Raw genomic sequence first — 72,089 nt, forward strand, 5'->3', positions numbered from 1 at the left:
CCAACCTTGCTTGTCTTCTTTGGTCATATGATCATCAAGCATAGCTTCATCAACTATCTATCTTTTCCTTTTCCCATTAAGTTCCAAGGGTTTTTTCAAACCTCTAATTCTAGGTATGCCTCACTGTATGGTCTGTTTTCTTCTTCTGCCATGGTGTTTTAATGTCAAACCCTAGGGAGGTATTAGGTTGTTGGAATTTATGTAACGGAGGAGAGGATAGGGAGTATTAGTATGATGGATATAAGGGTTGGGGTTTGGGAGCCTAGGTAAGTGCAACACCTAGGGTTTATGGTTTTGGGACAAAGGTTTAGAGAGTGTTGTATGTAAAGGTTTAAGGAGAGGGAAGGAAGGTATAGGGGAGTATATGAAAGGGATTGTGAATACAAGGATAGTGTTGGGGAATATAGGATTCAGATGTGAAATTAAACCAAATATTCAATAAAACCTTTCAAACACTTAACAATTGACTTGAGGAGGAAAAGGCACATCCCTTAGCTGCTACTTACTTGTCTTGAGGTTGAAAGCACTTTAGTAGAGCTGAGGAGGCGATTTTAGCTCTCCTGGACAAACGCACAGCGCCTTAAGGAAACACACAATGCTGACTTAAAATGAACTTTTGAGTGCCTTCCTGATGTCCAAATTGAGTGTGGGATAGCTCATGGGAAATCTTGTTGAGCATACTTTCCAGAACATCTTTAATTTTTCAATTTGGATCTCATTTTCCCTGTTCATATCCCAATCTTCCAAGACTGGTCAAAATGTGGAGAATGAGGCTGCCAAAATGCAGAGTGTTGTTGCAGTCAACTTTTGGAGGTCTTCCTCAACTCCAAATGGAGCTCATGATAGCTCATTGGAAAGCACTCTACGTCAAGTTATCATTTGACTCGTCAAGCAAGTCTTTTAGACATTCCAGCTAGGAGAAATCTTGATTTTCCCAAAGTCACTCTAGAAGTGCAACAACTCTCTTGAGGAAACTGTATTTTTGACATTTATCTTAAACCATGACACTTGTGTAAAAAGTGAAGGAGGTTTTTCTTCCTTGGCATATTGTGGACAAAAACCTCTCACATTTTCCAAATTCTTCACTGTTGGGTCTAAAACATAGTTTGAAGAAAAACTGGCCCTATGTGTGGCAAATGATTTGTCCCTTGGAATGACTTATTGAAAAATGATGAAGCCATGATGTGTATGTGTTGGAATGGCCTCATGTTCACTGAAATTACCTCCCTTATGCCTCATATACTTAGATGTCTTTGTTTCCATAGCCAACCCTAGCTCAATGGGTGAGAAAATTAGGGTTTAGTGCTTGTGGAAAATGATGATTTGGAAACACTTGGGAAAAAACAACTCCCTTTGGCATGCACTTAACCCTTTGAAACTTTACCCTTTCACTTGACTATTTCCTTTGAATAATTGTTCTTTTGATGGTCTGGCATCTTTGGAACACTGATTTAACAACCTGGGATGGTGAAATTATTACATTTGAAAAACATAAAATTACAGAATGAAATAAGCATTTCTATTTACAAATCATCTTCACATGGTGAAGGGATGTTATTTGATCACCCTTTACTTGTTGGTCTTGTGCAATGGAATGGAACCTTGGCAACCCTAATGACCTAATGAAACCTTGAAAAACCCTAAAGACCTAATGAGACCTTGAAGGACTGAATTTCAATATGACATAATGACCTCATGACTGATGCAAATGGTATGATAAAAATAACTTTATCGATGATGTACAATCAACAAGATATGAAACTATGCCAGCAAGTAATCACATTTAGGGAAGAGTAATCACAGGATGAAAATACTGACACTAACACCTCAAATAAGGTATTTCTTATGAATCGTTTATTTAATATGAAAATGTCAGAAGGTGGATCTGTTGCTGATTAAATGAATTTAATACAGTTACCAGTCAGTTAAGTTCTGTAGGGGTAACTTTTGATGATGAAGTTAGGGCTCTGTTATTTCTATGCTTATTGCCATAAAGTTGGAATGGTTTAGTTATGGCCATTAGTAACTCTATCTCTAGATCTAGTACTTTAAAGTTTGATGATGTTGCCACTGCAATCCTTAGCGAGGAATGTGATGGAAAAGATCTCTTAAGACATCAGGTAATTATTTGACTGCAGAGACTAGGGGAAGAAAAATGGAAAGAGGAAAGAGCCCAGGATATCGCAGTAAGTCAAGGAAAGGCATATCCAAGTCTAGATCAGGGATAGTGTGCTAGAAATGCGGGAAGAAAGGACAACTGAAGAAAAACTGCAATTCTTGGAAAGGAAAAGAAAGAGATGAGTAGCAAGAAAATAATCATGAAGCGAATGTGACAGGTGATGTGTTGCAATATGCTTTGATTCTTTCATTAGAAAATATTATTGATGCCTGAGTGGTAGATTCAGGGGCCTCATTCCATGCCACACCTAATAGGAAACATTTTCATGATTATGTTCAAGGAGATTTTGGACAGGTTTGATTAGGTGATGATAAACCCTGTAAAATCATTGGAATGGGTAAATTTTTCATAAAATAGCATAATGGAAGTCAATGGCTATTGAAGGAGGTAAGGCATGTTCCAGATCTGAATAAAAATTTGATTTCAATAGGGCAGTTGGGAGGTGAAGGTTGTGTAACTATTTTCACAGATAAAACCTGGAAGGTCACTAAAGGAGCCCTTGTAACATCAAAAGGAGAAAAGGTTGGTACATTGTATTTATGCAATGGTATTTCTAATTTTGCTAATGCTTTAACCTCTACAGGAGATGATATGGAATTATAGTATCATAGGCTCATGAACATGAGTGAGAAGTGGATGCAAATTCTTCTCTCAAGAAATTTGTTGCTAGGTTTGAAGCATTTTGATTTAAAATTCTGTGAGAATTGTGTTTATGGAGAACAGAAGAGAGTGAGTTTCCTCAGAGTTGGGAAAGAAAATAAGAGTGAAAAATTAGAGCTTGTGCAAACAAATGTATGGGGACCTGCTTAGGTATCATCTATCGTTGACTCTCATTATTGTTAGGACTCAGAAATGTCACTTTTTCATCCACCTTTCCCTTCACTATTCCTTACATTCTGTCGTCATATTAAACCCTTCATCATATCATTTTCATAAATTCATTTGCGTTTCATATTATTATTTTCCAATCTATTCATTCTAGTATTAAGAGTGAATTTATGATTAATATTAGAAAATATACATGTTTTCATATATCTCAAATATGGGTGAGCTTTTTAATATGTAGGAATATGAGGATCATTAATTCAAAGAGACTTCTCGAATATCTCCTCCACCATTTCAGGGAGATAGTTATTCAAGCCTATTCTTAAGGAGAAGACCATGGAATATTTGGTTGGCATATCTTATTTAAGATATGTGAAAGATGTGTGGAGGATTTGAAGGAACTATATTTTGTAATAATGGGGAAGTGGTTAAGAATAGTTGAGAGAATAGTGGGTATGTAATTAATGCATTCTTATATTATCTTCAAATACTCTCATGTATAAAGGAGAGTGCTCCCTCTCCATAGGGAGAGGAGGACAGTTGGAAATTGTAAGAAGATTGAGTAGTCTTAGATTCTTTCATTGTTATGCTTTCATGTTTGTCATTTGATTATTGTAATATTGATTTATGGATGTGAGCTCACATATGTCATTCGTTGTTAACTCTTCACATGTTGTAATGCTTTTCTTTCATGCAAATCTCCATTCATAGATTAAGTTGATTTCAGCAATGTAGATTATACTAGATTAGTTCTACTTCAGTCCTGCATATATCGTGCACGTGTTTCGTAAACTTACGTACCCTGGATTGAAAAGTAAATAGTTGGGCAACTGTAATACAATGTTATTATTACGACATATATTTCACCTAACAATTATTATGTTACTTTTATTGTTGATGCAACCAAAAAAAACTGGATTTATTGTATTCGAAAGAAATCTGATGTATTTGATACTTTCAAGAAATGGAAAGCTTTGGTTGAAAATGAGACAGGAAAAAGGTTGAAGTGTCTCAAATTAGGCAATGGAGGTGAATATTGCAGCAAAGAGTTTGATAGGTATTGTTTAGAGAATGGAATTCGCAAAGAGAAGATAGTCCCAAGAACACCACAAGAAAATGGTGGGTCAGAGAGGATGAATAGGACAATCATGGAGTGTGCAAGGTGCATGAGATTGCATGTAGGATTGCCTTTTCAGTTGTGGGCAGATGTTGTAGATACTATTGTTTATCTAATAAATAGAGGGCCTTCAAGTTCCTTGGATGGTGGTATTCCACGTTAATAAAGAAAATAGAACAAAGCTTGAGGCAAAATCAAAGAAATGTACCTTTATTGGATATGGTGTTAATGATTTTGGTTATCGCTTTTATGATTATGAAAAAAACAAAATCATTAGGAGCATAGATGTCATATTCAATGAAAAGGTTTTGTATAAGGATCAGATGCAGGAAAAGAAATAGGAAAAAGAAAATAGAGAATACACAGTTCTTGATGACATCATAGAAAAAGTGAAGGTGCCTAAAAATCATAATGATCAACAACCAAAACAACAACAAAAACCAAAATAGAAACAAGCACCTCAAACACCTGAAAGTGGTGTTAGAAGATCCACCAAGATAAGTAGACCCCCTGAATGATACTCTCCTTCATTATATTATGTATTGCTGACTAATTCTGGTGAAACAAAATTTTATGAAGAATAAGTGCAGGTAGAAACCAGGAAGAAGTGGGAGCAAGCCATGAAAGAAGAAATGGACTCCTTAGCACATAACCAGACTTAGGACTTAGTCAGGTTTCCTACAGGGAAAACAACATTGTAGAATAAATGGGTTTACAAGTTGAAGGAAGAAGATGAAGGTAGAAAAAGGTATAAAGCTAGACTTGTGGTGAAGGGTTTTGCACAGAAAAAGGGTATAGACTTTGATGAGATATTTTCTCCTGTTTTTAAAATGACTTCAATCAGAAATATTTTAAGTCTAATAGTAGTTGAGGGTTTGCATCTTGAGCAGTTAGATGTAAAGACAACCTTTCTCCATGGGGATTTGGATGAAGAGATATATATGTAGTAGCCACAAGGATATGAGGTAAAAGGGAAGGAGAAACTAGTGTGCAGGTTGAAGAAGAGCTTGTATGGATTAAAACAGGCTCCAAGGTAGTGGTATCTAAAATTTGATAAGTTTATGTCTGAACAAGGTTATACTAGATGTCACTCTGATCATTGTGTTTATCTCAAAAGGAAAAATGATGGCAGCTATATTATATTGTTGTTGTATGCAGCTGACATGCTTGTTGCAGGTTATAACATGTAGGAAATAAATGTGCTCAAAAGAAAGTTCGCAAACTCATTCGCAATGAAGGATTTTCATGCTGCAAAACAAATCCTTGGTATGAGAATAACTAGAGATAGGAAGAATTGAAAATTAACATTGTCTTAGAGTGAGTACATAGAAAAGGTGTTGAAAATATTTAATATGCAGGTTGCAAAACTAGTTAGCATACCTTTTGCTAGCCATTTCAAACTAAGTAAGGAGGTGTGTCCGAAGAGTCTGGAAGAAATGGCTTATATGTCTAAAGTTCCATATGCATCAGCAGTTGGAAGCTTAATGTATGCAATATTTTGCACAAGGCCTGATATTGTACATGCAGTGGGAGTTGTAAGGAGATACATGAACAATCTAGGAAAATAACATTGGATGGTGATGAAGTGGATTCTCAGGTATTTGAGAGGTACCACAAACCAAGCATTATGCTTTGGTGGTTCAAAAATTTCTCTACAGGGATATGTTGATGCAGATATGGCAGGTTATAGTGATAACAGGAGGAAGCAAAGTATGTTTTTGCACTCCCAACAATGAAGCAGAATATGTTGCTGCTACAGAGGCTAGTAAAGAAATGATTTGGTTACAAAGGATTCTGGGTGAATTGGGTAAGAAGCAGGAGTTGGGCATGTTATACAGTGATAGCTAGAGTGCCATACATCTTGCAAAGAACTCTACATTTCATTCCAAGGCAAAACATATATAGCTAAAGTATCATTTCATGCAGTCAGTGTTGGACGATGGATAGTTGAAGCTAGAAAAGATACACACTAGCCAGAATCCTGCAGATATGTTAACAAAAGTTGTAACCAGGGAGAAACTGAGATTTTTCTTGGTTTCTTAAAGTATGATGAAAAAGATGAGAAACAACCAGGTCCAAAGTGGAGTCATTGTCTAGCAAATGAACCAGTGGTGGAGTTTCTATAAGCAGTCTCCAAGTGGGAGAATGTTGGGTGTGGAGCCTGATTATCTTGTTTATCCAAAGGTATCACCACATTGGACTCCAGTTCATAATGTGACGAAAATTCCGCCTATAATATTTACGCTACAAGGGGGCTCTAGGGGGGTGGGTTGTGATCTTTGGGAGCCCCCCCTAGCAGGGGATCAGGGGAAGCATCCCTGAAGCTAAAAATACATGTAAAATTGCCTTGCAAAATGTTGTAATTTCGTAGTCAATCTAGGTCATTCATTAGGCGAAGATCTGATGGTAGAAGTTACATTTAATTTATGATTTTTTTCCCTAGAAGGAAACCCCTCGATATATATGAGGGAATTTTATTGCGTCTATGTAGATCTATATTATGAGTGAGAAAGAGAGATGAGATTGAGCAAGAGAGAAGAGGGAATTACAACGGTTCTGTTTTCAGTTGTATCTCTTCAGTTTGTTAGATAATATAAAAGGAAGTACTGGTTGTTTCTCTATGTCTCTCTTGTTTTATGTGTTTTATGTGTTTATATTTCTACAATATATTTTATGTGTTTCATTTCTCTGTAATTTATAATTTTCTAACAGTAAATAAGAGGTGCCCTGCATAGCTTCATGTTGTACTTCCTCGACGAGCTTCTTTGTAGTAGGGCCTTCCACCGCAAGACCCATTGTCCTTTGTGTCTATTGGATGCCCTTTAACTTATTCTTAACTAACAGAGTGAGATGGTTGGCATCCTCCGTCCAAGGTTGTGTTCTGGCCCTTAAGATGGCCTCTTTTCAGTGCAACTCTTCAATTTCAATTTGCAGTTTCTTTCATTCCTATAGCTGCATGAACCACTGTACTTGCACCAAAGTGCATAGAGTCAACCTTATCTCGTCAAATTATTTCTACTTTTCCCTAAGGTCTGTGTCAATCTTATGTAGAGTGGGGTCCCCTTGCAGAGATGTCCAAAGTTCCATGTTCTGCTCAAATAATTCGGTGCAGTCCTTAATTTTTGCATCTGATGTGGCCATCCCTTCCTTGATCGCTACTCCTAGACCTCTAGCGGAGTGGTTGGCTACAACTTCAACTACATCTCTAAAATTTGTAGCTGGAGTTCAAATTAGACTCGACCAATTTCGTCCTTCGATTCTTTGATCGTTGCAACCAACTTCTATATATTTTCTGTTGATTCTACTTCCACTGGAATGTTGAGCTCTGGCAGTGCATTACATGCATGTGTAATTGTTTCTTCCAGGTGTTGGCTTCGCGTGTGAAATTATTATTTCTCCTTCAGTGCCTGCACCTTTTCTATGAAGATCTATTGGTTGTTCATTTTGGCTTCAGTGATCCCCTAACCCTTAGCTCGTCGAATACACCTTGATGCAATTCGTGGAGGGTCTGGATAGGGAGTGTCATGAGATTGACACCCAGATCCTTGATCTATGACAGTTGGGTGTTTTCTTCCTCTAATTGGGCACACAGGGCCCCGTCCAACAATTGAATGACTATGAGATCTAGAGTTTGATATGTATCTAGCATGGTCGCACTCGCTTGTTGTAGGTTCACCTGAATCCCACTCACCTGGCCAACACTCACTTGTAGTTGCCCTGTCTGGATCTGTAGATCACGCAGATCCTTCTGCACATTTCCTGTTGTTTGCTGGTACTGCTACTCAAACTACGTCCACAGTTATGTGGTTGTGTCACATACCTTATCTCCAATCTCTTCTAAGTCCCCCTCAGTGAGGACTAGCGAATCCACTTGGGAGAATTTGGTGGAATTATGCTTCTTCCTTGGGCCAGAAGTTGTCTGCTTTGGTCTCTTTTTGACTACAAAGGGGGTGCCCTGCTCCGTGCCCCCACCTTCTTCAATATCTAACTCCTCCTTGTCCTTGGTGTGCTAAAAGCTAAAAAGCAGACTCCTCAAATTATATTATGGTCAACTTGGCCACCCTCTCTTTGTCAGCAACTGCTTTAGCAACATCTTCCTTCGCATCAACTTCCTTTTGTTGTGAAACTTTCTCCCGGGTTGTAGCTTGCTCTGCCTCCTTCTGTTTTTGTGCTATTGTGATATGCTCTGAGGTACTTTCCCATGGCTTGCTTGTGCCCGTGTCTAGATTTGATAGGTGCAGCTACTCCCCTAGCCATTTCCCAACAATCTTCTTTACATTTGCCTCACCCACAAGGTAAGGCAACTTATACCACGCCTTCTTTGGATCCCACCTCACGCGGATAGAAATATTGTGAAAATCCACCTTGAACCCTACATAATTCTCCAATTGTTCACATCCTCGGCCTCTGGATGATCACCATGCGAAGATCCATCTTGACAAGCACCCAAAACATCTTGGTCTCTGTGACCCACGCTGCATCTTTGGTCACCTAGACCGAAGTGAACTTCGCTACCTCTGGAAGGTTTGGGTCTTGTCAAGGAAACTAGATGTCCTTTGACATCCTCCATGCTACCAGTACTATAAACATCAATAACCAGGCCTAATGAAATGCCTTTCGCTCATCCTGGGCTTTGTGATAGTTTTCCAAAAACTCTTTACACAGGTACTGAGCTCAGTTGTACTAGACTCCTTTGGCACATTGTGCGGCTAATGAAATCACCGGCACCAGAACCTCGTCCACGCGGCACTTCCGTATGATCTTGCAAGCCAAGACCTGTGCTGAAAACTGCACTGCTTTGTTTGGAATGGAGTGGATAGAATATCCACGCAACTTCTTACCCAATCCAAACTCACTCTTTATTTGATCAGAGAGTTGCTTCTCTTTTGATTTTCCTCCAAATGCCTCTGTTGGATCCACACCTTGATAGGGCAGCATGGTAATCCGGTGGATCAGCATGTCAGTAATAGGGATGGGTTCTCCCAGCCAGAGACACCCATCATGCACCATGGTGAACAATTGTTGAAAATATGCTGTGTTAATGTTTGTTCTACTAAAATGCGACACAAAGAGCATGTTCAACAGGCCTGCTTTCTCAACTCTCGCGACCCACTTCATTGGCTCCAGTCGTGTTACTCTGGTTTCCTCATAGTAAATTTTCGCCAAATATTTATTCGGTGCAAGCATAGGGAACTTCTGAGGATCTTTGAATTCCCAATCCTCCATCTTGAGCGATGGAATGTGCCCTAATAGCGTGCCCTCAAACACCACCTTGTCTGGTAGTAGTGGTGTAGAAACCATGAATTTGGTGGTGTTCGGGTCTTTAGGCACCATAGCTTTGACTTTACGTGGTGGGATAGACTTTGGGAGCCGAGTCATAGGCTCATATTCTTCGGCATCCATCTCCTCAATGCCTCCATAAAGCTCTTCTTCATCGAGATCAAAGGGCTCATGTGGCTGCTATGACTTATTCATTTCCCCTTTTGGCAAATCTCTGTGAGGATTTTTCGTGGTGACTGCCTCACCAGAACTTGTTGCAGCTTCTTCTATTTCTTATCAACGACAAAAAGCTTAGGTATAGGAGACCTAGGCATCATGGTTGGAAATCTTGTGGGAAGAGGGGGCGGGACTTCACCGTAGGGTGCGGCTTTATATGGTGCAGCTTTTGTTTTAGGGAAATTTGTAGTCATGGTAGCCAGAAAATGTTTACGAGAATTTCAGGTATGTCAACAAATAATGGTTGTGAGAAGATCTCGTCCCAATCGGGGTCGAACATACAGTTCAAGTTTTGGTGCAACGCAAGGAAAAAAAACTTAAACCCAATTCTTAGGATGAAAATTGTTCTAATGTTGGCTAGCCGACAAGATTTATAGGTGAATTCGAATTCAAATCAAACCGTTCCCTCCAATTTTCTATCATAAATGCATCTTTGGTGGCAGATTTCCAAAGATTTTCCCCATAAATGTGCCCTCCCTCCTCCTCTTAATAGAAATTTTTCCATCCAATCATCTACAATGCACCCAATGACTACTTTTTGACCTAGATGTATGGTACCAACCTCCATGGTGCAATCATCTTGGTACAGCTCCCCTTGGCACCCTGTTTTTTACCATCGTGCAGCCCCCTTACTTCATTTTTTTCTATTTTCGGACAGTGTAGTTTATAGTCCCATACTTCCTTGTAGCTTCCTAGAGTACTAAGACTATCCTGCCATCATATAGTCATTGTGCATGGGTGGGAACATCCTTGTACAACTTTAATCGACTCCCATTGACTTTTCCTAGAAATAATTCTCCATTTAGCTTCATGAGTTGAACTGCACCACCATATGTAATTTTCTTTACTACATAGGGTCCAAGCCAATGCATTTGAAACTTTCCAGGAAATTTTGTAAACTTACTATCATATAATAATACCAAATCATTAACTTTGAGGGTGCGTTTCTTTATATATAAATTGCGACATGCCTTTTTCGAGCCCCTTTTTCACCCGTTGGTGAAATCCTACTTAAAATCGATCCTCTTCTAACTCCATCAGTTGTGTAAGGCCCTCCTCCATGGTCTTGCGATAAACCATATCGATCAATGTTGTAATGCACAAACTCTGCACAATATATTCCATGGGAATCACAACCTCTTTCCCATAAACCCATCTGAAAGGGGTTTGGCCTGTCAAATTTTTACAAGTAGTTCTATATGCCCACAGGACTACTGGTATGAATACATCTCAGTGATTTCACTGCACGTTGCAAAACCTTGTCAGAGCACTCCCTAGAATTTTGTTGAAGACTTCAACTGTACCATTAGCTTGAGGATGATAGGGTGTACTCGTCTGATGATAGACCTAGAACTCTTCAAGCATCGCGGAAATCATTTCATTTAAGAAATGCGTACCCCTATCGCTTATTAATATCTTAGGATAGCCAAATCAAAACATGACATATTCAAAGATAAACTTCGCATTGGTGGTTGTGTACAATCCTTTACCAGATGCACTTTCACCCATCACATCAAGTATTCAGTTGCTGTAATAATATATCGTGAGCCAATCTTCTTTCCTAGTGGCTGGGTCAGACCCACAAAATCAATCACCCACTTATCAAATGCCTGCAAAGTGATTTGTGGATTCAAATGCAATTCCTCCCTCCGCGATGGTCTCCCTATCCTTTGGCAAGCATCGCATGCCCTACAGTACGCTTTTACATCCTTATGTATCTTTGGCCACCAAAGTCCTACGCACATGATCTTCTGTGTGGTTACTCTTCCTACATAGTGGTCGCCTACCATTCCTCCATGCACTTTTGCAAGGATTCTCAGCCGTTCAAACTCGGGGAAATATTGGAATAGTATCTCATCACACCTGAGTTTATACAAGTGTCTAGTCGTCAAAGAAAAATTAGCCACGTGAACCACCAACTCCTTCTTTTGCTGCGTAGAATAACCTTCACCGATTGTGCTAGTTGTTAAAACTTGGATTATGTGAGCAAAGTGATCATCTGCGATACAAACATTAAATAGCTGCGCATCAGGAAACACTTCTTCCAAACTAGTAGGTTTGTCTCTAGTCTCAATCTGGGAGAGATGATCAGGATGAAAATTTAGTTGTCCAGGCTTCACAATTACCTCAAAATCATATTCCTGAAAGAGCAATAACAACCTACATATCTACCCCCCCCCAGCGCAGGCTTATTGACCAGGTATTCTAGAGCAGAATGGTCTGTATACATCTTGAAGTGCATGCCTAACATGTAATGTCATCATTTTGTAGCGCGTATACCATAGCCAGTCCCTCACGCTCTATAGTTGAGTAGTTATTCTCTGCCTTAGACAACTTCCTACTTGCAAACGCTATAGGATGTTTAATATCCCCTTCACTTGGTTGGGTTAGCATCGCACCGAATGCAATACAATGAGCATCTACATGCACATGAAACTACTTTTTCCAATCTGGGAATACTAGAATGGGTGTGGTGACCATTTTGTTCTTCAAAATATCCAAACTGTTCTAACACTCTTCATCCCAGCAGAATGTCACGTCTTTCTTCAACAATTTCTCCATTGGCGCAATGATTTGTGCATATGCCTTAATAAAATTTCTATAATACCCCATATGGCCCAGTGTCGCACGTAGCTATTTTACATTCTTTGGGGCCTCCAAATTGATAATAACTACTATCTTTGCAGGATCTACCATCAATCCCTACTTTCAAACCACATGACCTAGCAATATTCCGTAAGGAACATAGAAGATGCATTTTTTCAAATTCAGGGCAATCTGATGTCTAAAACAAGTGTCCAACATAAGGTGAAGACTTGCAACATGGTGCTTTACCCACCCAAAGATAGTCCAATCATCAAAGTACACTTCTAAAAAATTGTGGATGAATTCCTTAAAAGGGGCAATTACTACCCATGATAAGATCGTTTGTGCATTCTTCAATCCAAATGGCATTACCGCATATTGAAAACATTCCCACTCCATTGCGAAGGTGGTCTCACTGCGATCCTCCAACATGATCTTGATATGATGGTATCCCGAGAACCCATCAGTGAATGAATAGGCTTCCCGCCCTCCAATATTCTCAAGGACTTCATTTGTAAGTGGCATTGGAAATGGGTAATGAGTGCAAATATCATTGAGCTTCCTCAAATCTACACATATATGTATTTCATCCTATTGATTTTTCTCCTGAACCACCATAGGGCTTACCCAGTCTGATTCCTCCATTGGCTCAATGATCCCCGCGTCAAGAATCTTGTCCAACTCTTTCCACACCCTTTCCTTATATTTGGGATTAAAACAATAGGGTCATTGTTTCACAAGCTTTGCATCTAGCTCCAAAGAAATCTTCATCACGCTGAGATCCTCTACTATCCCCTTTTGATTTGAGAACTTGGTGGGAAACAAGTCATTATATTCACGTAGAAGTTCCGTGACCTTATCAACTGTATCCTCATCCCAATATTCACCTATCCTTGCAAACTTTTGCTACACGTCTGATCCAATGTTTACCTGTCTAGTCTTGAACGACTTTGTTATGTCAGGGATTGCAACTTTGGGTCCTTCTACTTCACGTTGTCCCCTGGACTCTGGAATGTGGATATTTCTAGGATCATCTTCTTCTTCTTCTGTGGTCACGTTATAGCATTCCAGCACATGGCACAACTGTGTATTCCAGTCTGGTTGAACCCATCCTACTGAATCCTTTGGCATTCTAAAGATTGCATCATTAACTTCTTGGAACGCTTCATTAATACATTCAAAGTCATCCTCAAACCTAAAGGTTAACAAGAAATTGTCCCTGAGGATATTCCACTAAGTATTTACATGGCGTAGCTCCGTTTCCAAATACGAATTCATCAGAATCGTATCCAAAGTATGGCAAAATATGTGCACCCATTCAGGCTGAGGTTCCTCTCCCTAAGCTTTAGCCCACCGCACCAGATAATCGCGTGGATTGTCTTTTCTAGTATTTTTCTCTGTAAAATGGGTATTGGCATACTCAAACCTCAGCTTCATCATTCACCTGTATTCTTTCCAATCAACGAAGCTATCCTTATGCGTACCCGACCAACGGGCAGGCATAGCGTGTAGTTCTAGATATAGTGCCTGGAACCAATGCTCTTATGGTACCTCCCTTTAAAACTTATCCAGAAACAAATTAAAATCATCTAAACCATCATAATGAGTTATATTTCATACCTCTGTAGATACGCAGTGAAGTGATTTTTTCAACATGTTGCAACGCAACGAGGAGACTTCATGTAATATGTTCTGCCAATTCTCAAGCTCTTCATCAGAATCTGAGGTGTAGGAGCTATCTATTTACCATGTAATTCATCCATCTACTGTAGGATTGATCTAGTTCTCATAACACACAATGATCTTATATATCTGATCTAGGTTGTCCTCTTCTTCATTATTGTGGATTGGTTCTGTGTATCATGCACCTTCAGAGGATCTAAGGGAACAATTTCTTCGGGCTCTTTCCTTTCAAATATCATTCTTCATTTCTTAAGATTAATGACCACATCTATGTCAATTTCCCAATCAATTCCTAATAGCGTAGGGTAAGGATTACTATCATCCACTATCTCGATCACTTCAAAATTGACCAAAGCGCTTGCTCCTTCAATATCCACCGTTGTCCCATACAGGTGCCCCTTAGGAATAATTTTCTACTAATTGGGCATACAAAGTTGGATAGGAGACCACTGCAGCATAGGTCTCCCCATCCTTTCCCAAGTTTGTTTTGGTAGCACATTCACATCATATCATATATCAAGAATTACTTGCTCCATTTCATACTCCCAATCTGCAATGTTAGTCTCATTTCACAGCCTGTTTGTTTCTTGCTTTTGCCCATTTTTCATACAACACGCAGTTTTGGAGGAGGTTTGACCTTACCTGTATAGTTCTCAATTAACTCTTCAATCCCTTCTACTGCCTTTCTATCTCGTAACATCTTCATACAAGTCTTCAGAAAGGTGGCTAATAGCGAAGGATCTACGTCTTGTGCTTCGTTGTTTCCGCTAGACTCACCTTGAATTCCTGAGGTAGGGGCCTCAACGAATCTCTTTTTGGCTTCTATAAAGGTTTCTTTAGCCTAGTTTAGGTAGAATCGAACTTCCTTCTTCGCAGTCTTGGATACCCATCCTTCAGTTTCTGGCTGCTTCCCCTTATATTATCCTTTGGTAATACCACTGCATGTTACTATGTTAATGTTAGGCTCTTCTTCCCGAGGCTCTTTCCTCATCATCTGAATGTTCTACAAAGGTGTTTTCGTCTTCTTCTGCTGCGTCTTGGCTATTAGTACTGGGAAATCTTCTATAACATGATCAAACTATTGGCAATACTGGTAGGAGGGATGCGTTGGATTCTGATAGTCGCATGCAAAATGGACTGCTTCTCCACAATTATAACAAATGACTTTTTCGCAACCCCTACCAACCCCTCGTCCTCATCCTCTTCCTCGGCCCTAGAATCCTCCATGCATTGCACCCGCGCCCTGATCCTGAGGCTGATTTTACATCTGCATTCTATATGTAGGGGTTCACTCCATCATCAATTCGTAGCTCTAACAATTGTGTTCATCATGCCCAACTGATTTACAGAAAGTATAAAATAACTGTTGTGGTGTTTGCACAAATTTTTGTAGGAGATGACAGTTATCAATCACGTGCTTCCTAGCTACCTGACAGATAGATCACCATAGCAGTACTCTCGCGCTCAATCCAATGATGTTTTCTGGTTTTAGAGGAATAGGACCTCCCCCAATGAGGTAGTTCTGATAAACAGTTAAGTGGTCCTTATCATGACCCTGGCCCTTACACTTCAAGCACCAAACTTCTATGCACACCTCGATCTAGACTTCCTTTCCCTTCTTCAAGCTCTGCAATTGCATGTACAAGCTCACCAACTGCGATTGAATCTGTTGTAGCCCTATATTCATATCCTGCACTAATGAAGCCTCTAATCTCATGGCGATATCCATTGCCTCTACTTGTGTTCCTATTTTATGTTGTGACAATGGTAATCTCAGATATGGTAGGAGCGAAGCAATATACCAGTCTCTATGTTGAGTATCTGTGATAGTCATATTAGCTTGGTGAATCAAACATTTTAATCATTGATCAAATTCCCATGTGGACTCATTTATCCTTCGTTGAATATCCTTGAACTCTGTTACAAACTGAGCCTGGGATTTCGGCTTCTTGAATTCACATGAAGTGCTTGCTGGGCCTCTAGCATAGTTACAGTGGGCCTATATGTGAAGAACTTGATCTACCAACTTAGCGCTCTATCTTGGAGCATTGTGACTAGTTGTGATTTCTTTATATTGTCATTAGTGATTTGTTGTGCCGTCCATACAGTATCTATGACAAACAATAATTGTTCAGGGTCTTTAGTTCCCACACCCTTAAACATAGGCAACTTCATTGTATTTTCTATATTAAATGATGGAGGTGGGGGTGGAGGCAGAAGCAGAGTGGATGGATGAAGTATTCCTGTGATACCCTGACTTACAAGCTATAGCAGACTTTGTAGTGTTCTCAGAATATTACCTTCTTCGTGACTATCAGAAAATCTTAATAGCGGATGGTATTCAAAACCTGATTCTTCGTTCCTTCTTAATGTTCTCCCACTTCACGTAGTCCCAAACATAAATTTAAAGGCATAACCTGTTTTTCGCACAATAGCATACTTAATCCAAGTCTTCAGAGATTTCAGGTACTTACCTCTTGATCCTTTGAAGAACCCACGCTATGCTTCACTTTAGCTAAAGGATGTATCGATCATGAATTCAGTGATGAATCCTCCCAGAATACGATTGATCCAGTGGTCGATGGCCCATGCAATTTATTTTTTGAAGCCTCCAAGCGCTTCACCAGTTCTAGGGTCCACACAATAGGGTCGTCAAGCTTCCACGTACCTTGACTATCTGCTAATTTGGATAGCCACTCATGTAATTCATAGGGGAAAGAGAAAAATAATATTTCGTGTTCATCTATATATAGGTATTTATTCAACCACTCTTCCTTCAACAAGCGCGAATTTCTTCTCTCCTACACTGCAAACCTATGTAATTTCCAATCAATCCACTTCTTAATTTCTTTCTTAGTGGCGAACCACTTATCACACATCCCTTTAGCAAGATCCTAGTCCTGGCAATGGAACCATTTTTTGGTTTGATGGGGCCTAACCCAGGTTCAATGTTAGTTGCGCCAACCAACAAAACCCTAACTGTTGGCCCTTTCAGCAACAAACCGCGTAGTGCAGGTTGCAGTATCACCTAAAGCAATATTGGGGGATGAAAAAACCACATTTTTCAATCTAGAGGCTTGTTTGATAGGTTGTTGTGGTTCATAGGGCTTATTTTTATCTTCGCAAACCCTAAACCTTACGAAACCAATAATTATAGTAACTTACTTTAAACAACTTCTAGATCTTCGCGAAGGCCTTTAATTATTCATAGCACTTATAAATAGTACAGATCTACCACTTTAGTGCACAAGATAAGAATTAATTCAGATAAATTTCATTACAAAGTGGAAATATAGAAACTTGCATAAGTAAGAAATATCACACATATGCACATGAATTGGCTCAAAACTGTCTTTATTAGATACAAGCATTCAAGTACAGACTCCTTTTCCCTGCGCACACAACTACAGGGGCCTGCACACTTAGCCTGTGAACTTACCAAGGTCTCTGCACACTCATCTGCAGGAGTCTTCCCCTTCACCTAAGTATAGGAAACATAGCTCTCCTGCCTTAGCTTAGTTACCATTACAAATATTTCTATCAATTAGATGATCCCTTAGACTGACTATGACTCTTCTATTTATAACCTTGCTTTTACAATACCATGGTCTACGAACCATGGGAAACTCTCAAAACCTTCCTATCACCTACCCATCTAAGGGACTAAAGCCCCTTTGACTCTAACTAGCTTCACGCTTTGCTTCCACATTTTGTAGAGACTTTACATCATTACAAAAAGAAATTACAAAATTTACCAAAATTTACCCCAAGGACCCCTTCCCAACAGTGCCCAGGATTTCAGTTTTGAAATCTTCTAGGAGGTTTTTTATTTTTGTCCGAGTTACACTCCCACCAGGAGCTCTGCTACTTCTAGTGATAGGATCTTATCCTCCTGCTCTGGTTCGTGTGCTGCCCCGCAAACACCTAATACACAATTGAATAATGCCATCATATCCTTCTTGATAAATATCACCTTTTCCCATTAAATTTAATGTTTCTACCCATTCATATTTCATCCCTTTTATCATAGTATCATTCAATACTTATTTTGGAAATGTAGAATAGGGTGACCTCCATAAATTATACCGAAACCTTTCTACATATTCTTCTAAGGTTTCATCATCTTTTGCAGTCATTTTAAAGATTTCATCCTTGAGATCCTTAGTCCTACAGTAGTCTTGGTACTTAGTAAGAAAAGTATTTTTCATTGCATCTCAAGATTTGATGGTACCCCCACCTAAACCGATAAACCATATTAAGGCTGCTCCCTTTAGAGTGAAAGGGAACAACTTCAGTTTTTGAGGGTCGGTGGTATAGTGATATCCTCCACATAGGATATCAAACTCAAATACAAAAACATCTGGATTCTCTGAGGTCATCCTGTGAAAAGCATGAATGTTTTGTAAGGGTATGGCCGTCATCGGAGCATTGGCTACCGAATCAACTACAAGATACTCTAAAGTGAAGGTCTATCCCTAAGGTGGTTGATTTTCCATTTAAACAAAGACGTGCCAATAATCTTGAGGGATCTCTTTGTCAGGGGGTGTTATTTCGGCAACATGAATACTCAAAATTCGAAGAGGCCTTACCGCGCTACTTAAATCTCGGATGTCAGGTATTTATTTTCCAACCAAAATAACAGGGGACCCAAATTCAAATGGTCATGGATCTGCTTTAGCATCTCCACCGGTTTCTCCCTCTCCTTCCTTTAAATTACAATAATTTCCCTCTTGTGAAGGACCAGAGTGTAGATCATTCATGTTTTGAAAACTCTGCTCAGATCCTTTAGTTTTACTATGAATCTCGATGTAAGTTGTAGTTGGTGACTCTGTTGCTTGAGGGATCAAGGTAGAGCCCTTCCCAAATACTTTTCAGGGTCCTATTGTCACCTGAGATCTAGCTTTTCGATTGATTTCATCTATAAAAGTAGTTCTCCCAAGGATCACCGATCCCTGGGCTTTTGTGGTTTTTGGTAATGGATTCTGATCTATAAGTGTCTTTCTTCCCCTAGTCACGCATACCTATGAAACCTCTACGTATCAACTTAAAGCAAGAATTAGGCATAAGCATTTTACTTGTCACATGCTTAGGTTCTTACCTCCTGTCTTCAATACCCAGTTCTCTTTAGCGATACAATCCTATTATTATCCTAACAACCTCCCTGATGATGATGCTAAAATGTTGGGCAACTAAGACGACCTCAGAAATCAATATTAATCCTACATTAATGTATCAACCTCAGATTAATTTTTCAATTTCAAGGTTGTTGGCACTGTCTATGCAATAAAATATCAGAGGTTGAAATGTGGGTAACTAATCCTAAATCTTAGCCAATTGTTGCAAAAAATATCTTAATCACTCAGCAATCATTGACTTATAAATTCGAACATGGAAAGGAAATTAATATATGGTTCACACTTGGAGGAATAGACTGATCTAAAACCATATTTAGACAAGAATATTAATCTAAGATTCAAATGCGGAAATGGAATTAAACTAAGTTCAATAATCGAATTCACATAGCCTTTTCTAGATCACGTATCTCAAAGGAAAATGATTAAACCATATCAATAACTGAGAGTATTCCAGAACTGAAAATAATGAAATGTGAAAAGCCTGTAATCGAGAGAAGTAAATTCAGAAAGGGAACAACAATTAAAATATAAGACTTAATCTATCTCAGATTATAATGAAAAAAACAAAGCAAATATCAATAGAGAAAGTAAATAAAATGATACAATCAAGCAGTGAATCTTCCAGTGATTGGGCCCAGAGTCTCCAGAAGGGACTTCTGTAAAACTCAATGCATGGGTTTAATGTAAAAGCTTCACTTCTTCATTAACTGTCAAAATAGATTACAACATTGTTTGCAACCTTTAAGGTTAAATTATGGCTTACAATCTTATTGTAGGAAAAATAATGAAAAGTAAAGTCCTCCTTTTCTCTTCTATTTACTAGCGTTATATATTGCCTAAGGAATGCTTAGTAAATTAGAGCTTATCCCAAGGATCAGGAGATCCTCAAGATTTCTCTTCCTAATTATCGGATCTTTAACAACAATCCCACATCTCACTGCCTATTCTTAGCTTGGTCTGCGCAGTTGAAATAACGACTTTTCCTCTCTTTGGCCTTGTTGTCTTATCTGAAGGAACATCATTCGTCCAATTCATTCATCTTGCAAACAAATTAGCGAGATTTAGGACTTATAAATCTAAAAATATGTAAATCACTTGACAATTCTTTTTTTAATTGTTTTTCATTATTCTTTCCTCCAAAACATCCTTAAGATAAAAGCAAATTTATTTAAATCATGTTATTATCCTAAGAAGGAAAATCATACCCTTTTCTCAACCAAACAAATGTGGGGGGAATGCCCATGGTACCTAAGGTAGACATTGTATCACTCTCTTTAGTACTTCTGGAGGGTGCCCTTGCAAAGCTCGGGTACTTACACTGACAAAGGCTTTTATCTGGGGGTTAGCGTAACTATTTCTGTTACCTTCGCTGATAGGCTTGGGCTGTCATTATCCCAAACTATATTCGGAAGGTACTTTACTTTGCTTTCTTGTATTTTGGTGTTCGGTACTAATCACCCAGAGTGGAAATACTTGGAAGCTGCTTGATTGATCGTATCTTTAGGGACATTTCAGTGAGTGCTCTTTGCTCCTAGATTGCCATAGCTTTATAACTTTTTAAGTCTTTACAATTTCTCATAATAATTAAAAGTTGTTGATCGACGAGTTCGTCAGTCCAAGAGGTTTCATGGGATCTCATCAACAAGTTCTTAGCCTTCTTCTCAGAGGTGTAAGAGCAATTATTCTAGTGATTTTCAATCAGTAGAAACAAACACATCATAAATTGATCGTCCGCTTCAGGTTATAATTTCACAAGGTGGACATAGTGTAAGTCGTGATTTGGAGAGGAACAGTCCAATCCTTTCTATGGTTCTCTTCCAGTCAGAATACTAAGTTGAGGTTGAAGAGATTCCTGAGTCCCCTATGAATCCTTCTTCACCTCTTCCTCCTAATTATCTAGATGTTATATTATATGTTGGGACCCCGACTCACAGGCTGGCAAGCCCTAGTCTTTATCATCCTTTTCCTTCGATAGCCATTGTTGGGAGCACGAATCCAACTATGAGTGCTACTAGTGTTCATACTCCTCTTTCAGTTCAAGGAAGAAGTACTATTTCTATATCTACTGTCACTCTTAGTACTACAATATTTGGCTCTACCTCCATTCCATCTTCGAGTGGGGGAACCTAGGCTTTTTCTTCCCACACTGGTTCCTTCCCCTTTGGGATGCCTTCTAGTGCAAGTCCCTCGGTTCCTCTAACTGAATCATCCATTGTTTCCACAACTATGAATTCTATGGCTAGTGGTTTAGCCTCTTTCCAGAGTTATCCTTTTAGAAGTGGTCATATACCTCATTCTAAGCCTTCTTTAGGATCACACCCTTTCTTCGCTCAAGGTCAATGTTATAATCCTTTTCAAGGATGGGCTAACTCTGCTTTTATTGGTTTAGGAGCTGAGAATCAATTTTCTTTTGATCAATAGGGGAACATGACTTACTCCTCCATAAGTACCTTTTATGGTTATTCTCCCTTCACCAATGCATGGAACCCTTAACAAGGGCTCTCCTGTCCTTTTAATACTTTGTTTGGGGGAAATCAGCCTAGTTATGGTAAAATTTCGGTAGGAGGCGGTCAAACTCCAATTTTTTTTGTACCGCAAGGTTTTCCTTATTGATCAGTTTCTTCTACGAATAATACTCAATAAATTGGTGTCTCTATAAATCCAAGATATTCTTTTCAAAATGTTGGGAATCCTACTCATGGTGGGTGGAATTCTCAAGCTCCTCCATGCTTACCATTCCTGGAAACCCTAAATTTTCTAGATCTCTCAAAATTGACAAATGATCCAATCCGATATAATCTAGCTTGGCCTCTGGTTCCCACCAAACTTCCATCGGATATTCCAAAATTTGAAGGAAAGTCTAGGGAGGATCCAGCTGACCATATAACAACATTCCATTTATGGTGTTCATATAACTCCTTAATTGACGATTCAATCAGGTTGAGATTTTTCCAGCACACCTTAACTAGAAATGTTGCTAAGTGGTATATAGAGCTTAGTGGGGGTACCTTTTCTTCATTTGGTGAATTGGATACTATGTTTTTGAACCATTTTCAGTTGCCCATTCGATATGATGCTGGAACTGAGCTATTGGCTAGTTTCCAACAAGATAAGGAAACTCACATTTCTAACCATATTTAGGAATGGCGAAGAAGGAAGAGGCTCATCAAAGTGTATATTCCCAATGAATTCCTTCTTGAATGGTTTTTAAAATATCTACAGCCAAAAATTTCTAAGGATGTATCACTCTCTGGGGTATTCATCGAAGAACAGGCTATCTTTAGAGCCCAACAGTTAGAACTTATATATTCTCAATCTGGGATTCTTGAAAATGTTTTTTCTGATGCTCCTCGATCCAAGATCGATTTAGCCAAACTGAAGCTTGGTCCCCATGTCAATGGGATAGTTGGGTTGATCGATAATAGAAGGGATAACCTGTTAAGTCAATTACAACAATTGTCTTTACAAATTGCTTCTTCAATTCAGGCATCACCGTCAGTGCCTATGCCTTCTCAACCATCAACTATTAACGTTATCCAAACTTCTAACCCCAAAGGAAATCAATAATCTGATGGGAAGAAAAAGGGATGTGGTAAGAAGAAAGATAAGGATGGGAAGGGAAATGTGAACAAACCCAGTAATAATGTTGGGGAGGGTAAAAGGAGTCAAAAAAGAAAGTTAAGTTTCCTTGCAAATTGTGCAATGGAGAAAATTTAACTAATCTTTGCCCTAATATTCAGGATTCTCAACGCTTCTTAGTGTAGCAGGGTTCTTCTAGCTCCCAAGTTGTTCTAACTAACCCTTTTCCCCAAGGGCAAAAAATGTTTGTTGGTGCGAATGCTAATACTGGAACCCCCATAGGGGGCAACCAGGAAGGGGAAAATCCATTGAATGTATACATGATGAGTTCTCATGTTGATGTTGCTACAAGATCACATGATTATGGTGAACCAAAATCCTCTAAGGCTAAGCCCACTCCCGATGTTCCAAAGCCCCTACATATTGTGAGGCTCGCTAGTGGGCCTATACATCAGATGTCAAAAGGCTCTGCAAAATGTTCAACGATCAACCCTAATGCCAAGGCTGCCTAGAACTACTCCATTATTGAATATTTGGCTCAAATTCCTTGTGTGATGTCTACATTAGAGGTACTCCAGTCGTGTCCATCACAAAGGAGTACGCTGCTCACTACGATCAAGGAAATAGATCCAAAAAACTCTCTTATTGTTACATTTGACATGTCAAATATTAAGAAGAGACTACCTCATCACATGGATTTCAAGATTAAATCTATATATCACAAGACCAATCTCTTTCAAACTGTAGTTGATGAGGGAGCTTCCACAGTAGGGAAAATTTTAGGGGCTAATATTCGCAAGTGGGCTAATTTTCCATACTTTTTCCAAAAAAAAACATTCACCAATTTCCATATTTTTTAAACAAGATTCGCCCAAGTTTTACGTATAAAATTATTTTACCTTAAAATCACCAAGATATTATATAGAATTATATAAAATAATTCGAAATCTATATATTTTTAAGAAATATCATGAAACATTTTATTATTTGTCTACGAGAGAGTAGTAAGATTCGTCAAAGTTTCTAAGCTTTAAGATAAACTTTCATCCTTAAAATTTTCCTTGTTCCACATGTGTCATGTCGATTGCATGTTGGAAAGCTATCAGATCTCCTCAAGTTGTTCCTTCACCTATTCTCTTGAATGCATTTGATGGTCATTCTCATAGGCTGCATGTAATTATTCCAGCCTTCCCTTCTGTGTTGGGGGAAAGGTGGTCAATATAGAGGTGGAAATAATCGATGAAAATTTGGATTATAATCTTCTATTTGGACGAAATTGGATTTATGAAATGGATGCCATTGTATCATCATTATTTTGCATCCTATTCTTTCCCCATGAAGGGAGAATTATTACTGTTGAACAGATGGATTATTCTTCGAAAGAATACAATGCATCCTCTAATTTTATCGTTCCCAAGTTGAAGAACTCCAAGAATCTTGTTGAGAATTTAGGAGTCGGAATGTATTCCTTGTTGATGGTTGCTTTTGATCTTCCTTCTCCTATTTCTTAAATAAATTCCATTTTATTATACAAGCCCCTTCTCGAATAGATATCTTCATAACTCATTATTTTTCAGATCCTTGGCCCTTACTCTCTTCTACAACCACATTAGAAGAATGAAAAGTGGATAGAATTTCATATCCCATGTCTACAACTAAAATTACTTACCAATTTATAGTTAACATTGCAGATTTTGATCCTACTCCTCTTTCACCGAAGGATTTAGATGGAGATGTGGCTCTGATGAGCCTCATAAATGGGTAATTATATGGGCTCATTTTACCTCCTAACCTAGTCAAACCAACCATTCTCTTAGCTTATTACATGATTTTCTGATTATATTTATGCTTATAGAGTGAGTTGAGTTAGTTATTGTGCCATGTGGTCTAACATGTTTTTAATGCAGATTATTGTTGAATTTTGAGGTCAAAGTCAAGGATCTCGTGGAAAAATGGCAGAAATAACTCAAAGTGGAAAAAGGAGAAAACTTGTAAGATGGAATCACCCTCATTTATTACTCCTCACTTCGTATTCCCTTCATTCAGCTCGGAGTACAAGCAGCCGAATCATGCACTAGAAGGCAACCGAGCAAGTGGAGGATGACTGATGATTATCTCGAGTTTTGGGAGCCAAGATTCCCTGATTTTAATGAAGTTGTTGGTAGCTTCATTTGTATAAGTAGAGAGGCCTAGGGCCTCACTAGGGTCATATTTTTGTCCGATTTTTGTTGGATTTTTACTTATGTAAACTCTACTCCAACTTCGAGCTTATTATTTTGTGATAGTTTCATGTAATCTTGTTATTGTTTTGATAATAAAGATGGAATTCTTTTTGACCTAGCACTGAGTTACCTCAGAGGGCTAAAGCTCTTGGGTTAGGGTCCAATCCAAGCAGCCAAGCTCCTCTTTACTTGTATTTGTATGTTTTATTTCAGTTTGTAGATTAGGTTGCTGTTAGATGTATTTCTTTTATGGTTAAGAATAGGTTGCTTTTGATGATTCAATATTTTGCTTCCATTTGTGCTTTCTGTAGCAAGTTAAATAGTGATCAGAAAAGACTAAAAAGAATAGCAACAATGCCTTGGCCTCTCTTCTCCCTTTGGGACCATGATTTTAGGCAAATACCTTCTTGTTGCCCCAAAAACACATATTTTCCTCATTCATAGGACTTTTAGTGTTTGCAGCTTTTAGTAGGTTAATAGTCCAGCTTTTCTTTGCTTTAGATCTTCTTCATCATGCTCATTTCTTGATTTTCAATAGTCTTCTTTCATTCTTTCCTTTCCTACAACATTTCTCAGCATTTCCTTTCATAGATCATAGTTTAGACCATTTTTATGCAAAACTCTATTTTTCCTAAATGCATTCATTTCACTTGTTGCTTGACTTCCTTGGTTAACTATCTATTTCTTTGTAGTAGATCTCTTCCAACAGTATGCCAAATTATCAGCAATCACACCCTCCATCTGATCCATGCACTATAGGTCTCCCAAATCTCACCTCAATTCTGCCCTAGTTTCCTGCATCTTTCCATAGCACCTCTTCCTCTCTCCTTGAGCAAACCCAATCATCTTCCTCTCTCCTGGTGATTCTTGGTAGACCCTAGGCACCCTAACACCTCATTACAAACTTCATCCACCTTTTCCACCCACTCTCACACCTTCAAAACAGTGAAAACTGCTCTCAGCCTCCTCCTGTAGACCTCCTGTAGTTGCCCTGTTTTCCTCCTGTAGATTTCCTGTGTCCTCTAGTAGATTTTCCTATGGGCTTTCTTTTGAAGGCCGAGTGTGGGAAAATACTCTGAAAGGCCACTTGAGACCCCCTAGGACCCATCCACACTATCCTACATCCTCTCAAGTCCCAAAACCACCCTTCAACACCACCTATTCGTTGCCACATTCACACAAAATAAATTACATGCATGTCAATTTCACATAAAACTACATAAAAATCCAGAAAGATGTTTTTTTCTTATTAACTTCCAAAAGTAGCTTAGGTAGATGTTGTTTACTTCCTTGAGTAGGTAATGGCATTCCTTTCATGGTTTTCATAGTGCTTTTTGCAAAAGTAGGATGAGTTGGTTAATTAGGGTTTACTAGGTTTGCTTTACATTTCAGTCTTTCTCCTTTCTGCAGTTAGAGTAGCATCTGTAGAGTAATCTTTATCTCCTTTCATCAAATATAGAGCTTCTTCTAGAATCCATAGAAGTTTTCTTGAGCTCCTAGTGATCTTGCACCGGCTGACCAAGTGACAACCTGTAGTAAGAACTAGTACTTGTGCATACAGCACCGACGCTTCCAACTTTGTTATGAACTACCGGGTTGATAAGAGTAAAGTAGGTAGCCCAGGAGTTGTAGCATTATTGCTGCAATACTGGTGCTCCCCACTTTTTGGCATCGTTGCTGGGGAAGCGTCAAAGTATTCTATGATTGCTTCTTTCTTCTATTTTCTATTGCAACATTCTGCTAATAGTTTATTTCAGCAAAAGTAGATTAGTCCTTTCTTTTCCTTCAGTTCTGCATTTCCTTTCTTTCCTTTTCAATTCTGTAAATTTCATTTCAGCAAGAGTAGACTAGTCATTCCTTTTCCTTCAGTTCTGCATTTCCTTGCTTTCCTCTTCAATTCTGCAAATTTCATTTCAGTAAGTTCATTTCAATTAGTTTCAATTTGTTTTATTCAATCAATTTTAGTTTTGCAGGTACTATCAGTGTGGGAAAAAACAAACAAAAACCAACCAAAAATATTTCCTTTCATGCCTCGTAGGAATAGAGATAGCTTAGGAAATTTTTTTCCCAACACCCCCACTACTTCACACAGCCAGCCTTCTCTCTTCTTTGGTGGCTGTGATCAAGAAGAACCCTTAGGTGAACAACAAGACATATTTGAAGAACCTATAGGGGAAGAAGAAGAAGAAAACATTCCTTTGGAGCCAATGGCTGAAAATAGAAATGCTAGGGGGAATGGAGAGAGAATAGAGGGTACCTTTCCCATTCAGGAGACCAATGGGGACACCAAAATGAAGAATATAAGCCCTTCCACCCTACCTCATTTCCATGGTCTAACTACAGAAGATCCTGACACCTTTTTGTTCGAGTTTGCTATTATCTGTCGAACCTATGACTATGCAGAAGATGAGAAAAAGTTGAAATTGTTCCCTTCTACTCTCAAGGATGCAACACTGCGCTGGTTCATGGGATTACCTGGCAATAGCATCACAACTTGGGCTCAGATGCAGCAAGCCTTTAACAACAAGTATCGAGACTATTGTAGGTCAAAAGATACTAAAGAAGAAATTTTCCGAATGACCATAGGAAGTGATGAGTCCCTAGAGGACTATGAAGAGAGGTTCCAGCTCAGTTACAAAAGGGCCAGGTGTACGCTTGACCCTAAGTCTCTGAAGTTGGTCTTGCTCAGGGGAATTCAGGAAGATCTTTAAGACACCCTCCATCCACTGGTCGAGGGATACATCTACCAACTATCCTATGAGGACATAAACACTGTTTTTAGAAACCATTCTAGAGCAGCCAAAAATAAAGGTGGGGGGAGTCAACCCATAGCCAGTACCTCTTCCTCTAACTCATCCATTAAAGGATAAATTGGAAACATGCTAGAAGACTTCAAGAGTGAGATACTGCAGACTCTTGCCATGCAAATGGATACCTTACATATCAAAAGGAAACAAGAGGAAGCAGAGAGGGCTTTGGCCATTTTTTGCCCTAAATGTACTAGGAGGAATCCTAGGAATGAATGACCATTGAAATCTATAGATGTTTATTTAGTCTATGAAGAAAATCATTCTACAGATAAGTGCCCTTCCTTACCCAGACTTAAAGCTGTATATCAAGGGGCTAAGGGAGTCACTGAATAGCTCTATTACATAAACCAAAGGAGGCCGCATCGACCTAGACCATACCAGTAGGGGATGTAAGGGACATCTTAGGTATACTACAACCCCAACCAAGTCACTTCCATACCTTCTTGGGGCCTCCATGCTCATCCTTCCTGGTCCACACCTCCTCCTTGGTCCTTCACATCTCAACATCAGGCCCAACCAGCCACTCATTCATTTCAATCCTATGCTCAGCCATAGCCTCAATGGAATGCATCTCATCAAGGGTGGAGGCCCCAATACAACTCTCCTCCCACTCTTTTGCCTCCACCACCTTCCCAACCACAACTGTTACCTCCTGCTCCACCAAAGCAACCCCAAATACCTGCCCAGCCAAATCCAAACCCAAACAAAAGACAAGCTCAGCAAGTGTATAGTGGGGAACCATCATGCCCAACCTATGTTGTGTAGATTCAAGAAATTAATTTGTGATCTGGGAAAGTTCTCCCAAATAGCTAGCCTCCACCCAAGGAGGTTGAGGAGGATAAAGAGGAAAGTGAACCTAAAGCAAATCCACCCTTTCCTGAGAGACTATCCATGACAGTCCAGCCTACCCCAGAAGAAACTAAACTCGTGGGAGAATTGAAACATTTATGTGCGAATATACCACTTCTCCAAGCCATAAAAGATGTGCCTATCTACAATAGGTTGATCAAAGAGAATTGCTTTAGGCATCCAAGAAGGCGTAAGAGAGATGCCCCAACCATCATGTCATAGGACAACTATCCGACATGATGTTAGGGTAGGTAATCTATCCAAAATATCTGGACCCTGGAAGCCCAATAGTTGATGCCCAAATCAATGGCACCATGATCCCACATACCTTGATTGATCTGGGAGCTGCCATTAATGTGATGACAAAGGACACAATGCTCAAACTTAACCTCTAGGGCTCCTTGAGGAAGACCACGACTGTGCTACAGCTAGTAGACCACTCCACCGTGACCCCTGAGAGGATTGTGGAAGATGTGATGGTCTCCATTGATTCTTGGGAGTAACCTATTGATTTCTTAGTTCTCCAGCCCAAGGCAAAGCTCATTGGGTATCCTCTCATTCTGGAAAGACCCTAGTTGGCTACTGCCGATGACTACATCAGCTGTCGAGCTGGAACATGACCATAAAGAATGGGCACATGTCCAAGCAGTTAATCCTATATCCTCCTGCCCAACCCTTGATAGAACATGATCTACCTCTCTGGTTGGAGGAGGAAGATGAGGATGAAGTTTATTCTACACCGCTTTGTGCATTAGAAATCGCCATGGGGGGAAAACAACAAGATGAGGATGATATGATTGAAAATCTGATTCAGAATCCACCTCCCAATGTATCACCATTAGAGGACATAGTAAGAGAAACCCAAAACAACCCCTCAACTGATCTTTGTGTAGCCAACTCCACTTCTCTTCGTGTTAATAATATAGAGTTCGGCCCAAAAAGAACCTTGAAAATCAATCCATCCCTATCCACTTCCCAGGAGAAGGAACTGTGTAGCCTACTGAGAAAACACCTAGATGCCTTCGCTTGGAGTTATAAGGAGATGAAGGGAGTGCACCCTTCAGTATTTACTCATCATATATACATCAAGGAGGATTGCAAGCCAGTTAGGCAGCCTCAAAGGAGGATGAATCTAGCAATTAAAGATATTATTAAGGAAGAACTACAGAAATTGCTTGATGCAGGATTCATCTATCCCATCTCTGACATTGAATGGGTCTCTCCTTTGGTGCTAGTACCAAAGAAAAATGGTAAGTGGAGAATCTGTGTTGACTATTGGGAATTGAAGAAAGCCACTAAAAAGGACCATTTTCCTTTACCTTTCATAGATCAAGTGTTAGACAGTTTGGCAGGGAAATTTTTTTCTCTTTCCTAGATGGGTTTAGCAGGTACAATTAGATTCAAATCAGCTTGGAAGACCAAGATAAGACCACTTTCACTTGTTCTTGGGGTGCCTTCGCATATCGGGTCCTTCCTTTTGGTTTTTTCAATGCTCCAGCCACCTTCCAAAGAGCGGTATTGAGTATATTTTCTGAACTGGTTCATGATGTAGTAGAGATATACGTGGATGACTTTACTCCTTATGGTTCTGCCTTTCAAGAAGCTTGATCTAACCTAGGAAAAGTTCTAGACAAGTGGATTGAGATGAACCTATCCATCAGTTTAGAAAAATGTGAATTTTTGATGACTGAAGGGACTATGTTAGGTCACGCAATATTTCAGAAAGGACTACATGTGAACCCAAAAAAAATTGCCATCATCCAAAGGGTCCCACCTCCTCAAAAGATGAGAGATGTCAGAAGTTTCCTAGGCTTAGCTGGGTATTACAGGAGATTCATTAAATATTTTAGCAAGCTAGCCTCTCCTTTATTTTGCCTCTGAGGCAGTGATGTAGAGTTCATATGGTCGGAAAACTGTCAAGAAGCCCTAGATACCTTGAAGAGCATGCTCGTGACTACCCCAATTCTGAGAGGGCCAAACTGGGCCCTACCTTTCCACATTCACACAGATGCCTCGAACAAAGTGATAGGAGCAGCCTTAGGACAAATTGATGAAAAGTTACCTCATGCCATATACTTTATAAGCAAAAACTTGTCAAAGGCAGAGTTAAACTATACAATGACCGAGAAGGAACTCCTAATTGTCGTGCATTCCTTAAACAAATTCAGACATTATATCACAGGCTATCAAACCTTTGTGCACATTGATCATGCTACAATTAGATATTTAATGAACAAACCAAATTTAAATGCTCGCATTATTAGATGGTTGCTTTTACTGCAGCAGATTGATTTGACCATTATTGATAAACCCTTAAAGAAAATGTTGTTGCTGACTTTTTGTCTAGAGTAAATTTGCCTGCAGGTGAAGAAGGAATGGTGGATGACAAAATGCCAGATGAACATCTATTTGCTATCTCAGTACTCTCTCCATGGTTTGTTGATATAGCAAACTACTTGGTTTCAGCACAGTTCCCACCACACTTGTCCTCAAAAGAGAAGAGCAAGATAGTAAGGAAAAGTGCCCCTTTCACCTGGATTGGGGGCAATCTCTTCAAACTTGGCCCAGATTAGATCTTGAGAAGATGTGTCAGGGAGGAGGAAGTCTTTGACATCCTCCTGGCCTGTCATGACGGGCCTTGTGGAGGTGATTTTGCAGCAAAAAGAACTTCCTTCAAGATATTGCAAGCAGGCTAATACTGGCCCACTCTTCATTAGGATGCAAGGAGATATATCAGCCAGTGTGATCGGTGTCAGAGGATGGGGAAACCTACTCCAAAGGATGAGATGCCCATGAAACCTCAAGTGACATTTAAGCCATTTGAGAAGTGGGGCATGGACTTTGTGGGTCCTATCAGCCCTCCTTCAAAGCAGAAACAATACATCATTGTGTGCACTGATTACCTGAAAAAGTGGGCAGAGACAAAAGCAATCAAAGTAGTGACAGAGGAAAAAGTAGCTGATTTTTTAAGAGAAAACATATTCTACAAGCTTGGGTATCCAAGAGAGTTGGTCATAGATCAAGGCAGTCAGTTCACTTCCAATTTGATTGAAGACTTGCTCACACATCATAGAATCAAGCACATGACTTCCACCCATTACCATCCACAAGCCAATGGGTAGGTGGAGGTCACTAACAGAGAATTGGAAGGGTTCTTGACCAAGGTAGTGAGCAGTAGCAGAAAAGACTGGGCAGATAGATTAGTTGAGGCCACTTGGGCGTACAACACAACATGGAAGACCACCACATGGTTCACACCCTATGAACTAGTCTATGGGAAGAAGGCTTTGCTGCCAATAGAATTTGAATTCAATACCCTAAGGATGGTAGCTCAGTTGGACCTAGACCTTAGCCATGCACAAAAATAAATATTACTTTAGCTCAATGGATTAGATGAACATAGATTGCAGGCCCTTCTCCATACAGAGGTAGTTCAGCTTCAGAGGAAGATATGGCATGGAAAAAATATCAAGGAGAAGCAATTCCAAGAGGGAAATTGGGCTCTACTCTATGATTCAAGATACAAAGATTTCAAAGGCAACCTAAGGACAAGATGGCTGAGACCCTACACTATGGAGAATTGCAATGACAATGGTTCAGTTTTGATCAGAACCATTGATGATGAAGCCATCCCCGTGCTTGTCAGTGGACATCAGTTGAAAGTTGACAAGAAACTCCTCTCCAAGCGAGAGTTCATTGAAGATTTGAATAAGATAGTGATGGTAGTGGATCATGTCTTAGCCTCCACTTCACCCACTCACTGAAGAAAAAGAAAAAGAGAAATAAAAAATAAGGACTCAAGTGAAAACTTCCATGAGGCGCTTGAGTCCCATCATTGGGTTGAAAACCTGTTCTGAGGTGGCCTGGTGTAAAAATTAAAAAGGAGAAAAAGAATAAGATCCCTGGGTGAAAACCTCCCTTGGAGGCGCCCAGAGTAGGCAATTAGGGTGAAAACCTCCTTGAGGAACCCTAGTTGTTTTCAAAAAAAAAATGAAAAATAAAAATGAATTTTCATTTGCATTGCATGTTTGAAGGAGGACTACAAGAAGCAGAAGAAAGTGCCAAAGGAACCATGACATCCACACCAACACCTATCCTATCTTCTCCACACTTTTCTCCATCATTTTTGGCATTTCTTTCACACCACTGTGCTTCTTTTTCAAAAACTGTGTTTTCTACAAGAGGCTCTGTGTTTTCTATAGGAGGCTCCTGTAGGAATTACAGAGAGCCAAAAATGGATATAAAAGGCATTTTGAGGGACAAGGAAGCTTCATGAATAACCTATAAAGCCTCGTACAATCTTCAAACCTCCTTGCCATAATTTCCAAGCCTGCATCACACCCTGAGCATCATTCTTCTTCCTGTCCAAGAAAAACACAAAAAAAATAGTTTTTTGGAAAAAGAAAAAAAAAACAAAAAATAAGAGAGGAAGCAGCACCATACACCTTGCCTGAAGCCTACCTACTACCTCTCCATCTCTATCTACACTTCTGGAATCATCCTCAAAGCTCCAAGCATAGAAAGAAGCTGAAGTTTCAAGGGGAGAATCAACTATAGGAGCTACTGTAGGAATTCCTGTAGCAGCTAATCCCATTAAAATCCAGCACTAGAAGCAAGAGAGTGCAAACATGAAGGGTGAGAAGACACCTGAAGCTCGGATCCAGCTAGAGAAGAACCTGCAAAAGACACAGCCACACATTAGCAAGCAGACAACATGCATCAAAAGAAATAAAGGTATGCAGCAGAGAGAGAGCCACAGTACCTCACAATAAACACATTCGAATCACAGGTAAGTAACTAACTCGCTCCTCTGTTTGCATTTGTGTAATTAGAAGTCATGCAAAAGCAATGAGATTGTTGAGATTGAATGAGGGAAAGGTGGCTAGTTAACTTGGCCACCTTCATCTAGTTGACTCCACTCATCCGAGATGTCACCCACATGTGTGCACAATCAACTCAAGAAACATGTCAAGGACAGGTAGTGGAGGAAGTGTGAACTCTAATGCAATCATGAGGGATGGTTACGAGGTGGGCCATGATGACAAGGTAGGTGGGGACCAATGGTCCGAATATGGCCAATGTATACTTTGCCAACACACCCCCCATCACCGGAAATATCCATAAAGGGTAATAAGTACTCCTCCCCGAGCATTCTCACCATCTTTTCCTTCATTCTCTCCTCGTAACTCAGCTACAACAATCACCTTTTGCCCCCATAGCCTCATAACCATCATCCTCCATCGATCTCTCCCATATTCCTGCTCTTGGGGTTTTCTACAGGAGCACCTACAGGAATCCTACAAGAGGGACAGTAGGCTTCTACAGGAGGGGCAATGAGTTGTTTTGAAGGGAGAAAACACGAATTTTGGCACGATTTTCGATCTGAGGAGGTAGGTTTCATGCATGTGCCCTATTGAATATCAACATATGAAAGAAGTGGTTTGAATTTGAGGAGGAAATAAAGTCTGTAGGAGAGGAGAAAATACAAAAAAAAAATGTTAAAAAAAAATAAAAACACAGTCTCCTCTGTTTCTCTGTTTTTCTCAAAATTTGTTGTCTCCATATTCACATTTGGTTTCCCAAAACGAAAGTATAAAGAAAATGACAGGAGGGTTTATAAGAAAGGAGCCCACTAACTCCACGAGGCTCCATGCACATCCCCAAGTAGTGGACATATTCACAAGTGAAAATTAGATGAAATTTTTTGAGAAATTCCGAGGGTTTGATGAGGAGATTTCCCAAGAATTTGCCCACTCTTTGGTCCTGTTTGTTATAGACATTTTTGGGCCCTACAACCCCAAGCATGAAATGTCCATAAATCAAGGGCTCCTGAGTCCCTAAAAGTGTTGTTCTAACCCCTAAAGGAACAAGGTCAACAGATTACAGCTTCTCCCAGAAGTTCTCCATGAAAAACTGCTCAGAATTGGTCAAAACAGGATCACTTCAGCTGCTCCACTGGCCAAGTGCATTGCATCTCACCTAAATACACTGTGTGGGTGCGTTGCATTTCAAAAATCCCTTCTATGGGGTGCGATGGGCGAGAAATGACAAATGGCAGTGTCATTCCGCGAGGTGGAGAGGCAATGGAAGCTTCCAGAATCTTCTCCTGTGACACTTGCCTCACTGAATTCGACCAAGGATGAGTAAGAGATCATCAATCTCCAAGTGGAAGCAAGAAAAATCAGAGGGAAGATACTAATCAAATCATGAGCTGACTCATCACCATTACAGATATCTATATATGGATCCCTCATCCCAGAGATCCAGAGGCTGGAAGTTTGCATATTGTAAGGAATTGTTGTTGGTTTCTTGAGACAAACATCAAATTGTTGGGTGATATAAGATTTGTTTGAGGTGAAGAGGGTCTTTTTAGCTGGGAGGTTGATGCTTGATCAGAACAACTGGTTGTAACTCCTCTTGGCTCTTTCTTGTTTATCAATAAAAGCTATTCAAGTTTTCCTCCATGCTCTTGTGTCATTGATGCTTGCTACATTTGTATGGTCAATTTACATCTGATCCTAGATTGTTTATGATTATAGATCCATGTCTTTGTATAGTGCTATGCTTCTGTGATCTTACAGGTACTTTGTGGAGCTAGGCGTGCAAGGGAGCAGGTAGCTAAAGACTATCAAAGAAGAGGGGAATCAAATCAGGATATTAGCGCAAGACAGAGGTTGGTCTTTCTGTTCCTCTCTATCTATAATTCATAAAGGAAAAACGAAAGTAGTTTTTCTTTGTTTGTTTCTAAGGCAGCTGTCACACCTTAGTGGGATAGAGCAGTTCTATATATACACTTTTCCCTGTAACAAAATGGCGACTCCACTGGGGATGTATTAGTTTGTTTGTTTATCATTCTTTGTTGTCTATTTCATAAACTTACAGGTAGCATTCGAACTGCATTTGCCATAGCAAACGCAATGTAGATAACTTCTACTTCAATCCATCTACTGGATCTGTTTATGATTTAAACAATTGATTCACAAACTATCTGATTGCCCTTGTGATAGCTCTTAGATCCTCCTTAGATCTACCCCTGATTGTTGCATTACTGATTACTTTTTGCTCGGCCAAAACCCAAGAACTGAACTGTAAACTGTGACCCAGAACCCAAACAGAGTCTCGTTTCTGGCCCAGCGCAGGTACTGTTCAGAGAATCTGAACTTCAGCGCACTTCCCGAGTGGACAAGGTGCGCTGCATTTCAAATTCTCTGTGTTACAGGTGCGCTGATCAGACTAGGCTCTTTGCAATTTTGGTTTCTGTGATTCATTCTTTCCAGTTCTATTCCTGAATTTTGTTGCCTGTGATCAGTATATGCCTGTTTGAAACCCCTTTTCCTTGCTGTTATTCCGCCTCCTTTGTAAAAAAGAACCGTAGATGTTTTTGTGTGTTTGTTGAGTCATTTTCAGTTCTCCTTTGCAAAAGTAGCATAAACGTACTGTCGTCCTTTGATTTGAAATTGTCGCAAGTGTCGATTTCAATCGTAGGAAAGAGTTTGATTGCTGTTGATGGTCGATTATCCTGTTACTATTGCTTTTGGTCTGAATTTGTAATTTTCTAGTGTCAAGAACAAGTATTCATTTCAAAATCGTAAGGTGTTGTGATCGTCTCCATTTTTGATTTCGAAAAGAAACTTGTTGATATTTGTCGCTTGAAAAGAAATTCAGATTTGTGCATCAACTTTCTTTTTAGCATTCATATACTAAGAAAGTCGAAAAAAAATACATGCATGTGCATTTGCATATAGACAGTCTGATTGGCTTGATTTAGGAAAGTGCATTTAGAGTGTGCTCTTTGCTCTTTGTGAAAAGATTCCGTCTTTCTTTTCCCTAGTAGCTAGGATTTTCATTGCACAAAAAAGATAAAAAGTTTGTTTATCATCTTAGATTACATTCTAGGAATTACATCTACATCTCATGGTGAACCTGAAAGGAAAACTTCATAAACAGGATCAACTTAAAATAAATTCAATGAATCTAACAACGCTTTGGAACTTAACGCACAACATTTAGAAGTCTAGGCTAGAGACGTATTCCAGTGTCGTAAAGCTTGGTAACTGTTGTTCTCACTGATGGTTGGGTGATTCCTCCACTTTGAGACAATAAGTGCCAGTACGGACTTGTGCTCCCACGTACCATCGAGTATATTTTGGGAGACCCAAATAGGCTTAATCATTTATCCATAGGAAGCCGTGTCTGCCGCCCTATCGATCGCAATGCACTGAACACAGCATTCAGGAAGATTGACTGCCGTACCGTAAAAAGTATTCTGCAGTTTTGCGATTGGTTTGGTAATCCCTCTACCTAGATTTCCAGAGCAGTCCCTTTCGTTTCTTTTCAGACTCCTTAAAAGAAAAGGTCCATCTGAGCACTTGTCACTTCAGGCTCATTAAAAATCGAAGGAGACTAGAGTCATATTTTGTTTTTCTCGACTCTTAAAAATTGAAAAAACAAGTTGTGTCAAAGCGTCTAAAATTTAATTTAAACAGAATATTCATTACCCTTTCCTACGTTGATCTTGGGTTGAGAAAATGGAATCCACCAACCAAGGAATTCCCCTTGGAGGAAATCCTAGTCCCTTCTCCTCTTGGGGAGATGTTGGTGCACCCGATATGGCCACATTGTCGCTTCCAGGACTGACAATTGGTTCGCTTGTATGGCTCTTCTCAACCTCTGTCGTTCAGAACACCACAATTCCTGAACAATTGAATCAGCAACTAGACGAGTCCAGAGTTACCCACCAACCTTCTACTTCCTCTAATTCTTCCTCTCCTCCTTCCTCTTCGCTTGACGGGGCTGGTAAAGCCAAAAGTCAAGTACCCGAGAAGAAGAAGGAAAAGAAGAAGAAAGAGAAGAAGAAAAAGGAGCCAAAAGCGAATGGGGGAAAACGAGCGTCGTCTAGCGAAAATCCACACACTGCACCGACCAGGCCTAAATCACCATGTGTCATTTGCAAAGGAGACCACTATCACAGAGATTGTCCTTGCATCCCTCGGATCTTAAGGGACTGGTATCCTCGTTTGCACAACCCGGTGTCGTCAACCTCTGATGGTCATGTTGAAAACACACCATCAACTAGTGAAAGTGAAGCCCCAGGACAAAAAGGAAAATATAGATTTCCTTGTAAACTGTGCGAAGGCGATCATGCCGTCCATCGTTGTCCCTTCTTAGACGAAGCTAAAAGAGTTTTGGACGATTTTTCGGTTTCACCGTTACGACTTCCTCCTGGATATAAAAAACTCTTGCCGAGTCCGTCACTGGTTGAAAATCCGGCTGGCCCACTCAAGTGGTCGGCTGAAGCATCTATCATTGAAGATAAACCATCTGAACCCATACCAGACGAAAGTCAAAAGGTCGAGGCAGCAGTTGACCCGGTCTTGCCTTCAGAGGTTCCATCTTCAGATGATACAGTCACTGAAGAGAACAAGGATGACACCGTCCAAATTCTTTTCATAAGCATAGACTCCAACGAACATGGGGGAAATTTACCCGTTCCTTTACCGCAGGAAGGAAGTTCATCAGAGTCATACCCAGCCATCTATTCAGTCCCACCTCCAAGCAACCTAGTTGTCTCCTTCGACTGGAATCAACTAGGCAGACCCCGTTTACCAGCTAGTGTACCATTCCGAATCATTGTTCAAATATATAGAATGGTTATGGCTGGTACCATCATAGATGAAGGGGCTTCTGTGAGTATCCTTTCCTCAACTGCTTGGAAAGCACTTGGTTCGCCATCGCTTTTGCCTGAGATGAGAAATCTAACAGGTTTTGATAAAGGAACGAGTCGACCGTTAGGGATCCTTCCTAATGTGCCCATAACATTGAGAGGGAAAATAGTTCACATGAACATAATGGTAGTTCAAGGACCCCTGGATTACAATCTACTCCTTGGACGAGACTATATTTATTGCATGGGAGCAATTGTCTCCTCACTCTTTAGAGTAATGTTTTTTCCGCACGAAGGAAGAGTGGTCAAGCTCGTAGACCAGCTTTCATTTCCTGGATCATACAGAGCAAATAGTCATATACCATCCCTAAATGGTCTTTTCACACAAGAAATGTCTCAATCCCCAATCCGTCCAGCCGATGAGAGCGAGTTATTCGGGGGGACATGACTGAAACCCAGGGGGCATGTACCCTGGTCTGCTTCGGCAGGAAAACTTTGGGTATAGGGTAGGTTTCCGCGAGAGAATATGACTAGTCTGTACTCCCATACGTGATTGGAAGAGGGGGTTATTCTAGAACAAGATTCTCTTGTCAAAGTTACGTGAGTGGAGTAGCCTCCTTCACTCACCTTTGTCTATTTCGGTAAACATCGCCGAAGAAGTGTTTTGTTTGCACTGTGAATAAAACAATCTTTGGGTAACCTGTAAGAGGTAGGCCTCTCTCGGTAAAACAAATGTTTTAACGGAATAAAGAAGGGGTAACCTTGAAACTCTGTTTTATACCTGGGGGCATGCAAGCCTTTTGGCGTGCAAGCGAAGAGCGACTATTTATTTTTTGAATTTGTAGGTCCTCTAACCCTTTAAACTCGTAGGATTAGTCGTTTCCTAACTTGCATAAAGAAAGGATGTGGGGCAAAACTCTAAAAATTTCCGGTTTTTATATGAGACATTCTTATCACATGACTGGATTAATCGAGCAATGTTACCGTAAGGTTCAAGCTCGTTAAAAAATAAACCTGCATCGAGCAGTTTTAGCACATAGTTCAAGCTTGTTAAAAAATAAACATAAGACATGAGCAAATGTTTCCCCCCGCATTTAAGCTCATTAAAAAATGAACTATTCACCGGTAAATAACCATCGTGAATGTAGTACTTCAGCCATTAAAGCCTTGGTCGTGTTTGCACCATCACCTCCACTTTTGCATTGGCCGATCATTCACCTCCATTTGATTGTTTACCCATTTTGAGGAACAGCTGCGAAGAGTGATTTCACTAGCCATCCTTGTAACACTGTCGTGATTGGAAAATTCCAAACCTTACCTGGAATCAGTTGCTACCCATTTTATCACTCGTTCCTCAAAAGATGAGTCTCCTTTAAGCTCTTTTCAACTGACTTGTAAAATATGAAAAGATTGCTGAGCCATTGGCCTCTCCAGCTCGTTAAAGGGACCAGAAGTACTATCTCTCCTCTAGATTTTAATCTTTTTGGACCTGAGAGATTATTACACAAAAAGATCGAGCGCTTGTTTTATTCGGCTCGTTAAAAGTATCGAAAATTCATCCCTTTTGTATTTTTTTATACTTTTTTCGGACTTAAGGGATTAGATGACGAAAAAGGAATTTTGGAGTTACCTTTACGTTCCTTTTCAGACTCTCTAAAATTGAAAAGGACCGAGTTATCTTTGTCGTTAAACTCGTTAAAAGTGTAATAGCGACAAACTTGTCTATAGACGAGAACGAGTTTCACTATCGCTAGGCTCGTTAAAACATAGCGATGGGTTTGCCCGAAGGGAAAATTATAGAACAAGCATATGTTATCCTCCTCAAGCTTGACAAAAAGAAAGAGGTACTGGTCAGCAATGACTGGGGAAAATTGGGAAGAAAACTTGAAGAAACTTTGTTGGTAGCAAGTCGCTCTTGAACATGACACTTCCACTCCGTGTCCGAGTCAGGGTTGGGTTGTTTCATTCACTGGTCACATCACCATGGTCCCATCATACCATCCACATTTGGGGTTAATGTTACCAATCCATCACATCAGTGTCGCCGATATGTTCAAGAGAAGTCATTCAGAGAATTCACCTGTGTCTCACCCACTACCATACATTTATACTCCATTCTTTCATGACCGCCGCCCTGAACCTTATATCACCAGATCGTTTTCACCTCCATTTGCTCCGTTCCGTGTCATTGATGTGGGATTCATTAAGGCCCTCCTGTGACGGATCACTTCTTGTCGACATCAACTCATTATCCAAGAAGTTGATCTAGGAACACCCCATTCAGTACTTTGAAGCTTGCATGCCTCGATGGCAAGTTTCTCACTTCCGGCGACAGGTTTACATCAATGGCCTTCGACCGAAAGATTTTGCGTGGTGTTCGACGCCAAGTCCTTTATTCACACCACGTGAATTGTACTGCAGTACCTTGAGGGTCATTATCATTATCGGTGATTCCTCTCGCGCTTGTTAACAGTTTAAATCATTGGCTGGTAATCAAGCGATGTCTTTCCATGTTCGACTTCAGAACATTTCTCACATGGATCGACTTGTACTTCGAGTGAAGATCGAATGAGATTGAAGACCCCGGATCTAGTTTCATCCATCCAGGCTGTGATATATATTCAGGGAAATAAAGACATCAAATGTACATCATTGCCGCACAGATAATCATCCAATCAGAAGGATGATGGCTCTATCAGAATCATCAGTCTACACTCAGACGATTGTCTGTCCTATGTACATGAAAATGAATTTATAAAGCTGAGCATGGGAATGCCCGCCTCAGCTAGATCATGAAAATATTATGAAGATAATGTATTGTATTGTATCTTATTACAGGTCTCCTCCCAGCTTGAAAGAACTTCGGATCCTCATAATAAAGCATTTCACTCGACATCAAAAGATTAACGACCTCATCCTTTAGGGGGCAACTGTTATAGACATTTTTGGGCCCTACAACCCCAAGCATGAAATGTCCATAAATCAAGGGCTCCTAAGTCCCTAAAAGTGTTGTTCTAACCCCTAAAGGAACAAGGTCAACAGATTACAGCTTCTCCCAGAAGTTCTCCATGAAAAACTGCTCAGAATTGGTCAAAGCAGGATCATTTCAGCTGCTCCACTGGCCAAGTGCGTTGCATCTCACCTAAATACACTGTGTGGGTGCATTGCATTTCAAAAATCCCTTCTATGTGGTGCGATGGGCGAGAAATGACGAATGGCAGTGTCATTCCGTGAGGTGGAGAGGCAATGGAAGCTTCCAGAATCTTCTCCTGTGAAACTTGCCTCACTGAATTCGACCAAGGATGAGTAAGAGATCATCAATCTCCAAGTGGAAGCAAGAACTATCAGAGGGAAGACACTAATCAAATCATGAGCTGACTCATCTCCATTACAGATATCTATATATGGATCCCTCATCCCAGAGATCGAGAGGCTGGAAGTTTGCATATTGTAAGGAATTGCTGTTGGTTTCTTGAGACAAACATCAAATTGTTGGGTGATCTAAGCTTTGTTTGAGGTGAAGAGGGGCTTTTTAGCTGGGAGGTTGATGTTGGGTCAGAACAACTAGTTGTAACTCCTCTTGGCTCTTTCTTGTTTATCAATAAAAGCTATTCAAGTTTTCCTCCATGCTCTTGTGTCATTGATGCTTGCTACATTTGTATGGTCAATTTACATCTGATCCTAGATTGTTTATGATTATAGATCCATGCCTTTGTATAGTGCTATGCTTCTGTGATCTTACAGGTACTTTGTGGAGCTGGGTGTGCAAGGGAGCAGGTAGCTAAAGACTATCAAAGAAGAGGGGAATCAAATCACGAGATTAGCGCAAGACAGAGGTTGGTCTTTCTATTCCTCTCTCTCTATAATTCATAAAGGAAAAACGAAAGTAGCTTTTCTCTGTTTGTTTCTAAGGTAGCTGTCACACCTTAGTGGGATAGAGCAGTTCTATATAGACACTTTTCCCTGTAACACTGTTGTGGCTAGCAACAACCCCCCTTCTTATTGAGTGTTATTCCTAATACTAAATAAGTGGGGACCCTTAGTTAAAAATCTAAAAAATCAAAGTAGTGTTTAAATTTCCTTTTCAAATAAAATTACCATCATAAGCTTAGGAAACCCTCTTGGAAAATCCAAAAAAGCTAAGTTTTATGATAAGGTAAAATAAAATCTTTCCTTAGGAAATATCGCATCACATAAGATAGCGGGATGCCACCTTACAAGCACAATTCCAACATTTGCGAGATCGCGATATGCGATAATAAACAAATATCACATCGCATTCAACACAACTCACATTGAAACACTTCAATTTGTCGATATGCGATGATGCCGATCGCTAGATCGCATTTCGTAGAAGATAGGTTAACAAAGATTGTCATGCATAACATTTATGCTATTTGCAATATTGCGATATTGCGATTTCGCGATACAGTAATGCAGCGATAATACGATAATGCGATGTCACGAGCGACCAATTTTTCGATGTTATGATTTTGCGATTTTGCGAAGCAAATCGCAAAATCGCTTCATCACAGATCTTTCAGGCACGTTATTCAAGAAAAGTATTTTCCCTAAGCTAACACCTGGTTATGCGCTTTAATGCTAATAAATGAGGCAGTTTCTAGTTATTAATGGATTATGGGTGCGTGCTTATCAAAAGAATCATTTCACATAAGGTGGTATGCTTGATATGTCTGCGGCATTTAAAACGTTTCCCATCACTCTTCCCTGTCATTCATTTTCGCTTCACTTGTGAATTGCAGGAACGGACAACAGAGACCAATACAAAGCAATATGCAGGTTGAAATGGGAAAGAAAAGCAAAGCCTCGAGCTTAGAAGAAAAGGAAATGGTGCCCTTATATACAGACATGGCCTGTAATAGAGACGCGGGAATAGCTACATGGGAAGGCATGTATAATCTGCTTGAAGAGGAGAATCCCAGAGTAATGGAAGTTGTTGCTACTGCGGGCTCAAATGGTTCTTCTGAAGCATCCCTTACAGAGCTAGCTTGCTCATTCTTACACCGGATAGCAGCAAGGCCAAAAATCCTCCCATACACGGACATGGTCAAGTGGACACTGGACAGAGTTGATATCAGAAACAAACAGTTTAAGACTCAAAGTCAAGAGTTCACAGAAGTATTATTTTTACAAATTTTGAACTTTATATCTGTTGGAAGGAAAAAGCGCAAAAGGCGAAAAACGCATCAAGGAAACCCGGATCAAGAAACGGAGGCAGTTTCGAGGCTAATCGCGCATCGCTGAGAAAAATTTTCCGAAAAGGCAAGCTGCTAATTGCCCAGTCACCTGCAAACTCCGAAAATTGCAAGAAAACAAAACCACAGGCAGATTGGAAACAGAGAGCTCAAGAAAAGACAAAAGCAATCCAAGGGTTAACCAGGTTGAACTGGGATTATTACTGGGCATACTTGGTAAAGCCACATAGCCAGTGGATGACTATTAAGTGTATCATCAATTCAGTTGAAAAAATGGCGCCAACTCTTGTCGATTCTATTTTCTCAGCTCAGCTAAAAGCGGAAGTCAGCCAACCGACTCTTCTCAAACAAATGCTGCATGCGTGCGATTTCAAGGACCAAATACAGAAGTAGTTTAATATTAGATTTAATTTTAGCTTTAATTTTGTTTTATTTTCCTGAAAAGAGGATGGCCATTTAAACCGCATTCTACATTTTTGTAATAATTTATTTTTAGATTTAGTTAGTAGTATTTAAACCCTTCTCATGCATTTAGAGAAGGGTCCTGAAATTTATCAAAAACTTATCCCTAGAACATGCACTTCTGTACCCTCTGAGGAGGTTTTGATGAATGAATGGAACATGATTTATTGATGTTTGCATTTGATATCTACTACTGATGTTGCACTTTTGTACTCTTAGTGGATATTTGATCAAGGAGAGATAAATCGTTATCACTTGAAGCTCATGAGTAGGACTAGTTATAAATGGTATTTCTATCTCTTAACTATTTCTACCTTGTGTTAGAGTGATTTCCAGTTCAGTTATTTATATATTAATGTATGAATGCCTTAGTAATCATTTGGCACTTTTGTACGGTGATAGCTATTTATTTATGCTTAGTGTATGAACAGCTCATTATGCGATATGTTTTGCACAACTGTTTCGTCTAACTTTTTATACAAAGTGGTTCATCTGTACTGAATTATTTTCTCATAACAGCTGAATGATCTTTATTACCAGTTGTTGTTTGAAATCATTTTAGATCGCATAGAAGAAAGATCGCACCCCGGGTTAGTGTAGATTTACATATTTCTGTCATTAGAATAATAATTTCCTTATTATTAGATTAGAATTAGGTTAGAAGTATTCCATTTAGAAACTGTTAGAAACAGAAATATCAATCTTTCTCACACACACACTGAAATTTGGAAACTGGTCCCATATCCCCAGTCGGATCCGCTATACCAAACGGAAAAGGAGCTGCCAACCAAGGTCCGGACCGAGCGGGTATACCCCTTGTTGTAGACCCAATTTTCGGGGCTTCAACATATTTGGCGCTAGAAGGAGGGCATGAAAAACCATGAATGGCAAGCAAATCCAAATCTAAATACCATTCTGAGAGTAAATCGCCCTCACCATTTCCTCCAACTTCTCCATTGCATTCAGAAACTTTAAATCCAGAGTTAGAAGTCGCTAGATCAATAGCCGCTGCTACAAACCCTGACATTTCAGAACAATCTACTGTTGAACCTCCTGAAGTTGAATCTTTGATTCACAAACTTCAGCGATTTTCTATATCTCCTTAGCAATCTGATAAATCTCAAGATAGCATGACTTCGCAATACAACCTTGCTCATCCTCTCACTAGATTAAAGAGCGAAAAGTTTGGTGTTCAGCCAACCGAATTACCTCTACCTTCTAGGAAGAGAGCAAGGAAGTCTCCTAAAGGATCCGATAGCGAGACTCTTTCATCATCATCATCCATCTCAACCTCTTCACCGCGAAGTCAACCATCCACTCCTCCACTTTAGATCATCGTCCATTAGCCTATTGCAACTTCCTCAACTCCTTCTCAAACATCTGGAGTTATAATATCCTCATCTTCTCAACCGCAGGGATCATCTTCTGCACTTTCTTCTGTTAGTAGTTCAGCAATGGCCCAATCTCCATGGAATAACCCAGGGGTAGTCTTAATGCCTGCACCCTTGAGTCAGATACCGGCCCATCCTGAAAAATGGCTGCCTAAGTTTAACCCTGAGGCAGGCATGCTAGCAGAAGAACATATAAATAACTTTATGCTATCCATAAATCTCAATGGAGTTGTTAATGAGGATGATGTTGTTTGACTTTTCCCTTATACTTTGCAAGGGAAAGCCGTATCATGGTATTTCTTGTTACCATTTGGATCTATTACTAGTTGGGACATCTTCCAAGAACAATTCCTGACCAAGTTTGGTGATGAGAGGTCTACAACAACACTAATCAATGACATTTCTAACCTTAGGGCCGAGTCAAGAGAACCTATCAAAGATTTCAATTTACGTTTCAATAAAATCCTAAACAAAATACCTACTGCTTCTCAGCCTAGTGAGGAAGTGCGAAGTGAATGGTATATTACTGCTTTACCATCAAACTTAGCAATCTTTGTTGATAGGGCTAACAAAACAACCTTAGTTGAAAACATGAAAGAAGCAATAGTAGTAGAGAAACGTATTACGACCCTAGAAAAGAAAAATGCGATGGAAGAACGAAAATCTAAGAAGGTCTCTTTCAAAGAAGATCCCAAGAAAAAACAACCGAAAGATCCATTTGATTTAGAAGGATTACAAAAAGTTTTAAAGACCATGTCTAATGAAATGGTCGACATTAAGAAACAAGTGGCAGAAACTTCTTCTAAAAAGCCATATAGGCCTTTTAAAAGAAATCCTTCAACTGATTCCAAACCCCCTAACGCTATTTCAAATGCTGAATCAGAAGAAGAAGAAGAAGAGGAAAACGCTACTGAAGAGCATACCGATGAAGAAGAAGTTGTAGAATTACAAGGTATGTGGGATTTCATCCTCCCAAATGAAGAAGATCAAGAGGTATTCCTGGTTAGTACTCGTAGCAGAAATAAACTTGATCCTCCTTAGCCTACACCTAAGCCAAAGAGCGCAAGCTCGATGACTAAGGATAAAGTCGCAGTCAAGAAAACATCACCTAAAGCGACTCAGACTAGCCCATTCCAAACAGACACATCTACTCCATCTAAAACGCTAATCATTTTGGCTGAAATGGAGTATAATATTGTTGAAGACATGAAAATGACTAGGGAAAATATTACTCTTTTTGAATTGAGCAAGTTAAAACACCAGCAGAAAGTACTTTTGAAAGAATTACATGTTGTGCCAGTTGCGCCTTTACCAGCTACTGTAATCTCTCAAGCTTCCCATGATATGGGAAGACCTCCAACTAATATGATAAATAAAGTTGATCCAAACGATATCGCATTAATTGGAGGAAGATCGAGATCGCATACTCCCCCATTTCACCTTATGAAATTTTCAATAAAAATGTGCATAATTTCTTAGTGGATTCTAGAGCTTCATCAAATATTTTTCCAAGATCAATTTGTGAAAAATTGAATGTTCAACCACAGAAATCCGTTGTGCGCATAGTTCAGCTAGATCGATCGCAAGTTGAAGTGATTGGTGAGTTAAATCAGGTTACCATAAGGCTGTCATCCAATCCAAAGGTATGTCAAGTTATCGACATTTTAGTTGCTGATATTCCTGAATTTTATGGCTTAATTCTTAGCAGAGATTGGTCAGAAAAACTTCATGGATACTTTGCAACTGACTGGTCACATATGTGGCTGCCTTATAATGGTAAACCAAACCAAATAAAAGTTGAACGTGAACGACATCAGAAATACATAGTAACAGAACTCGAGGGAGAAAATGAACCAGTAGCATATAATTCTAACATCATTGGCAACTATTCAGTAGATTCTTTCTTAGGAAATTTTAATGCTCACACATCACCTTACTTAGAACATTCTGTTTTGTCTCAAGTAGAAATTTTTTCTCAAACAGATAGTTCTAAATGCATTAATTTTATAGATAGTCCTGTAAATAAATCTTTGTTTTGGAAATTATTTTTTGATGGTTCTAAGTCTAACAAAGGAGCAGGAGCAGGATGTGTGTTAGTAATCCCAGAGGGAGATAAAACCATGTTAACTTGCAGACTCGAATTCGAGTGCACCAACAATACTGCAGAATACGAAGCTCTAGTCCAAGGCTTGTCTAAGGCAATTGGATTAGGCGTCAAATACCTGCAAGTTTTCGGAGATTCTGAAATTATAATCAGACAGGTACGCAATACTATACACTGTTTATTAGGTCATTTAAAGCATTACCAATCTTTAGTTCAAGATCTGACTGAACATTTTATAGCATTTAATATCTCGTCAATTCCTAGATTCTAGAATGCTAGCACAGACCTCTTAGCCAACGTAGCTTCCAAGCTCATTCCTTCAGAAGATTTTAGCCCTGACCGATTTTTAATTGAGTTAATTTTTAGACCATCTATCCCTGATAACATCACCAATTGGAGGATTTTCATTGACGATCCTGATATCGTGAGTTTTCTCACATCGGAAGGATCCTACACCAATCAAATGATTGACGTAGACCAACATGACCAACAATTGCAACAGGATAGTACTAACAATGCTATACCTAAATCAGTAGTCAAATTAGAAGACCTTTATGATTTGAAAGATCGATTTAAAAGATCTACAAATTCAAAACTCCAAAGTTCAACTTTGAATTATGAATTAGTGAATCTAAGAACTGAGGCCAAACCACAGAATATCAACCCAGGCCTTGGCCTAGCCCTTGAAGAGAGATTAGCATATATTCGTCTCTTGAAACAATATAAAAGTGTCTTTTCTTGGAATTACAATGAACTCAAAACATATGACACCTCCATCATCCAACATACTATCCCAATGATTGATAATGAAAAACCTGTCCAACAGAAGTTGAGAAAGATCCATCCAAATTTAGAAAATCAGATCAAAACTGAACTCAACAAGTTATTGAAAGCCAAAATAATCTTTTGTGTTATACATTCTAAATGGGTCTCCAATATGGTACCTGTTAGAAAGAAAAACAGAGATATCAGAATCTGCATTGACTTTTGAAACCTTAACAAGGCCTGCCAAAAGGATAATTTTCCTTTACCTCCCATGGAACAAATACTGCAGGCAGTTGCGGGCTCAGAATTAATGTCATTCTTGGATGGATTCTCAGGATACAACCAAGTGCTAGTACATCCTGACAATCAATTGAAAACTACATTCAGAACTAAATGGGGCACATACGCATATCAAAATATGCCATTTGGTTTGATTAACGCGGGTACCACATTTCAAAGAGCCATGGACATTGCATTCAAAGGGTTAGTTAATAAGTCAGTGGTAATCTATTTGGATGATATTACTGTTTATTCCAAGAAACGAAACAACCATCTCAGGGATTTAAAACAAATCTTCCAACGTTGTTTAAGGTATGGAATTTCGCTTAACCTGAAAAAATCCTTTTTCGCATTAAGTGAAGGAAAGATTCTAGGATTCATAGTGTCAAAATCTGGAATTCACATTGATCCTGACAGAATCAAAGAAATTTCCATAGTTCCCCTACCTCACAATAAGAAAGCCATGCAATCTTTCCTTGGCCAGATCAACTTTGTAAAGAGATTCGTCCTAGATTTTTCAAGAATTGTGTCTCCTTTACAAGCCATGATTAAAAAGAACACAAACTTTAAATGGGGCCAAGATGAACATGAGGCTTTCAACCTGATCAAACAAGCCATTATTAATGCTCCATCGTTAGCAACTCCAAATTTTTTCGATGCTTTTATTTTGTATACCTTTGCCTCAGATAGATCATATGCTACGATACTCACTCAAGCAAATCAAGAGAAGGGAAGCCCCAATTGCTTTTTTCAGTTCCAATTTACAAGGTGCTGAATTAAATTATTCAGATGTAGAAAAACAAGCTTATGCTGTTTTTAAAGCAATTAAATACTTCAGACCTTTCTTACTCAAAACACATACCAAGATCATAGTTCCATTTCCAACGGTAAGAAGTCTTCTAGAACAGAAGGATGTGGGTGAGAAAAGGGCAAATTGGGTTACTTCCTTACAAGAATACGACGTAGAAATCAAACCAGCAAACATTGTAAAAGGTCAAGGCTTTTGCAAACTGCTGGCAGGGGCATCACTAATGCTTGAAAATCCATCTGAAGAGGTACAAGTGTATGAGGTAAGCCTAAATGATGTTGAGTTATTATATGCTGATATTATTTATTATTTAAAGAATGGATATGCTCCTCCAAATCTTGATCACACCAAGAAAAGAGCCCTGAGGTTAAAAGCTAAACAATATCAACTTATAAATGACGTTCTTTTCAAAATAAATTATGATTCTGTTCTACTTAGATGTCTTGAGAAAGCTGAAGCTGAAAAAGTTTTGTAGGAACTCCATGATGGGCTAGCAGGCGGACACTACGTTGGAGATGCAACTTCTCATAAGATCTTACGTGTAGGCTATTACTGGCCCACATTATTCAAGGACACACATAACTACGTAAGGAAATGTCAAGTCTGTCAAACCACTGCTGGGAGACAAAAGAAACCATCCTTGCCACTGCAACCAGTTACCATTGAACAACCTTTCGATCACTGGGGATTAGACATAATAGGTGAGATCGTTCCTCACTCTTCTAAACAACATAGATACATCCTCACAGTGACAGATTACTTTACTAAATGGGTAGAAGCAGTTCCACTCAAGACGGCTAATGCTGAAAATATCATTGAATTCATAGATCAGTTCATAATCACCAGGTTTGGATTACCTTCTGCTTTAATGTTTGATAATGCATCATACTTTTCTGGTAATACAATGACTGAATTCACACTTAAAAGGGGTTTCAAACTTAAATACTCGGCCAATTATTATCCATAAGGGAATGGGTTAGCTGAATCGACAAATAAGAACTTAGTTAGAATGATTAAGCGAACCATTGACCAAAATCATAAAAATTGGCATAAGTCTTTAATATATGCTTTATGGACAGATTGAATAATGTAGAAAACCTCTATCGGCACTTCTCCCTTTAATTTAGTTTATGGGAAAGAAGTGGTTCTTCCAACACATCTGGCAATTCCCTCTTTAGCCTTAGTTCAATACATTGATGAAGTACCAACTTCTTCTTTACAACTTAGGCACTTGGAATTAATTAAACTAGAAGAACAACGAGAATGGGCTAAGATAAATCACGCTCATCATCAAGCATTGGTGAAAGCCTCTTTTGATTCCAATATGGTATCTAGAAAAGATTTCCAGATGGGAGATCTAGTTTTAAAATGGGACAAGGCTCATGAGGAAAAGGGAGAACATACAAAATTTCAAAGAATGTGGCTTGGTCCTTTTAAAATTGTAGAAATCATAGGTCCATCGACCTTCATGTTACAAGATTTAGCACGGAAAAGGGATTCTCTACCTGTTAATGGTCAAATTCTTAAGAAATATTCTCCATAGAAGAATATTCTTCTATTTTTGTAGAGTAGTTGTTTTTCTTTTCATAATAAAACCAGTTGTGAATGGTTACATTAGGCATTTATGAAAAAGACACCAATTCTCTTTCAAATTTTGATCTTTCGCTTGTATAAATAGCAAATATTTTGGAAAATTGATCTTTATTATTGAAAGATACAGTTAAAAACTCTAACCTAGATATGATACTAGCTTCAACTCCATTAATTTTGATGAAAACAACCTTTAGTGAGAAATTGTTTTATATCAGTACAATGAAAAGTATCAATAACAAAATAAAGATTCTTTGTAAAACAGCTATTTCCAAAAACTCTACTATTGTCGTCCAGAGCTATCTTAAGGAAACAATGACTTCCTCCCTACTAAGGGAATCACAACTTTCAGAGGAACAATCCAAGGATACACTTTATCTTAAAGAGTGAGAGGTCTCATCACGAGCCGGCTTATCATAATCACAGATATTATAACTTGCTGACTTTGCCAATACTGCATACCACAACAGGGCAAAGACTCAAGATTGTTGCAATCAAAAGGCAAGGGGTCTCATCACGAGCCAGCTTGTTCAGCAAAGTTATAAATCAGTGAATGACTGTGTCATAAATTGGCTATCAAACCAAGACATTGCTCTTTAAGAATAAAAAGAAAATGAAAGTAGAAAGTGTGGATATGGATTCTTCTTTGGGAATTGTGGGTTTCTTTAAGTAGGATACAAGATCATTGCTGGGTAACAGGTAACCCTGTCGAGGCTATAAACGCCTGCTAGTAGCAGAGGCTCTACCTACGACAAATGAGCATATTTAAAACTGGTTTACAGAGAAGACTTTGTTTTATCTTTACAAGCCAAGTAATGACTGATGTAAATACAAGGACTAGCTTGAGGCAGCAAATAATCAAAGTTGAAAATAGTTGAAACAAAATGTCATTGACAGGTTAGAATATAATGTACTTTATCTTTCTATAATAAAGTTTAACTTTCTGGAAAATTTTCTGTTTTGGAAGTTTTGAAAATTCAAAAAGCAGCAGAGATAACTGGTTCTTCCAAGTGAATCGCCAATTATTGTGGCCAGCAAAAACCCCCCTTCTTATTGAGTGTTATTCCTAATACTAAATAAGTGGGGACCCTTAGTTAAAAATCTAAAAAATCAAAGTAGTGTTTAAATTTCCTTTTCAAATAAAATTACCATCATAAGCTTAGGAAGACCTCTTGGAAAATAAAAAAAAGCCTAGTTTTATGATAAGGTAAAATAAAATCTTTCCCTAGGAAATATCGCATCGCATAAGATAGTGGGATGCCACCTTACAAGCACAATTCCAACATTTGCGAGATCGTGATATGCGTTAATAAACAAATATCGCATCGCATTCAACACAAATCACATTGAAACACTTCAATTTGCCGATATGCTATGACGCCGATCTCCAGATCACATTTCGCAGAAGATAGGTTAACAAAGATTGTCATGCATAACATTTTTGCGATTTGCGATATTGCGATATTGCGATTTCGCGATACATCGATGCCGTGATAATACGATAATGCGATGTCACGAGCGACCAATTTTGCGATGTTATGATTTTGTGATGTTGCGAAGCAAATCTCAAAATCGCTTCATCACAGATCTTTCGGGCACGTTATTGAAGAAAAGTATTTTCCCTAAGCTGACACCTGGTTGTGTGCTTTAATGCTAATAAACGAGGTAGTTGCTAGCTATTAATGGATTAGGGTGTGTGCTTATCGAAAGAATCATTTCACGTAAGGTGGTATGCTTGATATGTCTGCGGCATTTAAAACTTTTCCCATCACTCTTCCCTGTCATTCATTTTCGCTTCACTTGTGAATTGCAGGAACGGACAATAGAGACCGATACAAAGCAATACGCAGGTTGAAATGGGAAAGAAAAGCAAAGCCCCGAGCTCAGAAGAAAAGGAAATGGTGCCCTTATATACAGACACGGCCCGTAATAGAGACGCGGGAATAGCTACGTGGGAAGGCATGTATAATCTGCTCGAAGAGGAGAATCCTAGAGTAATGGAAGTAGTTGCTACCGCGGGCTCAAATGGTTCTTCTAAAGCATCCCTTATAGAGCTAGCTTGCTCATTCTTACACCGGATAACAGCAAGGCCAAAAATCCTCCCATACACGGACATGGTCAAGTGGACACTGGATAGAGTTGATATCAGAAACAAACAGTTTAAGACTCAAGGTCAAAAGTTCACAGAAGTATTATTTTTACAAATTTTGAACTTTATATCTGTTGGAAGGAAAAAGCGCAAAAGGTGAAAAATGCATCAAGGAAACTCGGATCAAGAAATGGAGGCAGTTTCCGAGGCTAATTGCGCATCACTGAGAAAAATTTTCTGAAAAGGCAAGCTACTAATTGCCCAGTCACCTGCAAACTCCGAAAATTGCAAGAAAACAAAACCACAAGCAGATTGGAAACATAGAGCTCAAGAAAAGACAAAAGCAATCCAAGGGTTAACCAGGTTGAACTGGGATTATTACTGGGCATACTTGGTAAAGCCACATAGCCAGTGGATGACTGTTAAGTGTATCATCAATTCGGCAGAAAAAATGGTGCCAGCTCTTGTCGATTTTGTTTTCTCAGCTCAGCTAAAAGCGGAATTCAGCCAGCCGACTCTTCTCAAACAGATGCTGCATGCGTGCGATTTTAAGGACCAAATACAGAAGTAGTTTAATATTATATTTAATTTTAGCTTTTTTGTTTTATTTTCCTTAAAAGAGGATGGTCATTTAAACTGCATCCTACATTTTTGTAATAATTTATTTTTAGATTTAGTTAGTAGTATTTAAACCCTTCTCATGCATTTAGAGAAGGGTCTTGAAATTTATCAAAAACTTATCCCCAGAACATGCACTTCTGTACCCTCTGAGGAGGTTTTGATGAATGAATAGAACATGATTTATTGATGTTTGCATTTTATATCTGCTACTGATGTTGCACTTTTGTACTCTTAGTGGATATTTGATCAAGGAGAGATAAATCGTTATCACTTGAAGCTCATGAGTAGGACTAGTTATAAATGGTATTTCTATCTCTTAACTATTTCTGCCTTGTGTTAGAGTGATTTCTAGTTCAGTTATTTATATATTAATGTATGAATGCCTGAGTTATCATTTGGCACTTTGGTACGGTGATAGCTATTTATTTATGCATAGTGTATGAATAGCTCATTATGCAATATGTTTTGCACAACTGTTTCGTCTAACTTTTTATACGAAGTGGTTCATCTGTACTGAATTCTTTTCTCATAACAGCTGAATGATCTTTATTACCAGTTGTTGTTTGAAATCATTTTAGATCGCATAGAAGAAAGATCACACCCCGGGTTAGTGTAGATTTACATATTTCTGTCATTAGAATAATAATTTCCTTATTATTAGATTAGAATTAGATTAGAAGTATTCCATTTAGAAACTGTTAGAAACAGAAATATCAATCTTTCTCACACACACACTGAAATTGGGAAACTGGTCCCATATCCCCAGTCGGACCCGCTATACCAAACGGAAAAGGAGCTGCCAACCAAGGTCCGGACCGGGCGGGTATCCCCCTTGTTGTAGACCCGATTTTCAAGGCTTCAATAGGTCCCTCACACAAGAACACATGCCACTTTCGCCTTTAGAGGTCATTCCATGGAGATAACCCCTGAATTTATCAGTAGGGTCACTACCCTTCCTCTTGGGTTGCCTTGGAGTAAGGATGAGAAACCAATTGGCCAGGTTGCCAAGAAAAACTTTTTCCATAACAATGAAACCCTGGATAAAAATGGCATTAGAAGGGCTAACATACCATACCCTTGGGATAAGGTTAGTTATCAAATAATCAAAAACATTTCCTGTGAGGGGAGGTACAACATTGTCTATGGTTATCACTTTAGAATTCTCCATGAATTAAGGTATGGCATGGACACTCCAACACCTCAGAAACTCAGCATCCCCTACTTCCTCCTACAGTACCTCATTGACTCCAGCACTAAGGTCCAAGCAGGAAATTCGGAGCAACCATGTCACCATGGGTTAATCAAAATCCTAGTGGAAGAAGCCGTTTATACATTTACACTCCCTATAGCATGGGAAGTTTTCCGAAACATGACAGCTAAGGATGACATCAAGGCCTTAACCTATGATGTCAGTCCTACTGGCAGTGAGGAGGAAGAGCAACAAGGGGGAGAAGGTGAAGCCACTGGTGACTTAGCAGAACAAGAAAGGAAGGAGGAAGAAACTGAAATAGAGGAGGAGAAAGCTGAAGAAACAGAGCAGGAAGAAATAGAGCAAAAAGAGATAGAAAAAGAGACAAAAGGAGGAGAAAAAGAGGCAGAAAAGGAAGAACAAGGAGAAGGGTCCCCTGAGACTCTGGAAAGGGAGGCAGCAGCTGCACTGCCCTCAGTACACCAATCAAGCCAAATCAAAAGAGGAAAAGGTAGGCCTCCATGTATTTCAGGGCTAGGAAAAGCACAAGAATCAAAACAGACAAACCTCAACCCTCTTCTAAAGTGGCAATTACAATTGAAAATTCACCCTCTTCCAGAGGGAAAGAATCCCCTTCCAAGACACCTATCACATATGAAAGGGGGACTCCTAGATCTTCCGCATGGAAGGAGAAGGTAGTACTACAGGACCCAAAAGCAGTCTAACAGGAGGCTCAGATAGTTCTATAGGAGACACTATCAAAACTACAGGAGACCCAACATCTTGAGGAAAGGATAGAAGAACAACCACAAAGGAAGGAGGAAGCAACATAGCTACAAGAACCTGATCCCCAGCCTAGTCTTGCCTCCTATTACAACCTACTTAAGGGAGGAAGGATAATCCCACAAAAATTTGCAATTCCACTATTCTTTGAATTAGAGAAAGAAAGAATAAGAACACATAGGTGGATGCGAATAGCCAAATCCAAAGGAGTTGAGGATATTGGCCATATGGAAAACAAACTCAGAGAAATGGGAAGAGAGCCGAGTGCTGTCAGAGATAGGGAAGCAATTAGAAGAAGCCACCTTGAAACTGAAAATGAATTGTTAAGGAGGCAGCTGTAAGAGAAGGAGACTCAGCTAGCGTGCATGGTCATCTTATCCATGGAGGCATTTCAATGTAGAACACCAACAAAGTCCTATGGTATATATCTCAAGGACCAATGGTTACAATTCCAGATAAAGACTTTGGCACAAAGAGGCACATTGCCCTTCCAAGATCACAGGCAGTTTATGGATCTATGTGACCAAAGCACATCAGAGGATAAGGTGAAGATGGAAAAATTCTACCTACATAACATGGCCTTCAAATACATGAATGTGTGGGACCCCAATGCCAGGCTAGGGGACATGCAACTAATGGCCATGGCCTCATGGATGAACCATGAAGGGTTGAGGGTGGTAGAAATAAGAAGGTTGATGATAAAAGAACAGAATAAGCCATTAATGATAATAACTGAGCCATCAGATCCCATGGCACTCATCAGCACACACAACCTACTTGCCAATAATCCTCAGATTTCCTGTAGATATCTAAATGATCAGGCACAAGCCATTACACACTTTGAGGATATGCAAAGGCTACTTGGCGATGACTGTGTGCATGCATGCATGAGGAGATGGAACACCTTACCACACAGTCTGTAGATCAGGGAATATCATTCCCCCATGAGGTTGAAGGAGGCATTAAGAAGGGTGCCAATGTACAAGCACTCCATGCAAAGGCTGAAGGTCAACTGGATTGGCCTCAAACTGAGTCCCCCACTGTTATCGGGAAAACTAGTGTCTATGCAGAGCTGCTAGTCCCACTAAGACTGGTAGCTATCTTAGAAACAAACAAACTAAAACTACTTTCGTTTTCCTTTGTGAGAAGTAGATAAGAGGGGAACAAAGGAGACCAACCTATGTCTTGCGCTTGGTTCCTTGCTTGCTTCCTCTCCTTTTGATAGATCTTAGCCACTCGCTTCCTCGTCTACCCAGCTTCAAAGAGAACCTATGGAATCAAAGCAGCATAACACTATCCAAGAACAGAGATCTACTATCATAAACAATATAGGACCAGATATATATTGACCACAAAAATGCATATATCATCAATCATACAAGAATGTGGAGGAAAAATTGAATAGCGTTATTAATATCAAGAATAGCAAAGAGGATTACAACCAATTGTTCTAACCCAGCGTCATCCTCTCAGCAAGAAAGCCCTTCTTCACCTCATGAAAAGCTTAGATCACCCAACACTATGATGTTACACCAAGAAACCAGCAACGCTTCCTTACAAGATACAAAATTCCAGCCTCTGGATCTCTGGGATGAGGGATCCATATATAGATGATTGCAGGGAGGTGAGTCAGCTTCTGAGATTTGATTAGTGTCCTCTCTCTGATAGTTCTTGATTCCACTTGGAGATTGATGATCTCTTACTCATCCCTGGGTGAATGCAGAGAGGCAAGTGTCACAGGAGAAGTTTTTGGAAGATTCCATGATCTTCCACCTCACAAATTGACTCTGCCATTTGTCCACTCTCGCCCATCGCACCCCATAGAAGGGATTTTCAGTATGCATCACACCTCCCGTGTGCATTTAGGTGGGATGCAGCGCACTTTGACCACGGAGCAGGTGAGATGGTCTAGTTTTGACCAGTTCTGAGTAGTTTTTCTTGGAGAACTTCTGGGAGATGATGTAATCAGTTGACCTTATTCTTTTAGGGGTTGGAACAACACTTTTAGGGACTTAGGAGCCCTTGGTTCATGGAAATATATGATTGGGGTTGCAGTGCCCAAAAATGTCTATAACAGTTGCCCCCTAAAGCATGAGGTCGTTAATCTTTTGATGTCGGGTGAAATGCTTTATCATGAGGATCCGAAGTTTTTTCGAGCTGGAAGGCGACCTATAATAAGATACAATACAATACATTATCTTCATAATATTTTCATGATCTAGCTGAGGCAGGCATTCCCATGCTCAACTTTATAAATTCATTTTCATGTACATAAGACAGACAATCGTCTGTGTGCAGACTAATGATTCTGGTAGAGCCATCATCCCTTAGATTGGATGATTATCTGTGTAGCAATGATGTATATTTGATGTCTTTATTTTCCTAAATATATATCACAGCCCAGATGGATGAAACTAGATCCGGGGTCTTCAATCTCGTTCGATCTTCACTCAAAGTACAAGTCAATCCATGTTAGAGATGTTCTGGAGTCGAACATGGAAAGACATCGCTTGATTACCAGCCAATGATGTAAGCTGTTAACAGGCGCGAGAGGAATCATCGATAATGATGATGACCCTCAAGGTACTACAGTACAATTCACATGGTGTGAATAAGGGACTTGGCATCGAACACCATGCAAAATCTTTCGGTCAAAGGCCATTGATGTGAACCTGTCGCCGGAAGTGAGAAACTTGCCATTGAGGCATGCAAGCTTCAAAGTATTGAAAGGGTTGTCCCTAAGTCGACTTCTTGGATAATGAGCTGATGTTGACAAGAAGCGACCCACCGTAGGAGGGCCTTAATGAATCCCACATCTATGTCATGGAACGAAGTAAATGATTTTGGAGGTGAAAACGGTCTGATGATACAGGGTTCAGGGTGGCGGTCATGAAAGAATGGAGCGTGAATGTATTGCAGTGGATGAGACATGTGAATTCTCTGAGCGACTTCTCTTGAACATACCAGCGACACTGGCATGATGGATTGGTAGCGTTAACCCCAAATATGGATGGTGTGATGGGCCAATGGTGATATGACCAGTGAACGGAACAACCCAACCCAACTCGGATGCGGAGTGAAAGTGTCATGTTCAAGAGCGACTTGCTACCAATAAAGTTTCTTCAAGTTTTCTTCCCAAATTTTCCCCAGTCATTGCTGACCAGTACCTCTTTATTTTTGTCAAGCTTGAGGAGGATAACATATGCTTGTTCTATAATTTGCCCTTCGGGCAAACCCATCGCTATGTTTTAACGAGCCTAGCGATAGTGAAACTCGTTCTTGTCTGTATGGAAGTGTTTGTCGCTATTCAATTTTAACGAGTTTAATGACAAAGATAACTCAGTCCTTTTCAATTTTAGAGAGTCTGAAAGGGACGTAAAGAAAACTCCAATAATCCTTTTTTGTCTTATAATCCCTTAAGTCCGAAAAAGTATAAAATAATAGAAAAGGGATGAATTTTCGGTAATTTTAATGAGCCGAAGAAAACAAGTGCTCGATCTTTTAAAAGATTAAAATCTAAAGGAGGTATAGCACTTCCGGTCACTTTAACGAGCTGGAGAGGCCAATTACTCGGCAATCTTTTCATATTTTATGAGTCAGATGAAAAGAGCTTAAAGGAGACTCTTTTTTCGAGGAATGAGTGATAAATTCGGGTAGCAGCTAATTCCAGGTAAGGTTTGGAATTTTCCAATCACGGCAGTGTCACAAGGATGGCTAACAGGATCACTCTTCACAGCTGTTCCTCAAAAAGGGTAAACAATCAAGTGGAGGTGAATGATTGGCCAAAATAGAGTGGAGGCGATGATGAGAACACGACCAAGGCTTCAAAGGCTGATGATGATGCATTCACGATGGTTATTTACCGGAAATTGGTTCATTTTTTAATGAATGAGCTTAAACTCTGGGGGAAACATTTGCTCATTGCTTATGTTTAATTTTTAACGAGCTTGAACTCCACATAAAAACTGCTCGATGCATTCGTATAATAAGGATGTCTCATCTAAGATGACATTTTTTATGGAGCTTGCACCTTACAAAGCTTTGCCCCGCATCCTTCCTTTATGCAAGTTAGGAAACGACCAATCCTACGAGTTTAAAGGGTTAGAGGACCTACAAATTTAAAAAATAAATGGTCGCTCTTCACTTGCATGCCAAAAGGTTTGCATGCCCCCAGGTATAGCGAAAAATTTCCAGGTTACCAAAGATTGTTCTATCCGCACCGCAGACAAAACACTTCCTCGGCGATGTCTACTGAAATAGACAAAGGTGAGTGGCGCAACTTGCCTCCACTCACATAACTTTGACGAAGGAATCTTATTCCAGTCTAATCTCATAAACTAGTCATATATCCTTTGCGGAAACCTACCCTACGCCCAAGGTTTTCCTGCCAAAACAGACCGGGGTGCATGCCCCCCAGGTTTCAGTCATGTCCTCCCGAATCACTTGCGCTCATCAGGTGGACGGACTGGGGATTGATGAGACATTCCTTGTGTGAAAATACCATTCAGGGATGGTATTTGACTATTTGCTATGTGTGAGCTGGGAAATGAAAGCTGGTCTACGAGCTTGACCACTCTTCCTTCATGCGGGAAACACATTACTCTAAAGAGCGAGGAGACAATGGCTCCCATGAAATAAATATAGTCGCGTCCAAGGAGTAGATTATAATCTAGGGGTCCTTGAACTACCATTACGTTCATGTGAATGGTTTTCCTTCTCAATGTTATCGGCGCATTGGGAAGGATCCCTAACGGTTGACTGGTTCCTTTGTCAAAGCCTGTTAGATTTCTCATCTCAGGTAAAAGCGATGGCGAACCAAGCGCTTTCAAGCAGTTAAGGAAAGGATACTCACAAAAGCCCCTTCATCTATGATGGTACTGGCCATGACCATTCTGTATATTTGAGCAATGATCAGAAATGGTACACTAGCCGGTAAACAGGGTCTGCCTAGTAGATTCCAATCGAAGGAAACAACTAGTTTGCTTGGAGGTGGGACCGAATAGACAGCCGGATATGACTCTGACGAACTTCCTTGCTGCGGTAAAGGAACGGGTAGACTGGCCCCATGTTCATCGGAGTTTGTGTTTATGAAGAGAATTTGAACGGTGTCGCTCTTGTTCTCTTTGGTGACTGTATCATCTGAAGATGGATCCTCTGAAGGAAAGACCGGGTCAACTTCCGCCTCGACCTTTTGACTTTCGTCTGGTGTGGATTCAGATGGTTTATCTTCAATGATAGACGCTTCGACCGACCACAATGGCGTGTCAGTCAGATTTTCAACTAGTGATGGACTTGGCAAGAGTTTCTTATATCCAGGAGGAAGCCGTAACGGTGAAACCAGACGGTCGTCCAAAACTCTTTTAGCCTCATCTAGGAAGGGACAATGGTGGACGGCGTGATCGCCTTCACACAGTTTACAAGGGAATTTATTTTTCCTTTTCTATCCCGACATTTCACTTTCACTAGTTGACGGTGTACTTTCAACATGATCATCAGAGGTTGTTGACACCGGATTGTGAAAACGAGGAGACTAGTCCCTTAAGATCCGAGGGATGCAAGGACAATCTCGATGATAGTGATCTCCTTTACAAATGACACATGGAGATTTAGGTTTTGACAGTGCAGTGTGTGGATTTTCACTAGATGATGCCTGGTTGACCCTTTTCGCCTTTGGCTCCTTCTTCTTCTTCTGTTTCTTCTCCTTCCCCTTCTTCTCCTTCTTAGTTACTTGATTTTTGGCTTTATCAGCTTCATCAAGCGAAGAGGAAGTAGGAGAGGGAGAATCGGATGAAGTAGAAGGTTGGGGGGTAGCTTTGGTATCGTCTAGTTGCTTACTTGATTTCTCAAGAATCACGGTGTTCTGAACGACAGAGGTTGAGAAGAGCCATACAGGTAGGCCGATTGTCAATCCTGGAAGCGACAATGTGGCCATATGGGGTGCACCAACATCTCCCCAAGAGGAGAAAGGACTAGGATTTCCTCCAAGGGGAAATCCTTGGTTGTTGGACTCCATTTTCCTCAACCTAAGACCAACATAGGAAAGGTGATGTTTATTCCGATTAAAATAAATTTTAGACGCTTTGACACAACTTGTTTTTTCAATTTTTAAGAGTCGAGAAAAAACAAAATATGACTCTAGTCGCCTTCGATTTTTAATGAGCTTGAAGTGACAAGTTCTCAGATGGACCTTTTCCTTTAAGGAGTCTAAAAAGGAATGAAAGAGACTACTCTGGAAATCTAGACAGAGGGATTACCAAACCAATCGCAAAACTGCAGAATACTTTTTACGGTACGGCAGTCAATCTTCCCGAATGTTGTGTTCAGTGCATTGCGATCAATAGGGCAACAGACACGGCTTCCTATGGATAAAGGATATAGCCTATTGTGGTCTCCCAATATATATTCGATGGCATGTGGGAGCACAAGTCTGTACTAGCACTTGTCGTCTCAAAGTGGAGGAATCACCCAACCAGCAATGAAAACAACAGTTACTAGGCTTTACGATGCCGGAATACGTCTCTAGCCTAGACTTCTAAATGTTGTGCGTTAGGTTCCAAAGCGTTTTTAGATTCATTAAATTTATTTTACAGTTGATCTTGTTTAAGAAATTTTCCTTTCACATTCACTGCGTGATGTAAAATGCAATCTAAGATGATAAACAATCTTTTAATCTTCTTTTTGCAATGAAAATCCTAGCTAGAAAGAGAGATGATATTCTTTCAACATAGATCAGAGAGCACACACTATATGCATTGTCCTAAATCAAACCAACAAACAATCTAAATGAAAATGCACATGCATGTATTTGTTTTCAGCCTTCTTAATGTGTGAATGATAAAAAGAAAGCTAAGCGCAAATCTGAATTATTTTTCAAAGCGACATTACTAACAAGCTTCTTTTCAAGACAAAATGAAGACAATGACGACACTTTGCGATTTGGAATGGAAAACTTTCTTTCGACACTTGAAAAATTACTAATCCAAATCAAATACAAGAGCAAAAGTGTAATCGACTATCAAGAACAATCAGATTCTTTTTTATGACTGAAAACGACACTTGCGACACTTCCAAATCAAGAAACGACAGTTCAATTACGCTACTTCTTTGTAAAAGAGAACTGAAAATGGCTCACAATACATAAAAAAATTTACAGTTCTTTGCACAATGGAGGTGGAATAATGGCAAGGAAGGGGGTTTCCAACAGAGGTATACTGACTACAGACAGCAAAACTCCTGAATAGAGCTGAAAAGAGTGAAGAAAAACCAAAGTCTGGAGGCAAAATTAGCCTTCTCTGATCAGCGCACCTGTTACATAGGGATTCCAGTATGCATCCCACCTACAGCACACGGGAAGTGCGATGCATACTGATATCCTTGAAGAGAGGGTGCGATGGTATAGTGCGAGACTTTTGATCCAGTTCTTGATCACAGTTTGTAGCACAGTTCAGGGATTTAGGCCGAGCAAGTGATAATCAGTAAATAAATCACAGGGTAGATCTAAGGAGGTTACTAGAGCCACCACAAGGGCAATTAGAGAGTTTGTAAATCGATTGTTTAGTTCATAAACAAAACCCGGAGATAGACTGAAGCAACATTGATCTACTTTGCACTTACATAGAAAATGCAGTTCGAAGGCTAGCTGGCTTGACTTCAGGCTCCGTCTGTAAATTTATAGAGCAAACAAATATAGAAAAACAAACAATCTATTCGCTCCCCAGCGGAGTCACCATTTTGTTATCGGGAAAACTAGTGTCTATGCAGAGCTGCTAGTCCCACTAAGACTGGTAGTTATCTTAGAAACAAACAAACTAAAACTACTTTCGTTTTCCTTTATGAGAAGTAGATAAGAGGGGAACAAAGGAGACCAACCTCTGTCTTGCGCTTGGTTCCTTGCTTGATTCCTCTCCCTTCTGATAGATCTTCGCCACTCGCTTCCTCGTCTACCCAGCTTCAAAGAGCACCTGTGGAATCAAAGCAGCATAACACTATCCAAGAACAGAGATCTACTATCATAAACAATATAGGACTAGATATATATTGACCACACAAATGCATATATCATCAATCATACAAGAATGTGGAGGAAAACTTGAATAGCTTTATTAATATCAAGAATAGAAAAGAGGATTACAACCAATTGTTCTGACCCAGCGTCATCCTCTCAGCAAGAAAGCCCTTCTTCACCTCATGAAAAGCTTATATCACCCAACACTATGATGTTACACCAAGAAACTAGCAGCACTTCCTTACAAGATACAAAATTCCAGCCTCTGGATCTCTGGGATGAGGGATCCATATATAGATGATTGTAGGGAGGTGAGTCAGCTTCTAAGATTTGATTAGTGTCCTCTCTCTGATAGTTCTTGATTCCACTTGGAGATTGATGATCTCTTACTCATCCCTGGGCGAATGCAGAGAGGCAAGTGTCACAGGAGAAGTTTCTGGAAGATTCCATGATCTTCCACCTCCAGGGAAAATTTTAAGAACCCCCCCTAAATTTACATGTATAATAAATGGGCGAATCTCCATGGTATATAGGAAAAATGGAAGGCGATTTTATCAATAATATGATATGTATATATAATTTTTTGGCGAATCTCTCACCAGGCATGGCGAATATTTTACTCCATTATAAAATCTTGTGTTTATTGAATACACAAATGAAATCATTGCATGTCTTTAAAATATCTTTTGTAATCAAAATTACCGAAATTGCATATTGATAACCTAATGGGTGTAGGATAAAATTCACCCGTGCCATTCACAGAAAGCATGAGAAAAAACCTAATACTATATATAAAACCAAGAAAAATTCAAATTCATCACTTCTAGGGACCTCGTAACCACCCTGCCAAAACACAAGTATGTTCCTGTTTGCAATTAGAAAAATTACCCAAATTACAATCTGTTTACTCCAGCATATGTTGGAAAGTTATAGAAGGATGACTAGTGCAATCAATCCATTCCTTTTAGCCCTTGATTTGTTTCAGTTTAAAACAGAAGTATACAAATATACTTGTCCAATGTCTATGCTTTAACCATTCACCTTAAGATGTTTTTACAATATAATTTCCTAAATCTATTTAATATCTTCATTATCATAAAAACCAACCTATATCCATCTTAACTCCACATCTACCACTCTTAGGGGATGAAATCTATTTATCCCTCTGAGCACTTGGTAGACCCAGAATTAAGATGGATCTAAGATGATAGAATTTCCCCTTTAAATAGTCTATGCTCACATGAATACCATGGTATTACCATGGGTCAATACCATGGGTTATCATAAACCTGGAGCTTAAAAATTACTATTAGTAATTTATAAAAATTAATAAAATTAATAGTTGATTTTTATTTTATTTTTTATTTTAACGAGGCTAAAATGTTTAACATGCATTAAATTACAACATCCATTTTTACTCTTGATCAGATCAAATATTTTTTCACTCTATGTTAGTTTGCAAAGCACGATATTTGATACCTCTCGGGGTTAGTAGATCAGTAAAGATGGATCTATGCTGGTTTAATTCCCCCATTTAAATAGGCTACATTCCAGGTGAATACCATGGGTCAATACCATGTGCCATTTTGGTGAATACCATGGGTCAATACCGTGTGCCATTTTTATTTTTATTAATACTAATATTAGGGTTAATAATGCTTTTTTGCATGGTATTAATAACAATCTAGTCCATGGTATTTGTCGCATAGTATTTTGCCATATGTTTCACCTAAATATAACACATTTTTTGAGTTTTCGTAAATATAAGGTGACTTATGGAGTAAATATAAAAAAATGTTTTATTTGTTTACCATACCTCTCGTTTATTTATATTTTTATTAATTTACCATACCTCTTTTACAAATATGGTATTTGGCCCATAAGATTCACTTAAATGAAACCTCTTTCTTGAGCCTTCATAAATAGAACAAGGGTTATGGACTAAATATAAAAAGAGGTTTTATTTATTTACCATACGTCTAGTTTATTTATATTTTTATTTATATACCATACCTTTTGAGTAAGTATAAAAATACGTTTTAGTTATTTACCATACCTCCACTTTACTTATATTTTTATTTTTTTACACCCTTGCATGTATATAAGGTGACTTATGGAGTAAATATAAAAAATGTTTTATTTATTTACCATACCTCTCATTTATTTATATTTTTATTAATTTACCATACCTCTTTTATAAATATGGTATTTGGGCCTTTGGCCCATAGGATTCACTTAAATAAAACCTATTCTTGAAAATGGGCGAATGGAAGGTTGTAACTCCTAATTTCAAGGGCTAAATTTACCTTTTTTACCCTCTCCCTTAAAATAAGGTGGGCTATTTGAGGTGATTTGTAAAAATGTACTATGATACAAAATATTCGCCCACTAAAAATTTAAAACCCCTTAATTTCGCCAAAGGGCGAACATTCGCCCCTAAAATTTTCTATGTCCACCTCGCAAATCGACTCTGCCATTTGTCCATTCTCACCCATCGCACCCCATGGAAGGGCTTTTCAGTATGCATCGCACCTCCTGTGTGAATTTAGGTGGGATGCAGCGCACTTTGACCATGGAGCAGGTGAGATGGTATAGTTTTGACCAGTTCTGAGTAGTTTTTCATGGAGAACTTTTGGGAGATGATGTAATCAGTTGACCTTGTTCTTTTAAGGGTTGGAACAACACTTTTAGCGACTTAGGAGCCCTTGGTTCATGGACATATATGATTTGGGTTGCAGTGCCCAAAAATGTCTATAACACCCACTGCTTTTAGGCATGTTGGAAGGCAGAAGAGAAGAAGAAGAGGAGGAGCAGTGGGAAGAAATAGAAAGGGAGGCAGGATTCTATGAAAAAGGAGAGTAGACCACATCAGAAGCCTGGGATGCTAGGGAGGCCACCAGGGCCATAAAAGATTAAGACATGGACTAAGTTGCTTAGAGGATGAGCAACACCTTCAGTAGGGGGGGTGATGATGAGCCTCATAAATGGTTAATTATATGGGCTCATTTTAACTCTTAACCTAGTCAAACCAACCATTCTTTTAGCTTATTACATGATTTTCTAATTATATTTATGCTTATAGAGTGAGTTGAGTTAATTATTGTGCCATGTGGTCTAACATGTGTTTAATGCGGATTATTGTTGAATTTCAAGGTCAAAGTAAAGGATCTAGTGGACAAATGGCAACAATAACTCGAAGTGGACAAAGGAGAGGACTTATAGGAGGGAATCACTCTCATTTATTACTCCTCACTTTGAATTCCCCTTCATTGAACTTGGAGTACAAGTAGCCAAATCATGCGCTAGAAGGCAACCGAGCAAGTGGAGGATGACTGATGATTATCTCGAGCTTTGGGAGCCAAGCCTCCCTTATTTTAAGGAAGCTGTTGGTAGCTTCATTTGAATAAGTAGAGAGGCCTAGGGCCTCACTAGGGTCGGATTTTTGTCGAATTTTTGTTGGATTTTTGCTTATGTAAACTCTGCTCCAACTTCGAGCTTATTATTTTGTGACAATTTCATGTAATCTTGTTATTGTTTTGATAATAAAGATGGAATCCTTTTTGCGCTAGCATTGAGTTACCTCAGAGGGCTAAAGCTCTTGGGTTAGGCCCCAATCCAACCAGCCAAGATCCTCTTTACCTATATTTGTATGTTTTATTTCAGTTTGTAGATTAGGTTGCTGTTAGATGTATTTCTTTTATGGTTAAGAATAGGTTGCTTTTGATGATTCATTAGTTTGCTTCCACTTTTTCTTTCTGTAGCAGGTTAAACAGTGATCAGCAAAGACTCAAAAGGCTATCAATAGTGCCTTAGTCTCTCTTCCTCCCTTTGGGACCATGATATGAGGCAAAGACCCTCTTGCTTTGCTTTAGATCTTGTTCATCATGCTCACTTCCTGATTTGCAATATTCTTCGTTCATGCTTTCCTTTCCTACAACATTTCTCAGCATTTCCTTTCATAGATCATAGTTTAGACCATTTTTATGCAAAACTCTATTTTTCCTAAATGCATTCATTTCACTTTTTGCTTGATTTCCTTGGTTAACTGTCTATTTCATTGCATCAGATCTCTTCCAGTAGTAGGCCAGCTTATCAACAATCACACCCTCCATCTAATCCATGCGCTATAGGTCTCTCAAATCTCACCTCAATTCTGCCCTAGTTTCCTGCATTTTTCCATAGAACCTCTTCCTATCTCCTTGAGCAAACCCAATCATCTTCCTCTCTCCCGGTGATTCTTGGTAGACCCTAGGTGCCATAACACCTCATTCCAACCTTCATCTACCTTTTCCACCCACTCTCACACCCTCAAAATAGTGAAAACTACTCTCGGCCTCTTCTTGTAGGTCTCTTGTAGTTGCCCTGTTTTCCTCCTGTAGATTTCCTGTGTCCTCCTGTAGATTTTCCTATAGGCTTTCTTTTGAAGTCTGAGTGTCGGAAAAGCCTCCAGAAGGCCACCTGAGACCTCCTAGGACCCATCCACACCATCCTGCATCCTCTCAAGTCCCAAAACCACCCTTCAACACCACCTATTCGCTGCCACATACAAACACAATAAATTACATGCATGTCAATTTCGCATAAAAATACATAAAAATCCAAAAGGATGTTTTTTGCTTATTTACTTCTAGAAATAGCTTAGTTAGATTTTGTTTACTTCCTTGAGTAGGTAATGGCATTCCTTTCATGTTTTTCATAGTGCTTTCTGCAAAAGTAGGATGAGTTGGTTAATTAGGGTTTACTAGGTTTGCTTTACATTTTAGCCTTTCTCCTTTCTACAATTAGAGTAGCATCTATAGAGTAATATTTCTCTCCTTTCATCACATATAGAGCTTCTTCTGGAGTCCATAGAAGTTGGCTTGAGCTCCTAGTGATATTGCACCAGCTGACCAAGTGACAACTTGCGGTAAGAACTAGTACTTGTGCATACAACACCGACGCTTCCAAGTTTGTTATGAAATACCGGGTTGATAAGAGTAAAGTAGGTAGCCCAAGAGTTGCAGCATTATTGCTACAATACTGGTGCTCACAAGGGTCCCGCTTGGACTCTTGTCTCTACTTCTTCTATGGATTGCCTTGAGATTGTTTTACCATACGAGGAAGCAATCCTAGAAGAAATGACGGGTATAGAAAACCATGGTATGATTTGCATCATCGGTCATATTTTCTCCTAGACTTGCATGAACTAGAATCAGGTTTGTCTATCCCTTCATCAACTGGTGGTGTTATAACAATTTTAAACCTTTTGGCTTGAGCACATATTTTTTCCGAAAGTAACATGTCTATCATTTCGAAAACAGTGTCGGCAAACATCTCCAGCGATCTCAATATAATTGAGAATGTTTTCATCGGAGTCGAATTCTCCCATGAAGAAATTAAAATTTATACTGATCTTTTTAAATATTTATGTGATGTGTTTTCTTGGTCTTATGAGGAAATGCCTGGAATTGATCCATCAATAGTCCAACATGAGATCAAGACTTATGCGAATGCGAAGCCTATATGGCAAAAGCTTCGGTCGGTAAACCCTAGGAAAGTGGTAGCTATCAAAGCTGAGGTTGAGAAGCTGCTTAAGGCAGGGTTCATATACCCCATTTCGTTGACTAAGTGGGTCTCAAATCCAGTCCCAGTTGATAAAAAACAAGGAATGATCCGTGTATGCATAGACTTTAGGGATTTAAATAAGGCTTGTCCAAAAGATAATTTCCCCACACCTTTTATTGATCAAATTATCGATGAATGTGTGGGAAATGAGATTTTCTCCTTCATGGACAGTTTCTCAAGTTATAATCAAATTACTATCCATCTTGAAGATCAACATAAGACAACTTTTATCTGCCCCTAGGGTACCTTTGCATACAAAAAGATGCCTTTTCGCCTTAAAAATGTTGGAGCGTCTTTCCAACGGGCCATGTCCTGTGATTTCCATGATATCAAAAATATCATCGAAGCTTATTTGGATGACCTAGTTACTCGTTCTTGAAAGAGAATTGATCATGCTCCTTATCCTCAATTAAATTTTGAGTGATGCTGTCATTATAAAATCTGGGTGAATCTAAATAAATTCATTTTTGCTGTCACATCCTGTTGGTCATTGGGATTCATAGTATCTAACGAAGGGATTCACGTAGATCCTTTCAAGGTTGAGGAAATACTTCAATTGCCTCACCCATCTTCCATCCGTCAACTTCAAAGTCTCCATGGAAAAGCCAATTTATTGAGAAGATTTATCATTAATTATGCTAAGATCACAAAGGGATTTATGAGATTGTTGAAGAACGGAGTTCCATTTCTATGGGACAATTTCACTTAGCACTCGTTTGATGCTTTGAAAAAAGAATTGACCTTTTCTCCTTTATTGAGTCCACCTGATTATAGCAGGGATTTCCTCTTATATCTCGTTGCAGCAAAATCAACCATCAGTATGGTTTTGGTTTTGAAAGATGATTCTCTCCATGAGCACGTGATTTATTATTTGAGCCAAGGCTTGGTAGGTCCTGAATTGTGATACTATCCTATAGAGAAATTAGCTTTGGCATTTATTCATGTTGTCCAATGACTTCAACACTATATTCTTCTTAGAATTTTTTTTGTCTTTGCGGCTGTCAACCCATTTCATTTTGTTCTCCGTAGGCAAGTGATTGGGGGAAATATAACAGATCGATTGTTAGTTTACAGGAATTCTATCTTGATTTCTTGTCAGCCAAATCTAAAAAATCTTTAGTATTTGCGAAATTAATTTTAGGGTTTCCTTGTGAAGAAGAAATGGTTTATGAGGAATCATTCCTTGATGAGCACCTTTTCCTTATTTCTTCACAAGATCCTTGGTATGGAGATATTATAATATATCTTCAGACTTCTAAGTTTCCTGTCACTTTTTCAAAGGAAAAGTGAAGGAAATTGCGTCACTTAGCTAAAAGTTATGTTATTAGCGGTGACACTTTATATCGTCGCAAGGTTGATTCAATCCTTAGATGTTGCTTCACCTTAGAAGAAGCTAAGTCAGTGCCGAATGATTGCCACAGTGGAGCTTGTGTTGATCATCTATCTGGGCTTGCTACAACCCAACAAATCTTGCGTGTAGGCTATTTTTGGCCTTTTATTTTCAAAGATTGTGTTGAAGCAGTCAAAAAATGCCATTCTTGCGAGGTTTATACTTGGAAAATGTGTGCTCATCCAACTCCTCTCTTTGCTATTATTACCTTCGGTCCATTCACAAAGTGGAGCACTAATTTTACAACTTGTACCCCCCCTTCGATAAAGGGTCATAAGTATATGATTGTAGCAGTGGACTACTTTACTAAGTGGGTCAAAGCTATGCCCACTTTTGCTAATGATGGTGAAACAACAATACTGTTTCTATTCAACCAAGTCATTTCTCATTTTGGTATTCCAAAGGAGATTGTCACTAACCATGGCAGTCATTTCCAGAACAAGATGATTGCTGAATTGGTTCTCAAGTTGGGTTTTCGGCAGGAGCATTCATCTGCTTACTATCCTTAGGCCAATGGTCAGGTCGAAGCCGTGAGTAAATACCTAAAATTTATCCTGCAAAGGACAATTAATAAAGCTCTATCCAATCAGAATATCATGTTATATCCTTCTCTTTTGGCATACAGGTTGTCGTTTAAGACCACTACGGGTTTCACTCATTTTCAACTAGTTTATGGTTTGGAATTGATCTTCCCTATGAAATGTAAAAATCCATCTCTTAAATTAGTTGTAGAACTTCTTCTAGTCTTGAAGAATGCCTCATTTATTTGGAACGTCTTGACGAGTAGCGTTGAGATGCATCCACAATTAACGAAGCTCATAAAAAGAGAGTGAAGATCCAATATGATAAGGTTTTGTGTCCTAGGGTTTTCTCTAAATGTGACTCTATGACCAAGACAAAGACACCTTGGGGGAAGGTAAGTTCAAACCCATGTGGTACAGTCCTTTTATTGTTAAAAATATCTTGAAAAAAGGAGCTTACGAATTGGTTGATTTTGATGGAAATGAGCTGGCGGAGCCTAGAAATGGGCTCTATCTTAAGAAGTATTATGCCTAGGCTTCTGCCTAGCATTTGCTTGGTTGTAGATATTATATATATTTATGCATATTTTTTTGTAGGTTTCATAGTGATATCAATATTTTTTATCTTCTTTAGTAGGTATCGATGGATGATCTGGTCTATCTAGGGTTCAACGATGGTCCTAGTCAACATACCCAGAATTTTGCTTCTGTGGCTTGGGTGATTTGCTAACCATTCAGTCAGTTGTTGGTTTCAAGAGGCATATGTATCGACCCGACTTCAAAAAATGTTTTCGAATATACTGATGTTGTTAGCTTACTATCTGAAACAACATCATTTGGTATTGATTCATTAGTAGTATACTTGTATTCAAAACTGGTGGTGTCTCAGTTAAAAAATATCTATCATGTGAGAGATCCTTATTTATATCGCAAATTTCTAAAAGTGCATTTATTACAAATATCATTTAATTTTATCATGTTTATTCATATTTCTTGATCATAAAATTCATTTATTGATTCCATAGCTAATCAAGCATTAGATTGGCATATTAATCATTCATCACATTAAAATAAAAAATAATAAAAAATCATATGTATATATGGTCGTCACATCATGAAACCGTTTG

Source organism: Pinus tabuliformis, chromosome 5_2 (assembly GCF_031772625.1).
Source record: "Pinus tabuliformis cultivar Carrire ecotype Pingquan chromosome 5_2, CPIR1, whole genome shotgun sequence".
NCBI lineage: Eukaryota > Viridiplantae > Streptophyta > Pinopsida > Pinales > Pinaceae > Pinus > Pinus tabuliformis.